Source organism: Aplidium turbinatum, chromosome 1 (assembly GCF_918807975.1).
Source record: "Aplidium turbinatum chromosome 1, kaAplTurb1.1, whole genome shotgun sequence".
In the NCBI taxonomy this organism is placed as follows: Eukaryota; Metazoa; Chordata; class Ascidiacea; order Aplousobranchia; family Polyclinidae; genus Aplidium; species Aplidium turbinatum.
The window spans coordinates 26,216,843-26,288,931 of record NC_137472.1 but is presented as its reverse complement, the minus strand read 5'-3'; the positions used below and the strand labels follow the sequence as shown (position 1 = coordinate 26,288,931).

The window sequence follows — 72,089 nt, the reverse complement described above, 5'->3', positions numbered from 1 at the left end:
CTAATGATCGAGTCAAGTAGTTGTAGTTGCATCTTGTTTCTTGGCTTTGTTTTCACATTAGAAACCAGAGAAAATATTCTCTTGACCACAGCATTACTGACTGGAGCAACTAGTCTAGGCAATCCAAAGCAAAATGTGCCAGGTCTTTAAAACTTGGGTGCTTTAGCTGTCTAGCACAGGGGGTCACCAAACTACGGCTTGCGGGCCAGAACCGGCCCGCCACGTGCTGCGGAAATAACAGCTACACTACAAGTACAACTGTTAAGGAAAAAGGTTCTTATTTCGTGTGCTTCCCTTGGCATTAGCAACCGTTTTGTCTTTGCCTTTTTGTGTAATAAAGACTTCTTTGTTAAAATTGTTCGTTCTTATAGTTCGTTGTTGTCTGTTGAATTTGTACATTTTCCCACCAGGCAGCCTACATGTTGGTGTTCTGTTTTTATCATTTTTATCACCACAAATGGGGAAAGCCTAGGCCAAATTTGGAAAGATGTAATGTTTTTTCAAGAGCACGATGCCCTGTAGCGTAGGCCCTATCACAGCAGGCGATAACTTTTCCAGCAACCTTTCGATTTTCATCAAAACTTTGCTATTCCACCGCTGACTTTGTTATTTATTGTGCTCAATTCAAGTCAATGGAGATTCTAAATAGTTGTAAGGCAAACCGGGGCGTGTTGTCACAAGGGGCATGTTGTCACAGCAATTTTTTTTGTACTTGCACTGGCTGCTTCGAGTCTATATTTGTAGCACGTGCTTCGTTAAGAGTCATCTTCATTTTGAGGTTAGCAAAGTCAAGAAAAGACAGCAGGTTTAGCTTAAATTAAATTATTATCAAAAATTTGGTCATCGATGTAAATTTCACTAACTTTTCAAAATTGTGTGACGCTTTCGTAAGAGCAGTCTGATCGCAAGTATGAAATCAGTTTTATAGCTTATTATGTTAGAAGTTTAGCTGACACTTTAGAAGTTAATAGCGTGCCTTTTCTAGCCGCCATTAAAACTTTTGTCTGACTGCATACGTCGGGGCGAGTTGTCACAGCTGTGACAACACGCCCCGACGTACAAGTTTAATACAAGAATATTAATAAATTTCATTGAACCTTTTCAAACAATTTCAAAAACTGGTGACTTCACCCCCATCAACACAAGCCTTTTCTTTGAATTCTGTTTAATTTACGGATTTTTCTATTAACTTTATTGAAAACGTAACGCCAAACACCCAAAGTGCTAAAAAGTACATTTTAGGATTTCAAACCATAAATATTATTAACACAATTTTAAGAGGGGCCTTTTTACTAGAATTTGGGCGGGGGGCCCACATGGACTTGATGCAACACTGGTTAGCAGGTTTTAAGTCACTGCAAACGTGCAAAAGAACAGTTGCAATCTTGTGACAACACGCCCCATGCTTTGTGACAAAACGCCCCGTGCAGGGGCGTGCTGTCACATTTTTTTTTTTACAAAAATTTGATTTTCTTGAAATCCTTTTGCGATTAAAAAGTTTAACTAGTGGCAAAAGGAAGTGTAAGTGGACAGTGTACGAATGATATAACCAAATCACTTGCATTGTATATAGCAAAAGCACAAATCGAAAAACCCCAAACCTGTGACAACACGCCCCGGTTTGCCTTATATCTTTTCGCCATTTGCATCCGGCCCGCAGCTGTTAATCTCGCAGCAATCCGGCCCTCAGAGAAAAAAGTTTGGTGACCCCTGGTCTAGCACATCAATCCAAAATTGTTCAAAGTCCGACGGCAACCCAGTTTTCTTAAATGCACCTCCTTCCTTCCTGTTAATTATGCTTAGCTTTCTATATTGTTCTTCAATGGCATTAATATTGCTTTGAGTAAGATGCATAAATGGTATAGGCCTGAAAAGGAGGTCCTTTCAGGCCTACCATTTCATTGCCTGAGTACTTTTCTAGCAGTTTTTACAGAAAATCTAAAAAAAATGATTGTGGCAACCAGGAAATTTAAAAAAAGCCAAAAAAGGGCCAAAAGGTCAAACAAAAATTTGTCGCAAACCACTTAAAGGCCAAATTTGACATATTTGGCCGTAAAAAGGCCAATCTGGTAACCCTGTCCCTGCTTACATTGCAATAATAGTGAACGATATTATTACCATTTGTTGATTAAAAATAAAGCTTAAGTAACTTGTAACTTGTCCCAAAGTGCCCGTATGCACAGTAATGGCTGCTACTGCGACGATTAACTCGATCACATAAAAACTGTATGTATAGAGTTGAAAGTATCGATTACGATTACTTCGTGCATCTCATTGACCATGCAAACATAAACAAAAAAATGTTTGTTGCTTACAACAGGTGTTCTTAGTGCGCTTGGAATGACATTAAGCAATATGACACTTCAATTCTACGCTTCTTCTGATACAAGTGATATAATATGTCAAGTAAATAGCATGCCGTGCCGGAAAATGAAAACAGACTTATTTCAAATTAATTCAACTGGAAGGTGGATCGCTGTAGTCACAAAGCATGGTGAGAGCAAAAGAGTTATTGATCGCTTGTATAATCTAAAAAGTAATAAGATCAAAAAAATCTTTGTAACATATTGTTCAAGGACTTTTTCAAACTTTGTAGCAATTTTGTTTTTGCAATTTAATTTGTTTTTCTAAACTAGAATTTTACTCGTAGGTTCTATCGTTACCGTTGAAAACGATTCCAATGGGGGTCTCAGGTTTGATATATCTCTTCCTGCTCTACCAGGAGTGAAGCACATTTCCGGTTTTCTGAGTCAAAGTGGAACTTGTTTTGGGAAACCTTCACAAGAAAAAGCTACTTTGTGTAAGCGGCAAATTTTGTTTTGTTCTATATTGCAGCTGAATTTTATTAGGTTTCATATTAGAACTTCCAAACTTCGCAAGAACAGGACTGATGTGAAGTAGGTGGAACAACAATGCTGCCAGGGGTTTATGAAGCGGTGTGTTTTCACCTCTGTCTTTTTCAGGTGACTTAAACATTTCAACTTCAAACAACCATGAGGTGGCACCACTTTTCACTCTGTTTCCTATTGAAGTTTTTAAAACATCATTTCCAGATAAACAAATTCATACAAGGCAAGGTGAACTAAACATGAAAGATGTACCAAATGACGTCATTGCTGCTTTGGCTTTTGACAAAAACGTTAACAAAGGTATAGCGTGTGTTTAATTAAACGTTCTTTTAATTTCGAATAACTGTGTTAATTTTTACATCTGTAAGCCTACAGTAGGCGTACTTATAATTTGCAGGTCGCTGCAGAAGATGAGGTTCATTAACCAATCAGGCTAGAATTAAGTGAGCTGACTGCATGAATTTGAATCAGTCATTAACCAAATTATAAATGTCTACCGGTCAAAACACCTCATCTGCTGCAGCGTCCTACGGATTACAAATACGCATAGACTACTGTAGTAGGTTAGGCTATATGTCTGAAATATTAAAAAATCGGTTATTTTTTAAAAAGCCGGATTGGTATAAAATGCATGAACGTGATGATTTGGCACCGACATGGCATTGGTCGATATTTTTTCATGCAGTAAACTATGCTAGTAAATAAATCATCAGAAATAAATTGTACAAAAAGAAGAAAAACTTTTAGCCAATCTTAATTACAATTATTCTATTTCTGTAGTGAGAAAATTTCAATCAATTCAAAACGTTGCTGCAGTGGTAAACTCGGTCGGAGAGACACACAATATTCTTGTCAATGTGACTAAATTGAAGGATGATGTTGCAGTTGTGAATGTTTCAAATATTCAAAAAGATAAAGAAGGAATCCTTGTATTTAGGTAGCTGCATACGTGTTGATGGTATAGGGCAAGCATTGACAGTCTACATCAAAATCATCCGGCCCGCGGCCTTTTTCAGAACATGTGGCAATTATAAGCCTACTTAGTGGTATATCGTCGTATTTAACGAACAACCAATGAATAAAATCAGCCAGGTTTGGAAACTTACAAAACTTATTGATAAAGCTTTCACCCCCGAAAAGGTGGCTTCTGGTATCTTATTTATATACAAAAATGATAGAAATTCGATAGAAAGTTTGTCTTATTGTACCATAAGCACGTAAAGCTGAGTAACGCAACCAGATTTACCATATCCACGTTTGTTTGTGACACTCACAGAAACAAAAACTGCATTAAAATTAATTTTATATCGAACGTTTTTTCGACACAACATAGTGTCTTCAGGAATAACAGTATAATTGCATCTGCATCTGATAAACAAAATACAGTAATTAAAGGTTTAATTTATCAAAAAGGAAACAGCACAGTGATGATTAGCTCAACACTCAACATTAACTGCATTAAACAACGTTAAACTGATCGGATGAGGTGGTGTATACAGATAGGCAAAGTACAAGAAACTATTTAAAATACTCAGAGCAAGAAAGACGAGCATGTAGGCTTAGTCTGTTTAATCGTAGATTCCTTCGTTTTATGTGCAAGGCTTCCAAGATCTCACTTCGATATTCAAACCTGCCATGGAGTCTGGACATGACCTTAAATTGCTTAATCGAAACATTTTTTTTAGCCTACATGCTGCACATGAGAAAATATGATCTTTAAAATATGATATGAGCTTTTGCACTTTTGTGTGTGCAATTCAAATTCAGGTGTTCCCCATCTCTAGTCGATAAAAGGTTTGCATCACGCAAACAACTGAATTTATAAACAACATTAAAGCATAGATAGAGCAAAGGGAGTAGGTGACTAACTAGTAATATCTGCTTACATTAAACGATAAATGTGACAAGAGAGCTTCTTTCAATTACAAACATTGCATGTCAATTGTTTTCTTGAAAATGATAGCAAATTTTTCAGTGGACTTATAGGAATGTAAGCTATAGCAGAAACAGGCAGTAGTCCATAAGAGAAGTGACAAATAAAAATAGTTTAAAATGCAGGATAGTAAGCTAACGAGTTCAACTCAAAAATTCAAGCGAAGGAGTGATAATGAAGGAGCTGAAATGAGCTTAGCTTAGTTTGCACATAAAGTACCGTAGTACCATATTTGGCTACTTTTACTTTCAGTCAATGCTTCATTTATGCTACAGAAAACGCCATCAAGTAGGCTATGTCACAGGTCTTTGCTTTGAAGTAACTTCAATATTATTAAATTGGTGGTCTCATAAGTGAAACATAAACTTTTTCTATGCATTTGTAGTTCAAACAACATTGAAAATCTGATTTTGTCCACTAAAAGTGCCGGAATAAACATTTTGATTTATCCGAGCATCATCAGCTGCTCTTGTGAAAAAGACAATGGAGTCTGTTCAAAAGAAAATATTCAACATTTAACTGGGCCTTATAAACATGAAGTCGGTTGTCTCTGTAATCTAGGATTTGTTGGAGAAAGATGCGAAGACAAAATTCAACCCTGCAGGTAAAAAATAAAGATTTTTGTGGCTTTGCGCTGAACACAGGAGTTTGTAACCACGCGTTAATAACATACGGCGCATAACTCTGAAATTTGAATTGTTGGGAAAATTCAAACGAATTGTTATTGTCTTTTATAGATAGGCTGGTTTTGATATGACAAACAACCAAAAATTGATATGCAGCCTATCTCAGTGGTAAACATGGCGCAATACCAGAGGATTGGAGCTCCCAATTTCGATTTTTGTATGTTAATTTAAAATCAATGCGCCATGATGAAGGATACAAGCCTTCCACTCTTTTTGAAAATGAACAGAGATGCTATGATTCATAAGCGTTTGTATAGAAATAATTTGATTAAATGTACATGCCAGATGTCTGGGTAGAACATAGCCTACCGTGTATTTTGCAAATTTTCAGTGAAAATCCTTGTTTTGTTGGGATTCACTGTGAAGAAGACCTCGACAACATGATGGATAACTCCTCACGAGATCTTACAGGAGTAGTTAAGGGATACAAGTGCGACACCTGTCCACCACCTTTCATTTCTAGAAATGGTGAAGCATGTTTCCACGACAATCCTTGCCTAACTAAAGACGATGATCCCAATCATCACAAATGCATGAATGCAAAGTGTTTGAACAACCCTCATTCATATACATGCGAATGCTTGAATGGATTTAAAAAAATTGTTGATGACAGTTTTGTGTGTGAAGGTAAACATAGTTGCTTTAAGTTAAAGATAGTAGCAAACATTTACTATGCTTTAAGCATATAGATTAAACTAAATGTCGACAAAATTATAAGTTAACAATAGGGAAGTTTTTTATTAAATATTATAATCTTATTTAATTTGCAAAAACATCAGAGTTACAAAGGGCTACCTCCATCGGTTACCACAAAATATCTTTTCAGGTATTACCGATTAATTGCTTTTGCCTATTTTCAGGACCTTCTAGTGATCTTCCTTTTAGGGTAAAACAAGCCGAACAGATTTTAGAAAGCAGTAACTATATTTGATGTAATTTGCTCTGGTTGGATTTTTGCTTGCCATTGAGCACCTTTGGTAGTATTAATAGTATTTATTGTTTATTATTTAAATAAAATATTTTTCAGCAAACTTCATCATTGAATATTTTAGTATGAAGAGGAATAGTAGAGGCTAAAGAGCTGATTACTAGTGAGAGTTTAGTTTCTCTTTTAAGACTTAGATTAAATACAGTATCAAAATAAACGAGTTTTTAGTAAAATAAAGTTGTTGGAGGAAAATTTAGATTTGAATATCGACAAAGGTCCACAGGATAAAAAGGTTGGGAACCCCTGACACACGCATTTAAATCTATCTTGAAAAGTTTTTACTTCGTTTCTCTTCCGATTTGCAATTGTTTGATTTGACTTATTTTTTACGCTGTTTTCCATTGCACAGATATTGATGAATGCTTGCAAGACCATGACTGTGACTTGAAACATGGAATATGTATTAACACAGAAGGCTCTTACTTCTGCTCCTGTGCAATAGGCTTTGAGATCAAAGTGAGAGATATTCTAAAAATAACGTGCTAATTTATTTTGTAGCTATAGTAACAATATGCTAATATGTTTATCGAAAGACCAACTGTTATGGCGAGGTGAATAGCTAGTTTTACATAATTTTCTACAGTTAGGCCTACCTCTTTGAATTTGGAGGCTGTTGAATTTGCATGATTGTAGGCTATAAATATGTTTGGATTAGACATATCCCCGACATTTTTTCAGATCACAGAGTGATGCGTACATAGTTTAGATTGAGCTTTTCATGGCCTCAGAAATAGAAACCAACTCGGAAATACCACCTCAAGTAAAACAACCAGAATTGGTTTAACTGAACTGAAGTAAATCCACAAAGCAGATAAGCCACTTTAAAACGAAAAACAGACCCAGAATCTTTCCAGTCAACGGAAAGAAAACTTGGCCGACAACCAAAGCGATGGCCAGACAACTTCCAGGCATTAATCATACTCAACTTGGACGAGCTAGTTCAAAACCGTGACTAGTGGAAACAGATAACCAATGTTGATGCGCAATCTGCTTCAAGTGGAAATGGCGGCTGAATGATGATGTTTGAATTAACGTCCTTGCTTTTCTAGTTATCTGTCTTTCGACGAACGCTTGTTCAATAAACTATTTTATGTATATTGATTTATAAAACAAGTAGAATGATCGCAGGTCAACAATTTGAAGCCAATTTTTTGTTGTATGAACAAAAATATTGCTTTTAGGGTAAATTGAGTTTAAAAATAAAGTCTGTTTTCCAGCATCAAATCTGTTTTGTTTTTTGTTTTTCACTCCAGCCATCACACGTTAACCCTCTGAGGACCAGTGGCACACATATGTAGGCTACTACAGATAAATTATTTAGCCTCTTGCATTGGTTTCAATGGTTTTGACTGTAAAAAATTCGAAAATAACAACCGTTTTGCTCTCAAATGATGGGATACCCTGCCTCAGGAGCCCTAAACATTTTTTGTCCAAATCACCCATTTTTGACCTGTAACCTATGATCCCGGCAACGGAACTGTATATTTCAACAGAAAAAATCTTCATCTAATGCCCTATTGGTAGCTCACCAGTGAAAAATCAATTTCTGACTGTTTGGCATGGTTTTGGGAAGTTTGGGAGAAATTAAGGTATTGCACTTAATTCCCACTAATGGTAAAAAGGCATCTTGCTTATTCAGGCAACCTATAAACACATCTTTACAATGAGTCTAGTCAAACAAAAAAGACCTGAGATTTTCCGTCTTTTTCTGAACGGAAACGGATTTCATTTTCAGATTCCCTACTCTCGAAAATTCTCAAAGCCCCTCTTATGTTGCACCAAAAATAAATTGTGTTGACCAGTGTAATTAATTGGAAATCTTTAAAAGTCTCCTGAGGTATGAAAAAAATGTATTTATTGCAAGTTTGTTGATTGGTATTTGATAAACGATATAAATTAGTTTGAAAAAAACTGGAAAAGAGTTAAACTAAAAGGTAACCTACCAATAAAATTGAGCCAAGAATTTAATCATTAAAACGGCGGTAGCCTAAAAGGCTTCAGTGAGCAACAAAAAAGGGGGAAAATACAACAAACAAAAATAATTATTTTTTCTGTCATGTGTTTTTATAGCCTTCTGCTTCACAGCTCTCGCTTGATAAATTTCCATGCTTGTGGAGATCATGCTGAACTTAAGTATTCTTCCACCATCCAATGGTAGCCCATAGTATAGTATCAGGGCCGGATTTACCAATAGGCTAGGCAGGCTGAAGCCTAGGGCCTCAACGTCCAGGGGCCTCGAAATTCGATTTCAAAGTTTGTGATTCTTTTAAAAACTTGACAAGTTTAAACCCTACCTAAAGTACCTATAGCCTAGGTATATATCAAGCTTTTCAGAGTAGAAAATTCTATACACAAGTTGCAAACAGTCATTATTACGTCGTTACTCGTTTGCATCATAATAAAGGCAATTATTGCGCGCTTTCTGCTGGAAGCTTCTATGTTAAAGTGCCGCAGTCTTCTCTGCAAAAAACAGTATGAAATAATCTAGTGGTTTTCTGACTGACAGCATCAACTTTCCTTCTGTTGTTATCGAAGAAGATTTAGATGATTTGCAAGAAGAATAAGGAGCTTTGCCTCAAGCCTGCAATGCTCTGCATGATAGTGATAACCTTAGCCCACCAGAGTTTTGGCTAAAACTGAAAATGGACAACCAAGGTTTAAAACTTTTAAAGGAAGCGTATCCGCAAGATGTTGACCCGAGTCCCGAAACTTACTGATGAACTTCTATGTGCAAGGAAAAAATTAACACTGCCTTTCAATATGTGGAAGCAACATTAAGACTGTTTCAAAGCTTAATGGCCACTAACTGCTCAGGAGAGAGATCTTTCTCAAGGCTCAAAAGCATCAAAAATAACCTGAGATCTACAATGTCTCAAGTTGCATGATTTTGCTTTGACGAAAGCTAGAAAAAAAAATTGATAGCCTAGTCTTACTTTATTTGATGGCTGTATCTATTTCTTATGTCCTCGTAAACAGTGGCGTAGCCAGGGGGGGGGGGGTTGGGGGTTTCAACCCCCCCTTTGGCACGCGTGTGACGTCACGATATTGAGAATGATGCTTTCAGTCTCTTTATGTCTCTAAAACAAAGTTTGCCAAATTAAAAAAAAAACTGCATTAAAAGAGCGAGTTTTGCCAATACCAAACATTCAAACATCTCAGCCAGGATTTAGCAACAAGAAAACATAGAGAATTAGCTTTATTTCCAAAAAATGCTGAAGAAAACATTATCGTAACCTTTTGCTATGCCACCCGACGGTACCATTTTACAGGAATACTCATACCCACAATTTTGTTGAAAATGCTCTCAGAATGCACCAAATTCAAAGTAATTTTTCAAAATTTTCTGGGGGAGGCCCCCGCAGAACCCCGTTGCTGGGTGTCGTTTAAGGCAAATACGCCGTCAACCCCCCCCCCCCCCCCTTTCGGAATTCCTGGCTACGCCACTGCTCGTAAATAAACTTTACAATTATTGTAACGGTTGTTTGATCAGAGAAATTAAAAGCAAAACTGCCTTAACTAAATTTTTATTCTTTTAATTAAAAATTTGCACCCATCATCATCAACCAATTTTGATTATACAGGCCATGAATTAATCCTCATGTCGAGGGTGTGGCCTGTCTGTCTGTCGAGAACGAAGTCTTCCCCTTCACACCTCGCGATTTATTGGGTTGGCAGAGTCCATGTTCAGGGCTACAAAGTCACGTTTTACAAGTTCTTCCCAAGAAAGTTTTGGTCTACCTTGACCCCGCTGTACTGCGATGTTAACACATCTGACTTGTGAGATCCAGCTGGAGCTGCGCTCAACGTGACCGAGCCATCTCAGTCTGCCTAATTGGAGGACTTCACTGATGTCATTTAATTTGAGCTTTGATAGCAGAGTCTCAAACTGGATGTGGAAAATGAAAAGAACGAAGAGTTTAATGCACTCATATTTTTAACATTAAGCAACGACATGTGATGTTGTTTAAAGAGAATTTCTGAGCTCAAAAATAGGGAGGGGCCTCACAAATGGAATAGCCTAGAGCCTCTCGTGGTCTAAATCCGGCCCTGTATAGTATACACTGTGCGCTGGTTTTAAAAATGTTACAAACACCAAAGGACACAAAGACAAAGCAAGTTCGGTTAGTTAACAATACATGGAAAGAAACTCTTGAAACGATCCTCTGCTGACCATCATCACTGCGTCTATACACTTCTTTCTTCCTCTCAACAATGTGCTACGTTTTAATTTAGATTGAAACAATTAAAAGTTCTATTGGTTTGATATCGCATAAATTCAACTATTTTGGGGATGCCTGTATTCATTTCTTTTGGTTTAAGCATGATATCAAAGTATTGTTGGTTATATTTCAATTCTTGTAAGTTTTAAGATTCTGCACGAGCAGAATATCAAATCTAGGCTCCAGCTTTTCCATCCAATTAACGTTATATAAATGTAACTGCATTAACAGAAAATGTATCCATACCGTATTTCTCCATAGGAGCCAACCACTCTTTGTATTGACACAAACGAATGTTTGCATGAAAACGGAGGTTGCGAAAGAAGATGTAAGAACACACAAGGAGGCTACGAATGCATTTGCGAAGTCGGTTATAAACGAAGAGAAGATAAACGAACATGTGAAGGTGAGATTCATCTTCAGGTTTGCTGTTGTGGTTTACAGCAGAGGTGTAGGTTACGCATCCAAGATTTTAGAATCCTGATCAGATCCGGATTTTGCTTTTTGTGATTGGATCCTATCCGACGATTTCTAGATATATCAGGTCCCAATCGAAAACAAATCCAAACAAAATTTACTTCTAAAAATTAGGCTACATTTTAACTCACACATGTTTATTTCTCTAACCTTAAAGATTTTCAACACATAGGCTTTGAATTGAACACATGCAATAACAAGTAAAACTAATGACAGGAAAAACAATTATCTTCAAACATGAACTTTGACCTGACCACAATTTTAGTGTGATTTGTCTCATTAATTTATGATTGGTGGAGTACGTAACGTTTATTGCACAGAATGCATACTGAGGCAAAGGTATGACATGTACATTTTGCGCAGGAGGCTTCGCACTCGCAGTAATCACACACAAACGCCATGAATCAAAACGTTGGAAACTTTGCCAGAAACTTAATTAACGTTTTTGTGTTCAAAATTAACAATTTACATGAATTTAATATTCGGATGCGGCTTCCATAAAAAAAACAAGATCCAGATCTGATCCGGGTTCTTTGAAGAACAATAAGATCCGGCTTTGGATCCAGTCCGGATCATGCTTCTATGCATATCTGGTTTAGCCTATAGACGCAAAAAATCTAACAAAAGTTTGAACCTTTGGCTAACTCAAAATGTATATTTTTTATAGATGTAAATGAATGCAACGAATACGCTCAACAACACTGCAGTCATACATGCAACGACTCTGTGACAGGGAAACCTTTCCATTGCGAGTGCCGTCCTCATTATGAACTTGCAGAAAATTATGCTGATTGTATTCCATTATTCACCACTGATGCAACAACTACCCAAGTGAGGTGGAATCGTTTATTTCTGCTTGAAAACAGTTTATGTTGAAACGTTTGCCATAAAGCATGCACGAGTGCTTTAAACATACTATTTGCAGTCAAGCAGATATTTTAGATCAAAGCGACATCTCGTAGCACTTTTTGTTGAACTGAATTAGACCTGCATTAATAAGGCATAAAATTGTATCGTTTCGAGTCAAATGCACTTACCAGTAGGTTGCAGCCCATTAAAAAGTGCATCATCTTCTAACAATTAGAGCAGTGATTCCCCAACTTTTTTTCCCACGTATCACTCGAAAGTTTCTTGAAGTGTTCGCGTACCACCTGCAGTATGTCCAAAAAATGTTAAAATCTCAAAAATATACAATAAAAGGTAAGAAAATTTTACTCATGCCAAAGGAATATCAGCTGAGGGCTATCGCATCTAAAATCATGACCAGGCACAACAAGATCCCTTCTGTTGTTTTATTAGAGGGTTATTAAACTAAACAATCTGTAGTGTCCACACATAAACTCTTGACCCCTTCCAGAATGCAACCAATTAAGCCGCAATAATGCATATTGCGTAATTTGAAACCTCTTTCAAATTTTATTATTTTTTCTTAACTCTTGTCAACGCAGTGAGTCGCTCGCGTACCATCTAGCAGACTTTCGAGTACCACGGTTCGGGAACCACTGAACTAGAGCAAGCGAGATTTTGTTTATTTATGTTAAACCCCAAAAATAGTACGTTGTTGGTGATTATCAGTGATGTACGCGCATACAAAAAATATTGACGCCGTAAGCGTAAACGTTCGAAAAACCATACGCCGTATGCGTCAACACAAATTGTAAAAAAAGTTGGCGGCATCAGCGTTAGCGCATACACTAGCGTTAACTCATTTTGTTTGCTAGGTGCCAAACATTCACACGGTATAAACAACTCGAAACAAAAAGTTTTATTTTGAATTTCTACGAAGAAACACAAGCATCTGAAAGTGTTCATCTGACGTTTTGCTGCGCTTTGGGTTCAATATGTCTTTGCCCATTGAAAACATTCTTTCAACTTATTCAAAATTTGGAAAGTTTGATAAAAAAAAATGCAAACAATAGCTAAGACATTAAAAAGTATGCGTTGACGCTATGCGCTAAAAAACCGCGAAAAATATACGGCGTAGCCTCAAGCGCAAACTATCCAAAAAAATGTGGCCGCAAGCGTTAACGCAAACAAAAAGTCTACGCCGCAAGTCTACGGCGTAGAGTTTGCAGCGTATACATACATCTCTGGTGATTATACAATTTAAGATCTGTTCTTCATTGGCACACTTGCCTAAATTTGAACGATTGTACAATACATCTCTATGTGCAGTCAGACTGATAACTTTAATGTGTCAACCTACGTGACGCGACAATTTATCGAACGACAATTGATCGAACGACAGTTTATCGAACGACAGTTTATCGAAAAACAGTTTATCGAACGACAATTCATCGAAACGACAGTTTATCGAAACGACAGTTCATCGAAACGACAGTTCATCGAACGACAGTTTATCGAAACGACAGTTCATCGAACGACAATTCATCGAAGGGGCTAGGGGTTAGGGGCTAGGGTTAGGGTTAGAATTAGACGTTGGGGGTTAAGGGTTAGGAGTAGGGGTTAAGGGTTAGGGGTTAGGGGTTAGGGGTTGGGGGTAAGGGGTTGGGGGTAAGGGGTTGGGGGTAAGGGGTTGGGGGTTAAGGGGTAGGGTTAGGGGTAGGGGTAGAGTAAGGGGTTAGGGGTTAGGGTTAGGGGTTAGGGGTTAGTGGTTAGGGGTTAGTGGTTAGTGGTTAGGGGTTGGGGGTTAGGGGTAGGGGTAGGGGTAGGGTTAGAAGTTAGGGGTTAGTGGTTAGGGGTTAGTGGTTAGTGGTTAGGAGTTAGAGGTTGGGGGTTAGGGTTAGGTTTTAGGTTAGGGGTTAGGTTTTCGATTAACTGTCGTTCCAGGCCCATAGCCATCCGGGGGCCAGGGGGCCTCGCCCCCCCTGAAAAAAATTTTGCCCCCTTAGCAAAATCCCAACATTCAAGAGCAACAGCTACAATTATAATGATTTTGCCCATTTAAGTTTTTTCGGCCCCTCTAAAAAAAAGTTGGTCCCCCCTTGCTCTGCGGTCTGGCTACGGCCCTGTGTCGTTCGATAAATTGTCGTTCGATAAACTGTCGTTCGATAAACTGTCGTTTCGATAAACTGTCGTTTCGATAAACTGTCGTTTGAGGAATTGTCGTTCGATAAACTGTCGTTTCGATAAACTGTCGTTCGATAAACTGTCGTTCGATAAATCGTAGTACCGTCAACCTACTACATGAAACTAAAACAGTTTATTAGCTCGCCAGCTTATTCTAAAAATAAAAGCATTGATGATATGATATTGGTTGTAAATTCTACAAAGAAGACTTCGTAAAAACTATCATTCTCACATTGGTCGGTTTCTGTGTGACAAAACATTGTTTTGATCAATTTTGAAATAAAAGTAGTTCCAGTACATTGTTGTACTTGTTAGATGCTCCCGACCACAACCGAATCAATCACTACACTGGCACAAATATTCACGACAACCTCTGAAAAAATGTACGAAACAACCTCAACAACAACCAATGCAGGTAATGTTTGTTGAATTATTACAAAATTTCAAAACATTACAAAGACAAAGTTAAATAGACAAAGCGGAAATTTTTTCTTCGTCATGTGAGCTTCTGGGGCCGAGGGTCTATCATCTTTTTACCACTCCAGATTCACGATGTTATTGAACTACACTGGAAGACTACTAGACAGCAGCTAGCATTGCGTTTAATCATCCAAGATACGCAGACCTTGTACTCTGTTAGGTAGCTAGAAGGTGGTACACCGTTGATAATGCGGTCTGTTCCTCAGCATCACCTTCATCAGAGAAGAAAGAAGCCGTTCCTCATTGGTGCATGGTTGAGCGGAAAAGTCTGCCGCCGGTACAAAGATGGTTGAGGCGTGCCCACGTTTTTCGTTGTAGTTTCAGGCCGATGGGGCGGGCATCAGCATCGGGGATGAACGAATGGAGTATGGTAGTGCTTAACTTCTATTCAGAATTCCACTTATGATCCGTCCAATTAGCCGCAGAGATGTCTTGTTCATCATCAGCTGAGTTGATCAGAAGTTGCGTGGCGGCACAAATGGGTCTCTTGGTTTCAGTGTACGGGAGTACACGTTGTGAGCAGAGATCTTAGAGTGAAGAAGATGATTGGGCTTCCAATGCCTGTCGACCAAGAGACAGAGTGGCTTCTTCGCGACAAAGCTCAGCGAGTTGGATGCCAGCAAGAATGGGGAGATTGTTCAATCAATGGTGTGGGATGCAAGCATTCGGTCACTGTGAGCAGGGCGCTGTTTAGGGCAGTGTTGATATTATGGTAGTGAGCACTGCGGCGCCAAACAGGTACACAGTACTCTGCTGAAGAGTAGACAAGAGCTAAGGATGCTATACCTGAATATTCCATGTATAATGATATATTTGTTACATTGAATAGCAAAGTGGCGGCTTGTGATCATTTTGTGATGGAGGCCTGGAGGGGCAGCAATTTGTATTCGTTTATTGGCCAATGTGTTCATAACTCTCCAACAGAGGCTTACAAATTATTCGTTATTAAAGCTGTCTGAAGTCCGTAAAGATTTAATCCAGTTGGTTTAAATGCAGGAATCGGGTGATTTGCCATACTTATATTTTATACGAGGGTAAAGTTATTGTGATTATTATTTTATTACATTTTAGATATGGCATTATTACATTATTCGGCACATCATGGATATGGCAATACTAAATGCCTTCATACTGTATAAGAAGAGTAGAAGGTGTAAGTTAAGACTTGTTGTGACGTCACAAAATGACGTCATCATAATGCTTATATTTTCAAAAAAAAATCATAATGAACAATCTACGAATAGATTGTTTTGTTCTAACTTCGACAGGTAAAATGTCAGAGTTGTATGAAAATATTTACTCAAACTACCAAAATTAAACTATGGACTGAACGATCGACCAGCGAAACAGAATAACGAGCTTAACTGGTTTATTTGACTGACGATGGTATTTTGATTAAACAAATAGATCCAATGACAACAAAATGTTTACTAACATCCGGTCGTACTTGAAAATAAAATCCATTCGCCTGGTTTTCATGTTGCAAAAATAACATTCATTGATAAAGATTTTGCTTCTGATGTCTGTCTTGCTTTTCAATCTTTAAAATTGAACTGTTCTTGTGAAGAACTTGTAAAATTGTATAATTCAACTCTTAAATCTATTTCTAATGATCATGCTCCCATCTGCTCCCAATTGCTCACACTCAGAACAAATTCTCTCTGGTTTACTATGGAACTCAAGAAAGAAAAACAAATTCGAAAAAAGCTTGAACACAAATGGAGAAAAACTAAATTATCTATTCATCGAGATATTTACAAAAAACAATGCAAATATGTAAACATGTTAGTACTTAAGGCCAAGAAAAATTACTATCTTAAGCAAATCAGTGAAAGCAAAACTCCAAAACAATTCTTCAAATTTTCTAAAACATTGATGGGCAAAGATAACAGAAGTGTTCATCCAACTGGAAAGTCTGCTCAAGAAATTGCTGAATCATTTAACCAATACTTTTCAAACAAAATTAGTTTAATTAGGAATACTCTTCCATGTCTTCACCATATAACTGGAGGAACTCAGTCAGCAGATCCTTGTAACCATATTCACATTGATTTTTCATTTTCTAGTTTTCTTGAAACAGACAAGACTGAAATTCTTAACATTTTAACTGCATTATCATCTGCATCTTGTGAACTAGATCCAGTACCCTCATGGCTCCTCAAAAAGCATTCATCATCTTTTCTGTCTTTTCTGACCTCCATCGTAAACAAATCCTTGACAAGTGGTCTTGTTCCCCCAAAACTTAAACATGCCATTGTTCGTCCACACTTAAAAAAGCCTAGTCTAGACAAAGAAGAGTTCAAGAACTATCGCCCTGTGTCCAATCTATCTTTTGTGTCAAAAATATTGGAAAAAGTAGTTGGCAGACAGTTAAATGATTTCTTAAACGTGCAAAATTTATTTGATATCAATCAATCTGCTTATCGTCAACATCACTCCACAGAAACAGCTTTACTAAAAATCCATAATGATATTGCTACCGTACTTGACTGTAATCACAGCGTTGTTCTACTTTCTCTTGATCTTTCAGCTGCTTTTGATACCATTGATCACAAAATTCTTCTAAATCGTCTCAAATCAGATTTTGGCATTACAGGAATGGCACTTGAGTGGTTCTCTTCTTATCTTTATGATCGAACTCAATCTGTAGCAATTGAAAACTCAATGTCTTTTGCAACATTCCTTTCTTCTGGAGTTGCTCAGGGTTCTGTTCTCGGCCCTGTCCTGTTTTGCCTCTACATCAAACCTCTGTTTGACATCATAAAGCGACATGGGCTTTCATACCACTCATATGCTGATGATATACAATTGTATTTGCGTGTTACTGATGAAGATTCATTGTGTTGTATTAAGTCAAAATTCCAAAAATGTATGGTTGATATCTCAAATTGGATGTCTTATAATATGTTGAAACTGAATCAAGAAAAATGTGAGTTTATTGTATTTTCTCCGAAACGGTGTATTTCAAAGTTTAATGACATGACCCTTACCCTGAGTAATATCAATCTTTCTTCTTCTAACTCAATTAAATTGCTTGGTGTAACATTAAATCAACATTTGTGTTTAGAAAACTTTGTCAGTTCCACTGTTAAATCTTGCTTTTTTCATCTTAGAAATATTGGTTCCATCAGACAGTTTATTAATGTTGATGCTTGTAAAACTTTAACTCATGCACTTGTGACGTCCAGGCTTGATTATTCAAATTCATTGTTAAATAACATTCCATATTGTACTATTTTGCGTCTTCAAAGAGTTCAGAATGCTGCTGCCCGGCTAATTACTTTAACACGTCAACGTGAGCATATCACTCCTATACTAAAATCCCTGCATTGGCTTCCAGTATTGTATCGTATTCGCTTCAAAATATGTCTATTAATTTATAAAGTTTTTCATGGTTTTGCTCCAAACTATCTGGACACTTTGCTTGTTCATTATAAACCTGCCAGAACTTTGCGTTCTCAACATCAATTGCTCTTGTGCAACCCTTCATATAAGACACAATATGGAAATCGTACCTTCCCAGTTGTTGCTGCCAGTTGCTGGAACTGTTTGCCTATTTGTGTGAAAGAAGCAGAAAATTTAAATGAATTCAAAACTCGCTTGAAAACGTTCTACTTCAATGAACATTATGACTGAAATTACCGTATTAATTATCACCATTGTCATGTACAGCGCCCAGGAGCATAGTTTGACTGTGGACGTGGCGCTATATAAATGTTGTTATTATTATTATTATTATTCATAACATTCATACTTCGTTGAATGATAGAATATCGATAGAGAATTTCTCTTGCTGTACCATAAGCAAACAAAGCCGAGCAACGTAGTCAGATTTAACATATTCACGTTTCTTTCACGTTATATTCACGTTAATTTTAACATATTCACAATTAATTTTTTGTTATTATTATGGTTGTAATTGTCCATCGATCAGACTACGTTATTTTCTTTCATACATTTTTAATTACATTTTAATAGGAACATTTGTTGGAGCTGACTCAACTGAAACCAACGCTGAACCAAATGACGTCAGTTGAAACAATCTGAAACCTTGAATGGCTGTTTTTAGTTTTCATTATAATTTCAATCAATTACCGTATATGCTGCAAACATACAAATATCCAATTGGTCATGGACACTGCATAAAGGGTTTTAAACCAGATTTCAAGTTTACTTTGCATGCTTAGCAATTTTTATTGAAGCAAAATTTATTTTTTAAACATTCACAATTGATGAAAATGGTTGTTTTAATGTCTATTTTATTGGATATCGTTTCTGTCGTAGTATCATTGTTCATATCTGTTTTATCTTTTTCTTTCTTTTTAATTGATTTTCAAACTTTCTGGCCCCACCCCCGAAAAAAAATTCTAGATGCGCGCCTGGCTGAGTACCAAGCAGGATCGTCGTCGTCGTCGTCGTGTGAGCGTCTGGGGCCGAGGGTCTATCCTTTTACCACCCCAGATTCACGATGTTTCCGGACTACACTGGAAGGCTACTAGAGAGCAGCCAGTCTTTGGTTTCATCATCCATGACACGCAGACCTTCCAGTCCGTTAAGTGGCTTGAAGATGGAGCACCACATTCACAGGAGGATGAAGAGGCCATTCCCCATTGGTGAATGGTTGAGCGGAAAAGCCCAACGCCCGTACGGAGACGGTTGAGGCGCACCCATGCCTGTCTTGGTAGTGTTAGACCGATGGGGCGTGTGTCGGCGTCGGGGATGAACGAATAGAGTCTGGTGGCGGTTGACTTCCATTCAGAACTCCATTTATGGTCCGCCCAAGCAGCCGCAGAGATGTCTTGTACATCAGCTTCGTTGATAAGAAGTTGAGCGGCTGGCACGAATGGGTGTCTTGATTTCAGTCGACGGGGGTGCTCGTTTGGGAGAGCAGAGATCTTGTGGTGGAGAAGGTTAGTTAGGCTCCAGTGCCCGTCGACCGAGGGACAGAGTGGCTTCTTCGCGACAAAGCTCAGCGGGTTGGATGCCAGCAAGAATGGGGAGATTGTCCAATGGTGTGGGACGCAGGCATCCGGTCACAGTGCGCAGGGCGCTGTTTATGGCAGTGTCGATGTTATGGCAGTGAGCACTGCGGCACCAAACAGGTGCACAGTACTCTGCTGAAGAGTAGACAAGAGCTAAGGCTGCTATACGCAAAGTTTCAACCCTCGCCCCCCAGCTAGAGCCTGCCAGGCGTTTGAGTAGCGCAGCGCGGAATGTGAGTTTCTTACGCAGTGACATCAAGTGGTGACGGTATGTGAGCGATCTGTCCAGTGTCACCCCAAGATATCTTGGTTGTGGGCAGAAGGACAGAGATTTTCCGTTGTTCTGGACGTGTAGCTCACGATCAGCTTCCCGATTATGGAGGTGGAAAGGTGCTGCCACAGTTTTGGTTTCGCTGAGTTTCAGTCGCCAGTTATGGAGATAGGCTGAGAGAGTTTTCATGTCCTGGCTCAAGGTGTTTTCTAGATTTTCCCACGACTCTGTGGAGTGGAGAATTGCCAGGTCGTCCGCATAAGCGTATTTTGCGGAGACCGTAGTTGGCAGGTCGTGGGTGTAGATGTTGAAAAGAAGTGGAGCCAGGACCGATCCCTGTGGGACGCCGTTTTTCAGGCGTCTCAGTCTGCTTCGCCGTGAGCTACCGGTGGTGAGGGTGAAGCTTCGATTCCTGACAAGTTCCATAATCATATGAACCATATGTCGGTCAGGAAGCAGGCGAAGCAGCTTGCAAGTAAGGCCGCGATGCCATACGGTGTCATAGGCAGCTGTAAGATCTAGAAAGACAGCGCCGGTCTTCTTTTTTGCCTCAAAGCAATCCTCGATGCCTTGGGTTAAGAGTGTGACCTGATCTACGGTGGATTTTCCGCGCCGAAACTTAGCTTGCTCTTTTGGAAGGAGCGGGTCGATGATTGGGTTGACGCGTGCGTAGATCAGATTTTCGAGGATCTTGAAAGGAACACAGAGAAGGGATATCGGACGATAACTCCTTGGATCCTCTGGTGGCTTGTGAGGCTTAGGGATCGCAACTACTAAAGCTCTTCTCCAGATTTTTGGGATTGTGAGGTGGTGCAGGCAGGAAGAGAGGAATCTACGTAACCAGGACTTTAGGGCATGGCCAGCATGGAGCACAAGCTCAGGGCAGATCTTATCGGCCCCTGAAGACTTGTGTTGTTTCACTAGGCGGAGGGCGGTGGATAATTCCTCTGGGGTGAAGTCTCCAGAGATTGCTTCCTCTTGTGGTGTTTCCACTCGCCACAGGGCAGATACTTCCTTGGCAACAAGGCGGGATGCCTTGCGGTCCTTTGTCTTGTAGACTCCGTTCTGCACTAGCTGGGAAGCGATGGCATTAGCAGAAACGGGGTATTGACGAGGGGAGTTTACTGAGCGCCCAGTGAGGTTGTTGATGATGCTCCATGCTTTGCGGCTTGAGTGTGAGAAGTCGATGGTTTGGACAGCTTCGTTCCATCGCTCAAGCTTCTTTATATCCAGCCGCTCAAGTAGTCTGGTGGCGGCGGTGTTAGAAGCAGCACCACTTGTGGCGCTTAGGTATGAGCGATAGAGAGCTTCACACTCAGAGTCCCAGCATGGTGTATAGTTGGTTCGATGGCCATGTGGTATTGTGGCCTTTGCCGCAGTTATTATGGCATTACAGAAGTCCTGGTATGTCTCGTCTGCGTTGCATGTTTCAGTCGATGGTAACTTTGCAGCAGACTCGTTGGTCAAGAGGCTATATTGATTCCAATCGGCTTTTTTGAAGTTCCATCGCTTCACCGGTGAACTTGAGACAGGAGCCACAAGTTTTGGAGCGATGATGAAGGACGGCCGGTGTTGGGACCGCGGAAACTTCTCAAGCACACGTTTGTCTGGAAGAGAGCTGTCGACACTCGCGAAGGCCAAGTCAGGGTTTGTCCCTGTTCCTCAGCGGCCGGAGTAGAAACTGGCTGGTTCCTTTGGATTGAATAGGAGGGCAAGATGGTTTGTAGAGGCCCAGTCAGCCAGCAATTCTCCGTCGCTGCTTGTGTAGCTGTAGCCCCAAGGAGGATGACGAGTGCCCGGTTGGTATGGGCAAGCTGCTCCACAACTTTGATCTTGCTTGTTGTGTAGCCTTCTATGTTGAGCTGCAGAATGGTGGGGAGTCTGAACTTGTCCATTGCCCCTTGCAGCTGTGCCGTCCGGGTGGAGGCTCTTGGTTGACAAGTTTCGTTTGGCATCTGCTTGGGTGCAGATGTTACTCACAGGATGGGGCACGAGGAGCCACTTGTCGTCCATCCCAAGCAGGATTAAGATTACTTTAAAAAAGTTTTCGTTATGAGATAGGGCATCGAACCTATGCCTGTCCATTCATAGGCGGATGCAATTACCAATTGCCACCGAGAGTACGCTGATTATGCACTATTAGGTCCACGCAGTAGCAAGATCAAGAAAAAGAAATGAGGAGAGGCATTAGCTATTTTGTATAATCAAAATTTGAAAGATGGTATAAGCAGTTTGAAGTTTAAGTTTAAAACAAGAAATAGTTTCCCAGAGTGTGTGTGGGAATGGGATCCCCAGACAATTTGACAAATATAACCTTGTTTTGATCTTTTTGTGCATTTTCAGGTTTGTTTTAGCAAGACACGCACCTTGTAACTTATTTGATCAAATTCATCAAATTAACACTGGATTTCTCTAAAAATTTGAGTGACAAGTTTTAGTTTAAATTAAAGTTACACTTTGAATATTGTTTCTTTTACAACAAAAGAACTTTAAGTTTTTGATGAAGGGGTTCCACTGCTAAAATTATGCTTTCCCATTGCTACCGCAAGATAAATAAAATAGGATTGAGCGAGTGAAGGGGCGCATAAATTTCGCAAAAACGTAGAAAATTTACATGATTTTCTGCATTTAAAGTTGAGGGCACCTGACCAAGTGGCCTCCTGGATCCGCCAGGGGCTTACTGGGTTCAATTAAGGAAGTTGACCAAAAACCGGTTCTGCAAACTTTAATGTTTAAGAAACGGTTCGTGTAAACCAATGCAAACCGGTTGAATCCCACCACTGCTTGAGACTGGTGACTTTTTATTGCTGTGTGCTTTAATTCAATCAATCATCAATCATTTTATTTTTCGTCACGCGTCCGGGACGAAAAAGATGCTAATTACAAAAATCGATATAGACCTACCAGCACGTTAATGAACGGGAAAAGGTAGCAAAACCTTAAAAGGTTAAAAAGTGCCTGAATGGAAAATCATGTACTGTAGTAGGTAGGCTATATGTCAGTAGTTAGCACGGCCACAAAACCCAAAAAAAAAAATAGCGAAAAATAAAACAGAAACAGAGAGAAGCACACATGTAGTAATGAATGACAGTCTAATGAAAAGTGTTGTGAATTGAATTTGCCAGTTCCAATATTGATGTGGATGAGCAGTCATAATAATAATAATAGGATTGAGAAAGAAAACCGCACATAACAAAAAGAAAACATAGTTAGAAAAGCCTAATCCAATTAATTAATTTAGATAGTTAGAATAATACTTACACTGCTTTCTTCAACAGAATTAACTTGGGGGGGTTGCTATCCCTGCCAGTCCTTATTGACGAGCCCCACAATAACCGAAAATCTTATAGCCTATACTCTTCTGAATTATCAGAATGATACTTTAGTTTCACGTGAGATATTGCTAATGCAGTTTTGTTTCCTCCATCTTTGACGAGGCATCAAGAAGCAACGTAACAACTCTAATAAAATTGATTTTTAAATACTATTTTTATTTATGCTTATTTTTCTGTATCTAGGCCTACTATATTTTGTGTTTGCATAAAAATAGCATTACATTTGGTTTTCTTCCTAAGTTTTGTGTGTTTATGATAAAGCCACTTAAGTAAACAATAAAAAGTGTTAATTTCTTCACAAAATAAGCTTAAGACCACAGAGCACAATTTATTTTTATTTTTTACATATCTTGTGTCACTTATTTACTCTATTAGCTGTATCATTTCCAGAAGTATTTTTACTATTCCGTTAGCGTATAGCAAGTCAAGTGTTTGATGACTTTTAGTGACAACAACAACTACAATGATAACTGATCGCGAGACAACAACTATTCAAACTACCACAAAGGTCACGATAACTGAAGACCCTCTTCTTGATCAGCTGGACATCAATGGCAACGAGAGAGACATGATTGCTTATGTGAGTTTGTAACTTTGATTTTAGATGAAATGATGTAGCCTACTCATTGAGTTCAAGTATTTCTGAACACCCAACTCTTGGTCATTGTTCAAAGTTATGTCCACTACAATGATTTAAATCAGATAATTCATGCAATAGAAAATTGTAAAAATTCAGCTAGTCACACTGTTGTTCACAAACTTATTTATATCTTTCATTATCATTAATCATCGTGTGACTATATGATACGAAACATTGTCACAAAACGTAAACGAAACGTGTGACAAACATTTACATGGGGTTGTAAGCAAATACGTTTACTTGCTTTGAAATCAAAATGCAATAAATTCTACACCTAATCATCGTAAAAACGTTTTTTAATAAACTCATTTTTAAAACTTGTGATACCGTATATATTGCACTTTCCAAGCTATTCAAATTAAAGTTTTACCAGTAGGCTGCTTAAAACAAGTACAGTGGAGCTTATACTACGTACTATCATACCACGACGATATACTCGCATCATATAACAGCGTCATACTGATATCAAAACATTTTCCAACTAACCCCAACCCACTATTTTCCAACTAGCCCCATTAGCATATGACAAACTATTTTCCTAAAATATTCAAGCATGGTGCATTTGACTAAAATTTGTTTATTTCTTGGTGTTGTAGAACACCTACAGCTGACACACACCAAAATACTTCTGCCTATCTTCAACGACATCGACGCAAAAGATGTTTCTTAAAACGCCAAAAAATTTACTTCGAAAGTAAGAAAATACAAAATTGTCTGCCAAACAGGCATAACTTGACTCAACAAATCGAAACTAACATGGATTATGTGTTTTTATAAACTACATCACATGGTGGCAGTAAATATTTAAAAAAGTCATCGAAATTTAAAAAAATGTTAATTTTTCAACTAACCCCGCCTTCCAACTAACCCCACTCTCCCCGATTTCCTTGTCTTTTCAACTTGTATACTGAAATGATCTTCAGACAAGTTGATGGCATGGACTAAGAGGGTATCAGCATAAGAGACAGTGGTGGCCTTTGGGGTGAGCAAACTGGGCGACCGCTCAGGGCCTGCAAATTTATGGGGCCCGCGCTTATCCAAAATATGCACAAATAAAATTTACATTAAGCAAAAAGTAGCAAAAATTATTTTCATCCTATACATGTCGGTCATTAGAATAATTCAACGGGAAATGATAATAATGTTCTTGATGCTTCAAATTCATCACATGAAGTGCATACCTTAGTATTTCAGTGGATCCAGCCAGTTGGCCATGTAGGCTACTCTTCAAGTACGAGATATAGCCTAAGGACATGATATTTTGGCTGGACCAGAAAAGCATGTGAACTACAGCAGCGATTTTTTTCCATTTAACAAGTCAACTGGCAGGCGTTTTAGTTCAGTAAGTTTTTCTAAAAGAATGCCAAATGGTGAGAAAATTAAAATGGTTTGTCTACTCTTAAAAGTGTGACACAGTATTTTGCTTTTGTTGTAAGTTATTCAGTTCGACTATTCAAGCTCTGACTCACAAGGAGTACTCCAATTGGAAACATCTTGGAGAAAGATTGAAAGGCCATGAAAAACCTTTTTTGCTTGTCGTATTCAGGCTTACACCTGGTGGTTGAAGATTTAGATTAAGTGGACGGGAAGGCAAGGAAGCCAATCTTCGTGTGCACCTTCAGGCATGCCTTTAAATGTCCTTCCAAAGACACAGCCGCATGCTCCTGAGCGGCGCCGAAGCCGACCGCCGCTCCAGGGCCCCCACCACTCGGCCATGCAGCCGACAAACCTTTTGCAACCTGAAAAACCTTTTGACCACATGGCTAGTATGTTGGCTTGGTATGAAGCCGAGAAGAGATTGGTCAAAGGAACTATTGATCGACTAAAGCAATCTCAAATTCAATCTCAAGAGCAATATTAGAAAGGTATTTTGGAGAGATTAATTGATTTTTAAATATTGTCCAATTTTTAGCGGAAGGTTATTTGGCACTAAGAAGATCTGCCAATCATGAATACTTGGGAAATCCACAAAATGAAAACTTTCTTTGTGTACCGTACTTTAATTTGTCGATGCCGGGCTGTAGGGGGCCCTCATATTATTTCTTGCCCAGGGCCAACAAAACCTTAAGGCCACTACTGATAGGAGCCACGAACGTATCCAAACTGCGGTATGCAAATGATACTGTCTTGTTGCCAGAATTAGCAAAAGCTCTTCAAAGAGTTACAGAAAAAGTAAACAATAGGCCTAATAGAAAGGAATATAATATGAAAAATATCATAAAGAAGACGAAAACGATGATTATTGCAAGAAAAGAAAATGCACCAAGTTTAAATATTACCATCGACGGAATGCTGGTCGAACAAGTCAAAGACTAAAAACTTTATTTATCTGGGACGCATAATATTTGAAAATGGCAGATGCGATACGAAAATATTGAGACGAATAGAAATTGCAAGAAACAATTTCGTGAAGATGAAAAAGATATTACACTTAAACTTAACATCAACACTCAAAAACGATTATGAAATGCTATATCTGAACTACATCACTTAACAATGCAAAAACATTTACATTGTCATCACAATGGTAAAACGACTTGAGGCATTTGAAATGTGAATTTATAGAAAAATCGAAGGAAGGATAAAATCACAAATGAAGATATACTATTTAGAACGCAAACCAACAGGAAATTCCACAAACAATTAAAACAAAAGAAAATTGAAAAAGTTTGGCCATGTGGTTCGCAGTAATTTTATTCCAAGACAATTACTAGAAAGAAAAAAGAATGGAAAACGAAATAGGGACAGACCACCAAGAATATGAACTAATGAAAAGATTGGTCAGAACTTGATTACAAAACTTCAATGAAAAATCTCACAACAAAGAAGCTTGGCGCTTCAGTGTCTTCAACCTCGACAAGAGCAAGGAGTTTACTGTTGATGACGAATGTAGGTAGCTTGCTGTACCGCAACAAAACTGGACAAGTAGGAATTAAAATTAGCTGCCATGTTCATACAGAAACCTACAATATGTCTTCCTTAGCTGCAACGGTTAATTGTTTTCTTTTCAAAAAGCCTACTTGTTTAGTGAAAGCGATGGTGTATAATGGCGTGGTAGGGCTGCAATAGTGATGAGGCTCAAAGCCACTTCTCACTTAGACATTCACCCGCCTACTTCTAATGCTTATATTTCACCACTTAATCTTCCAATTTGGTTATCCAGCTATGATTTATCATGATATTAGGGGAAAGTGGGGCAAGATGGGACGTGGGGCAGGACGGGACACCGTGGATATTTTTAAAAGTATTAGCTTTAGCGTCCTCTACCCATTTAGATGTTAAAGGACACCATGATTCTCGATGACTTGTAAAAAAAAAAGATGTTCAGAGAAAAAACGTGGTCGTGGCAACAAGATAACTGATTAGAGGCTAGTTGCTATAAGAAATCTTATCAAAACTTTTCACATTTTAGCATGATTTCAGAAAAATTTGGAAGATGATACGTGGTCTGGAGATACAGTAATAAAAGTGCTTTTTGGGGCATCTGACTTTTTAGAAGTGAGTTGCATATATAACAAACAAACAGAAAATTTCAAAATGTCAGTCATTGGGGCAAAACGGGACAGAGCTGCTTGGGGCAGGATGGGACATCTGTTCTGCTTATAATGGGCGTGGCAATTTTGTATGTGATTTTTATGGGAAAAGTAGTCTGTCATTTTGCCCTGATGTAATTACGTGTGCTGTAAATGCAAGTCATTTTTGAAATTACAAGATATTATCAGTAGATTTGTGGTTTTACAGGTGATTCCTCATATGAACAATACGCGTCCCGTCCTGCCCCAGGTGTGGGGCAAGATGGGACAAATTAATTTTTTTTGTTTTTGTTAATTATAGGTCATGCGATACTAACTGAGTCTTTGTATCTTGCTGGTTGGTAGTGGTGTGCAATAGAAATAACATGATACCAAAGTTAACGATATTGATAAAAAGGAATTCTGCAAAACATCGATTAAAGTTAAGTGTCCCGTCCTGCCCCACCTTCCCCTAAAGCAGCCTACGGCACGCATAAAAGTACCACTAAACAGTAATAGCCTATTGCTTTGCATGTATCGTTTTTGTTCACAAAAAGCTAATAATTTTATTAGCTGTATTATTAAAATCAATGTTGCTGTAACAATGTCATCTTCACATTTTTTTATAAGAATTCTTTATATTTTGTAGTTGCTTAACTCTCCGGAGTTTGCAAGTTTATCGGAGAGGGATAAAGCAGCTGCAATCAATTTGATACAAGCTTTGTTGAGAATATTACGAAATCATCAAGTTCTGGAGCTTGTGCGAACAATTTTATTGCGTCTAAGAGAGTTTCCTCCAAAAGTGTGTAACTTGCTGGAAATTTCGAAAAACATAGACTTGTACCTTGAAGACATAAATAAGGTTTTAAAAATGCATCAAAACGAAAATGTTTTGCACTTGCGATTTAATCTGAATGATTTGGCCCCACGATCTTTTTCGTTTCGCCTGTCGTCATCTACATTGGATGATATCCTTTCTTCTTTGCGGACTATAACATATTGCTTTGAATCGAAAGCGGCTGAAGAATCTGCAGCGAAAGAAAGAAGAAATGCAATGGAATTTACAACAAAAAAATTTCAAAAAGGTATTTTGATTTTTTCGACTTTTTTAAGTTTGTGAGATATACAGTAGTAGGCTATTTAGTGCACTCACTCTGCCAATTTAGTTAAGTGAGTAGTCTTATTATTGGTGTTTGAAACAACCAAAAATTTTACTGTTGAAAAGATAAGCTAAACTGAAAGGAAACAATGCAATCTCTCACTGAGCAAACAATGAGTAGTCGTTCAAACACTTAGTGGCTTCACAGCTTTTAAGAACAATAGGCCTACTTGAAGTTTATTTTTTCAAGAAAAAAAATTTTTGATAATACAGCATAATATAATTATAATTTAATCAAATTAAGTTTTTCATTATAATTTAATGTGCAGCTAATATCTATTGTTTTGTAACATCATCCAGCACATTTCGATCAATTTCAAACACCAATGAAATAATGTCGAAAGTTACTTTATAGACGTTTCGCCATGATGCACTACAATAGCTTACTGCACTGCACGTAAAAATAGTTGTAAAGCATGCGTAGTATGGAAAAAAAGGCTGATATCCAGTATCAGGCTATTTGCATGGTAGACTTGGAGTGGATGACTATGGGCTCTGGATAATCTCAAAACAAGTTTAAAAAATAACTATAATAAACCTTAAAACAAGGGTTGGGCAAACGTTTTAACTTTCGGCACTTTTTAACAAATAACAAATAACAAAGCCAAACAAAATTCAAAGCCTTCAGGTCAGTCCAACAATAAAAATTCAAAACCAAACTAACCAACCAAACTAACAGCAGCTACATAACTTTTGACGTAAACTGGTACCTCCAACGGCTGCCAGTTGTAAACCTAAATTTAGGGCACAGGAATTTGTAAGGAATTGTTTACGATTCACCATGACTCAAGACCGTGGTCACGCTTAAAAGCGATTGAACAGCCTATGCATGATGTGCATATCAGATGTTGCAAAATCTTTATTACTTGACGCTGTAACCCGCAACTTTGCATTGCAATATTTCCGGAATGGATTGAATGCTTTGTTGAGCTATTTTCATTGCCTGTAGCCTATTGTGTACTTAGGATTTTTCTCCACTTAAACTAAAATTACCAGCTAAAGTTCGATTTGAATCATGATTGGAAGGAATAGGCTACTGGCATGCAGACTTGTCAAGGAGAGGAGACGTCATCACCGACTCAACAACGGCTCTTCCAAGATTCCACTCAACAAACGGACAAAAGTAGATAACAAGATCATCAGCAAACACGCCCGTACTGCCCACACACTACATAGACAGGGTAGGTCTACGTTCAGCAGTCGTGGATGCCCACACTGCGAATCTATCATTCAGGACGTCGATCACCTGGTCAAGGATTGCCCAGTCACCAATATCAGTGTCGGATATGGAGCAGTATGTGTATATGTTAATATATGACAGTACTATGTACAGTACATGACAGTAGGCTATATACTACGGCAGTACACTAATACAGTAATATGTGAGGATAGTTTTAAACACTGGCTGAATGTGCCAAAGGCACCGCGTATGAGGTGTGCAAACCATACAACTGTACAATTTTTTTCTCAACAAAATAGTGACCAACCTTATCAATTTTGCTGCAAGTGTAGTCGAGTGATTTTTGTTGATTTTCATATTGAAAGAAGTTTTTTTTTCATATTGATACGTTGTTAAAATCTAAACTTAACAGTAATTCAATTTCATGCTGAGGAAAGTAGGCCAAGCTTAGCTTAAAACATATGATGCAACGCATGATACAAATTCATTGCTTTATTTTTGCTGAAAAAAAAATTGGGGGCCCATTTTACGTAATGTTTCCCGACCAGTCCTGATTTCTCTCGGAGGCCCTGTGTAGGCCTAGCACTGATTCTGCAATACTACGTAAACACAACTTTTTTAAGTTTGAAGTTCATACAGTTGCACAACTTCACCAATTGAGCTCTTCTATAAATAGGAAGGCCAACTTGCCAGGCTGGCCCTTAGGGTTGTCCTTATATGAAGCTACAAATTTAAGTCGGAGGAAATTGTATGGGCGCCCCTTAATACATTGGTTTCATTTGATGAAAATCCCTTTTGTTTCAAACGACAATTAAGGTACGTTCAATGCAAACAAAACTTTACTTTGCTGATTCAAACTAACAGGAAGATAACACAAAATGCTAGCTGTTATCAAATGTTCTAGAATAATGGTTTTTAAGAAGGGGGGCACACTCTCCTAGAGGGCGTCAACCATTTCAAAGAGGGGCGCTAGATCTTTTAACATTACTTAAACTTTTTGCAGTAGGCTATGCAGTGAATTCAACGACCTGTAGCCTACTGTTTTTGCTGTTCACATTTTTTGGGAACTGGGAATCACTGATATAGGGTTGTGTGCAAACGGAACTTTTGTTGCGCTTGCTCTTGAATCCAGTTTCTTCATTATGTGAAAAAGAATAGAATCCATTTTTAGTGCTATGATTCATTGGATTGTTTATCATGAAGCCTTCCATTTAAAACTTTGCCTTTAGCAAACCATGAAGGGTGTCCTGAACATAGTTACCAAAGTGCTCATAGGGTCGGTCGATTTTCACACAAAATAGTCGAATTGTCGCATAAATCGGTATTTACTGTAGGTGAGGCTTGCCATACCAAATAAAGTGTTAAAATTTCAATGTGGTGGTGTGCTCCTAGTCCTAACCACTTATCCCAGGTGGTATGGAGAAATACAATTTTCTACTTCACGGTAAAGTAGGCTATATTAAATAGGTAGGCTGCAGTGAAAACGAAACACAATTGAAATTTAATGAGTTAAAACCACGCCTGGATGTTAAACTAAACAACAGAGTCTTTCTTTGATTCAAGTATAGGCCGCTGCTTCCTTGCATGTAAGATAGAATGAATCATAGAGTTCCTTTTCTCTTTTCCGACAGTTTTGAGTCTGACCTTAGCGACTACACAAATCATTCTTTCAACGGCTTGAGTCTGTGGTGTGTATGACGATTTTACTGGGACTGACTTTATTGCATCCCAAAGTTCATCCTTACTCTTAGATGCTAATAATGGTGGTTCAGTAACATCAATCTGTGTCCAGTTGATCATTTCAATATATTCCTTTGCATTAAGATTAAGTTGATCAGCTGGGCGATGGAATCTTCGTATCATTGTAAATGAAAGCTGTCGTGCTTTCAGAATTCGCCTAACAGCTACCTCACGAATTGCAGGTCTATTGTCATGAAACATGGCATATAGGCCTACAGTAGCAAGTTTTCGGGGTGAGCTGCATAACAATTTTGCTTGATCGATTTGTCAATGACAGACTGCACTTCTGCTGGCTCAAGTCCACGACTGAGTTGTATCATAAGGAAAAGTACTGCTGGAGCATCGCTGATATCTGTGGCCATCTTAGTGGCAAACCATACAGACCCATATACAGTTGCAATGAATCGTGTCAATGTCTTAACAGCTTCTGATGGATGGGTTTGACTAACTAACATAATAGCGGCACATTCGATTTGCTCCTGGAATCATTATACTTCTCAGGATCTCTGTGTAAGAGTGTTTCAGAGCATTCCCCAGAACTGATTGCATGGCAGATTTCCAAAAGGAACATCTGGTCTGTGCTTAGATCCTTCAAATTGTCCAAATTTGGCAAATGGGAAATGGGAAATTATCTTCCCACTTACTCGCTTGCCTCAACTCAGAATATTCAAATACTGGATCTGATCCAGTGCTCGGATCCACATATTATCTTCGCTGCATTTTCTACTGCTGTTGCTGTCAAGGCCAAGTACAGGCTGTGAGTTGAAGGCTAGCTACCATTCATTGCGCAGTTTCTAGAGTTATGCCTCGTAATAATTATAGTTATCTAGTTGCTTCTTCTTCGTGTGAGCCTCTGGGGCCGAGGGTCTATCATTTTACCACTCCAGATTCACGATAGTTGCTGAAAAGAAACTTCAACTACATTTTCTCCCTAAAATGTCGTCGTCGGCTCCAGCTCGTGTCCGAGCTTTGGTTTCGTCTTCAAATCGAGTTTCGCTTTGGATGTTGATGTCGTATATGTAGCTTTGGAGGCCCAGTCTATGATGGAAAAGACGGGCAAAAGTCACATTGTATGGAGAGGGCGGACGTGGTAGTTTTAGTTTTTCTTTTCTAATGTTTGGTTTTTCTTGGGCTTTTTGTATCCTGCTTTTTTCGAAAATTTCCGTGCCTTATCTAGTTCTTTTTCTCCAGAGAAATCTGTCGCTAGCAAGTTATTCCCATGAATTCCGATCTATGGTTGAGCGAGACTTTCAGCTGATCTTTGCATCTCATTTTTGGTTTTCCGGGGGGTCTTTTATCTGTCTCCAGTTCACCATAAAGCATTATTCGAGGAAGCCTCGTTGGGTCCATTCATACGACATGTCCTGTCCAGCGAAGGTGGTGTTACAATATGGTGGCTTCTAGGATGGGCCTTGAAGTTAGCGCGATCAAGAATTGTATCGTTCGTGAAAATCTTCCCAACGAGTGCCTAGCATTTGCCTCAGTTTCCTCTGCTGGATGTTTTCAAGACGTTTGATGTCACGGCGGTATAATGTCCAGGTTTCACAAGCATAGAGAGAGAGGAAGTGAGAAAATTTTATTTCGTCTGTTGCGAAAATAGCACAGTAGGCTACAATTATAAGATACACAACATGAATAAAATAGCACCATAGCGATCTAGATACTACAACAGACAGAAAGCAACGAAAGGCTATAAAGTCATCGATTCAGCTGCTTCTCTGTTCTTAAATGTGACAAATGTCAAGCAACGGCAAATTGCATTGAAACAGGATAGGCTGATGTTCAGTAAAAATGAAAGAAAAAAAAAGAAGTCATGTGCTGCTGCGATCCTCAAGTGAAGTCCCCTGGTTTTATTCAAATGTAAACTTTATTTCGTGTGTTTAAAAATAATAGAAAGAAAAAACTTTTGAAATTGAGAAACTCTTGTAGCAAGGGCGCTTAAACTATAGTACAACTAATAAGGAATACAAGCAAAAACATTTTCAGCACAGTAGGGGGAAGGTGGGGCAAGTTGAGTAGCTTTTTTTTAAATCTTTTTTTTTATTTCACTAACTTTTTCTAAGACTCAAGTATTGCATTTCAAAAACATGCTAATAAGCCAAGTTTTAAGACAAAAACTGGTTGGTTTTATTTATTATTTTGCACTGTATTCAAGTTTAAGTAACGATTGCACAACTTGCCCCGGATTATTTTTCCGGGGCAAGTTGTGCAGTACCATGGGGCAAGCTGTGTGGCACAATGGGGTAAGTTGAGCAACACTAGAGGCAAGTTGAGCAACATATTACGGCTAGCAAAAGTACAGACAATTTAACAAATCATTTATTTTTACATTTATTCACTATCTCCAGACTTTGAAACTATGTAAAAATGGCTAATAGGCTACAACATTTGTAAATTAACAAAGGCGGTTTACAGGAACAGTTGCACAACTTGCCTCGTCATCAATTACACAACTTTCCCTATTCATACTTTTTTTTAAAGAACAAAGAATTTCAAGAAAATTAACAAATGTACGAAAACATTTTACCTGAGAAAATACAACTACATCATACGTCTACTGACCCCTACTGCAAAAGTTTGACTAGTTTTACTGTGCATCCAAAAAATCAAAATTTCGTTTGCATCCGAATTTAGATCCTAAGACCTACAGTAAACACCTTATATCGTTGATCAAGCCTAACCTGCCCAAAAAACTGACAACTGCAATTCACGTGCTTCAAAGGCATTATAGGTAAAATAGAATAATGGCGTTGAAGATTCATTATGCTTTTTATTTCCTTTCAAACGGGGACTTGCACAACTTGCCCCGTCTTCCCCTAGTACAAAAATAATCACAATTTAAAAAAAGGAATAGGCCTATTGTTCTGTCATAAAAGAAATGGCTTAGTGAACCTCAGTGTGACCTGCGTATTGTAAATTGAGAAAGAAAATAGAATGTAAATGAAAAATAATTGAGTATAAGCGAATAACACAATAAGTCAATAATGTCTTCTTCAGATGAAAATCAACAAATCAATTCCAGGAAGGCTAACTTATTATTACAAAGTTAGAGCCCAAAATAACAATTTATGACGATTTAAATTCACCTGTCACTCTTCCACTGACATAAAGCAACAAAATTTAATTTCAATTTAAAAAAATCAAACACTTCACTTTGAAACAAAGGCAAGAAAACTAAGAGAAGGGTAATTTTTACTAATGTTACAGCAATAAGTTAGGTTCCAAAAAGTTTTCCCTTTTGTAGGTGTCAAATTCGTATATTTACTTTGCCTTTACATGTTCGCATAAAAACATAAAATTGAATTGAAGCAGATGTAATTAAAATTATGTGGAGTCAAGTTGCTACTTGCTAGAATACTACTTGTTTGTGTAAGCATTTCACAATACAGTGTTTGTTATGTATTTCATGTTTGGCTAGTGATATTAAACAAGTAACTGTTGCAAAGGATGCTATGCCTAGACACGATTTCAAGATAACTTTTAAGCATGCTGCTTCATAAGTCTCACGACATTGACAAAATACCTTGTTGCGCCATCGATGAGTTATGGTTAGTTATCTCTGATTGTACCCAGAGCAAACTTTAGCAGTCGAAATGATATTTTATCAATTTGTAAGTTATTTTGAATTAAACGCAAAATAGTAGGCTACGTATACACAAGATGTACAAAACACTCAAATCAAGCAAGCACAGCCAATGTCTGGCAGTAAAAGCTATGTGATCCCTATACTGCCTTTGAAGTTTTGAATATCATTCAATGCAAAAGACAAACCTGTAAGCTACAATTGCAACATAGGCTACTACTTTTAAAACTGTATTGAAAGAATCCACTTGTAGATGCTTTGTGTGAATTCTTGGACGAAAAACTGTTCAACTTTTTTTTCCAGCTCCACATTCTGATTGAGAAAATCTTTGCAAACACTCATAGGCTTTAATTGAGGCATAGGCTTATTCAGTTTATGTAGTCCATGTAAGCTTTCAGTGTCTACATATGCAATTCTTACACAAGACCAAAGACTACCTTAAACAAGAATTTCCCGCGCTTTACGGCCCATCACAGTTCGCGAGCGATTGAGCTTCACCCATTCCTTCCGAGTGAGTTGTGCTCCTAGTGGAACATTGATATCGAAGGACCGTGAATTGAACTGGTCTCGCGACTTCTTTCCCTTCAATATTCCAAACTTCGGAAATGTAGAAGTTGGAGTTGCAGATAGCTAGGCTTTTAGAAGTGCGATTTTAGAACCATCTGGTTGATAAGGTGGTCAATGGTCATCCCTTGACATGCTTGTAAAACCAGCCTATGTAGGCCTACGTAATTTTCCCTACGCAGTCTAGCTGGGGCAATGCCTGATAGTACCGGTAGAAAGTCTATGGAAGTTGGAAGCAGGCAACCGGTGAATATTCTCATGGTGGTGTTAAGGGCGGTGTCAGTAGGCTACGCTACGGCACCAAGCAGGGAAGCCTAATCGAAGGTGCTGTAAACAAGTGCAAGAGCACTTTTACAGAAAAAAAAGGATTTTACTTGACTGTCGTTTGATATCCTAAGTAATAAACTACGTCATCAATATTGTTTCTTTCCGGATATGAGATGGAAAGAACCATGACATTGACTACTTAGCAAACAACGTACGGTGCAGAATGCAGTCACGCTTCGATTTTATTCCAGACTTAAACTAAGCCATTTCGTAGAGAAAGTTTAAGGTGTTTGAGCATATCTTAAACGTCAATCAATTTTAAAAAAAACTCGAAGATTTGTCCCGTGTACACTAGTAGTTTGCTAAAATATGTTGCTGGCTTTTTCTAGATGATATAAGAGACAAAGTTGCTAAATTAGCATTTTGTTATGCAAATAGTTATGCATTTAGTTATGCAAATAGTCTAAATGCATGCAAAATTGAAAGTACGTAAATTAACTAGGGGGATCCTATCAAGAGGAGGTTTCTTCAACAGTAAGCAAAAGAAAAAATATTTGTAGATCGTTTAATATTTTTTTATTTTACAGAACAACATCTTTTTGTTCCTCCCATTGTTCTTGCCTGGATAGTAATAGTAGTTTGTGTGGTCACAATAGCAATATTCGGTCTGGTTATCGCTGGTACGAGAGTTTGTTTTTCTTGTCGTAAAGACAAGTACTCGGCGAAACAACGGAAGCAACGTAAACTCAGGTGAGCATGCCCAGGCAAACTGAGATGCCGGAAAAAAACTATAAAACAAAATTTACTTAAAACCTGAACAATAATTCATTATACTGTAAAACCATTCATTCATTTCATTGCTCACAAAGAACAGTCCAGAAGTTACTGCAGTCCAGAAGTAACCAGGGTTGCCAAATATTTCATTTTTAAATTATTTTCTCTTTCAAAATTAATGAAATTTCTAACCCCCCAAAAATTCACAGTGGCTGCTATAAGTATTGATTGATTTTACTTGAAAAATTATGCATTAGTTTGAGAGCAACAAGTTAATTTAACTTAGTTAGTTCTAAAATTTTCGCTTTTCTATTCTTTGCCGACGTGCCTGGCAGCTTTTGTTACTTCTGGTCCGGGCGTCCGGCAGTCACTTCTGGACTGTCACTCCGCTGAAGCAGTCCATAAGTAGCCTAACTGCTATTGCAAAGGGCATGCTGTTTTGAAATTGGTTTGGAAAAACTTGCAAATGGGTAGAATATTACGCATTTGCATATGGTATAACTTATTTTAGTCTATAACTTTAGTTTTACGTTTTATAATGTTAAAAAAAATTTCGTCTGCATCAGTGTTGCTAGGTCTTCTCGTGTGTTTCAGCACAATCACTAAAATCTACTTGACACTTTGCATTTTGCCAGTGACAAAAGGTAGTACAAAATTAAGTAAAATATAGTTAGACTGTGTTTATCAACTACAACTCAGACAAGCAGCTTACTTTTTGCAATTTAGCCTGCCATCAAACCCAAACAAGTCTGCCTTAAATCAAATTCAAAGTTTGCATGATGTATTATTGAAGTCTGTATTGAAGACTGCTATGATTCAAACATTTTAAGTGATACCTTGTTTCAAATATTTTTTTATTCAAACATAACAATGATTTTTGTCACAAGGTTTTGCTTTAACTTTCATTTTATGTTTGTTGAAGCTGCTGCAACCATCAAATCTTGCAACCTTTGGTTGGTCACTTCTGGTCTGGCAGTAACTTGTGGTCTGCGTGTAGGCGGTCTGAAAGCTACGGTAACTTTGGACCGCAGTAATTCTTAGATCGTGACACGGGAAGACCTGCGGTAGTTGGCTGAAAATTGTTAATTGCGGAGACTCTTAATTGACGCTATTTTTACCCAACTTGTGTGAAATAAATTATTATTATTGTTACTTAGCCTACATTTTTCTCTTTTCAGAGAACAATGGCCAAGAGTAGTGTCATCTTGAAATTGAAAAGTGGAATGCTAGCTTCCATTTGACTAACAAAAGAAAACGAACTTCCTTTTCTACTCTACTAAACATTAAATCAATTTTCAACGCTTTGCTACTTTACAAAACAGATATAACAAGATAAAACTGTGTGTCTTTATAAACAAATCAAAAAACTTGCACAGCCGTCTATCTAGTTTGTCCAGACTGGGCTAGTTTGTTTCGTCACATAATGTTGGTTTGGCAAAGTATTCGGAAAATCGAAAACATGGGCGAAGTTCTTCTCAGAACGAATGACAACAGTCAACAAAAGATAACACGTGTTTATTGTGTGCAGTAGGTTATATATTACAATTGTATGATTTCGGCAGAGAGTTTGCTTTCTTGTACCAAAGACAGGCAAGACATGGGCAAGACACAACAATACAACAAGGTTGAGCAATGAGCATTAAAGCAATATATTTTACATATTTACAAATAGTTTAACAGTCAAACGTTTTCGAATTAACTTAAGCCCTCATCAGGAATCTGAAAATATTTATAAAAATGCAATAAATTTCACCTTCTTGAAGGTAACTATAGCTAACTGATGATAGGCTAAGCATCACGATTTACGAAACACGCAACGATTAAAAGCAATAGTATGGAAAACAAACAGACAAACGGAAAACAAATCAGGCTACATTAGGAAAAGGCCACTACATAAATAAGTTACAAAAGAATTTGCACCACAGGGTAGGCTACGTGATACATCTAGTCAGGGCCTCCAAGAGCCCTGCCGGGCCCCGGTGCAGATGTTGCTGCCGGGCCCCCCAGCGCGACAAGTTGCGTGATATCTCACCAATCACAAGCAAAATTTGCGGTGCGTGTTCTTACAAAGGATAAATTAGGTTAAAGTATTAACACTCCATTATTTCACAAACAATGCACTATTGTAAATATAACTTTAAATTCACAGATACACACTAGTTATACACAAAGATAAAATGCTAAAACACTATAGCCTCAATAGCGTTGTCAGATATGGAATTTTTCCCTAATTTGAGGAAAAGTTTATAGCTGTTGAAAACAAAAACTTGTATTTTGGATATTTTTTTTAGTCCTGAGCTAAGATCAAAACCCTAACCTTTCCTAACTCTAACCCTTCTTAACTCTGGCAACACCTGATTGTAATCATGGCAACAAGTGGGTAAAATCAGCCATTTCGAAGATAAAAATTGCAATACTATCCGACATGGCTGACATAGCATTGCATATGTGTGCTTACAGCTTTACATTAACATACGATACTTTTCTGATCTTGAAATCTGCAGAGACTAGGGCAGCAAACTTAGAATGAATGCATTGCTATTGTTCATGACATTAAGAAATACCAACTTCATATAAGAAATACCAACTTCAAAATATAAAAAACATTTCATGCAAAATTGACCTTAACACGCAAATTTAAACATTTTATTGGCCCCCTGAACGCAAAAAAACAAAAATATTGTTGTTCTAAAAAAGAGCATACCCATGGGCGGTGAGTTCAAGGGGGCCCATTCAAAATACAAAACTAATATTTATAAAAAAAACAATATTTTATGCAAAATCGACCTGAGCATTATCGACCTGAGCATTATGCAAAATCGACCTGAGCACGCAAATTTAAACATTTTGTCGGGCCCCCTAAACTCAAAAAATTGAAAATTTGTAATTTTAAAAAAGGGCATAGCCTAGGCTACCCATAAGTGGGCTCCATTCGACATACGGAACTAATATAAAAACAATATTTTATGCAAAATCGTTGAAATCCATCTTTTTATCGCGTGAATTTAGACATTTTGTCGGCCCCCTTGAACTCACCGGGCCCCGGTGCAATGCACCGGTTGTCCCCCCTCTTTTGGGCCCTGCATCTAGTAAATGTTGAGGAAAACGGACGCGCCTCCCGCAAATAAGTGTTTGTTTTAATTTGGGTTATAGCGTTTGATTAACAGCACTTCCTGAATTTTTGTGTCAAATTGGGATTTAATTTTACGTAAAATCTTAAATGAGTCAGTACAGAATTTTCAATCTGTGCAATAAGAACACTCCATGGTATGGTCTTTGATGGCACTTTTCTTTAAGTCTCTAAAGTTCAGATGTTCCCGTACTCTGGTAGTCAAATGTCTGGTGACTGGTGGACAGTGGTGCCGAAGTAGGGGGAGATGAGGGGGATATATCCCCCCCAATGTTTTGGTAGCATCCCCCAATAATTCAGAAAAAAAATTAGTTGCTATGTAACCTACTTCGATTTAGTTGTTTGCAAGCATCACGAATTGCTGTTGTTTTTCTTTTATTGATGTTTGATCACAGTTCTAAATTGTCTTGAATTTGACGCTAGACAATGAAGAACCTTCATTGAAGGTATTAGGGACGAGTTGGACCACTTTTCATTAAGCTGTCATTCATTACTACATGTGTGCTTCTCTCTGTTTTTGTTTTATTTTTTGCTATTTGTTTGTTTGGGTTTTGTGGCCGTGGTAACTACTGATATATAGCCTACTACATAATTTTTCATTCAGGCACGTTTTAAACCTTTCAAGGTTTTGCCACCTTTTCCCGTTCGTAAACGTGCTGGTAGGTTTATATCGATTTTTGTAGATAGTATCTTTTTCGTCCCGGACGCGTTAATGACGAAAAATAAAATGATTGATTGATTGACCAGACCACTGGCCACGGCACTGCAGTAATGAAGAAACTGCAGAAACGTATTTGGGACTTGTGCTGATTTTGAAGCCTTTGGCATTTATAGCGCAATTTAGTATCACGTTGCAAGGAGAAAAGCTTGACATTGACTCTTGTGAAGAGCTGTTTCAGACCATGGAAATCACTCGAGAGAAATATCGTGATTTGGAGTTTGAGAACAATTACAAAAATGCAGTTTCACTTCCGGAAAAATTTGCTGTTAATTTTATCACGCCTTTGGAAGGACCACGGCAAAAAAGAGTCTCTGAAAGATTGGGAGGATCGAGGCTCGATGGCAGCTACTGCAGACACTCAACTGCATTAAGTTATGAAATACTTTACAATCAGTTCATGGACAGAGTTATGCCTGAACTGACCGAACGGTTTGAAAGTAGCCTGAATTCCGATTCGGCAAAGTATAAAGAACTTGCACGAATTTTCAAGACCGGCTTAGTTCCTGAAATGGTCAAAAATTATCCAGAGCTGAATAGAAAATCGATGAGTTATCAAATTGATTCATTCTGCAAGGCAACAGGTGCAAAATCTCTGTACGATGCTAAAAGAGCTTACCAGGCATTGTCCGAGTTGGAAAAACCTCTCTATTCTCAAGTACTATTGCTGAGATCCTCTTTTTGCCCGGTAAGCTCTGCTGCTTGTGAGAGGTCGTTTTCCAATCTTCGTAGATTGAAAATCTGGCTGAGAAATACTTTGAAACAGGAAAGGTTAAATGCTAGCATTGTTTGCAACATTCACCAAAATATTCTTAATGACATCAGCATACATGACACTGACAGTGCTAATGAGTTTTTAATGCGCACTGCCGAAAGACGCAATTCGGTTGTAACAAGTTCTTGTGATGCGTTTGAAAGTTATTAGTTTTGTCATAAATTTGCAGATGTTCTTCTGTAGCTTCGATTGTTTTCAGTCTCCTGACTATAGTGACTTTGTCCTATAGCACACTAAGTGTAGTGATTCTAGTGAAGGAGAGGGCAAGAAGAAAAGTAGCCTATAACTTCTGTTGTTTTTTTTGGAAAAACTTAGTATTCATTGGAAGGTCATACATTCGAATCCCGCTGGAGGTCAATTCAATTCAATTTATTTTTCATTGCTGGCGCGATCACGCAGAGAACGGCAAAGTAAACACACGAATTTGTCACCAACAAAAGGGAAAGATGGCATAACCAAAAAGTTTAAAATATGCAAAAAACAGTGTTTGGATGTCACTGTTTTTAATTTGCACAGCCACCAAACCCAGAAAAGAGATGAAAAAGATAAAAGAATTTATGTGAAAATACTACAAAAATAGGCTACAATTACAATCAACACTTGCCAGTGCAACAAGAGCGATTTGCGTTGATTGTTTCCTTGTTACCTTGTTTTGCAGTGCAACAAGGTACCAATTTTTCTTTGCTTGTTTCTTAATCTTGTAGCAGTCATTCGCAAGAGCGCTGGTAGCGCTTTTATCTCCATGATTTCTTGTCTGTATATTATGCTGTTAGCAGCTAATTTATCGAGGTCCGGAGATAGTTTAATAAACTTGATACCAGAACCACTAAAATTGTGTATAAAAGTATACATCCCCCCCAATGTTCAAAATCGTCTAAAATTTGATAAAATTTTGATTTATCCCCCCCAATCCTCAACTAACTTCGGCACCACTTCTGGTGGACATACCGATTCCTATGTCAATGCCGAATCACGCGGACATGTAAAACTGGGCAAGGGCAGGTTAGTTGATACAGAAGGTTAGTTGATACACCACTAAAAACGGATTCCAGAAAACAGATTTTGTAGAAATACCGCCACCAACTGGTGAAGAATGATGATTGAATGGTGATATGATAAGTTCGCGGTTATCCAGTTTCAAGTTTGTAAAATAATGCGAAATGTTCAAAAATTGAGTCTTTTTGCAATTTTTTTCAAATTTACAATTCAGTTAATTCTTGACTGTTTGAAAAACGGTAAGAAATTAACTTCTTGGCGACAGGCAGTGTATTGGTGTAAAGTTGCATAAATCAAATCATTTTTAATTGACTTTATTAGATTGATGACAGACACATTTTTGATAAAAGTAAGGAAAAGGTTAGTTGATACATTTTAGCCCAGGCTAGTTGATACACTATGTCAACTAACCTGCATTCGTACATTCAGTACCGTAACCTGCAATATTTCAACCATATTTTCAGGTAAAATACGTAAATGTGAAACTCTGTAAATCTGTTTGGAAATAGTTGTTGAAGATTTAAGCTGTGTGTTAATGAAGCTGCAGAACCTGTGAACTTGACAATATCACTTGAAGTAATAAGGCCTCTTTGACAACATGCCCCAGTTTTATAAAAGAACAACTGATTGATGCTACAGATCAACTGAAGACTCTCTACGTAAACCTTGGCTGTCATAAGAATTGACAATTACACCAATTTCCCAATCTGTATAACAAGTTGACGTTAGGAAGAACATCCGCATGTAAAATATCTTTATCACATTTTACACTAGATAACACTATAAGACTGCAGCACTGTCATGGCTTTTGGTTAACTCCTGACCTGGCAATATGATTCTACTATCTACACTACAGTAGTTTGAGTATAAATTTCAAAAGCAGAAAGCAGTGGTTCCCAACCGGGGTGCCAATTGCAATGCTCAAGGGTGCCGCGAGATATTGCAAGAGTGCGGCCCATTCTTTGTTTTATCTTTAACCCGTTAAGTGCGAAATTTATTTATTTCTAACCGAGTTTCAGTGCGTGTTAAGTTTCGCGCCTCGTAGTTATTCCCGGCTCCTTTCTAGAGAGTCGCTTAGTGGGGAAGTCGCTGGGCTGGCGGTAAGCCTTCGTTTTTTCGCCCAGGAAAAACAGCGTGAAAGATATTGTGACTCGTTGCTGTTCTTTCCATAAAAACGTTTGAAACGCATCATTATTACCAGATTTCATGATTTTATTTTGCGTTTCACGCGCACATTCCGCACAAAGTCAAATTGCAGTGATGGATTATTGGATTGTGTGACCCGGCACGATTATAAAATTGCACGATTGTTTGCGAACCATTGTAAACCGATGGTTGGGTCAAGGTCAATTGAAGGATTTGTATCGTAAGCAAAAAGGCAAAATAGTGATATTATAACAACACACTGTTTTCTTCATCGCGAAGTTCTTGTCGGAAAACATTAGGTTCAGACCTAAAAAAGTGTTAAACAAAGTTGTCAAAATGGTCAACTACATCAAAAGTACTGTAGACCACTTAAATCACGTCTATTTGCCAAGCTTTGTAAGGATATGGGAGCAAACTACAGTATGCTAATCTTCTGTTGCATACCGTCCCAAGTAAGATGGTTGGCGCGAGGAAAAGCATTGTCACGAGTATAGGATGCATGGGTTTCTCGGCAGTCAAGTGTAGCAAGAACTAGTGGTGCGGTACTGATGAGCCCAGCCTCATAGGCGAAACAAGTGTCTATCGCTGAGTTCTTGCTACACTCGACTGCCGAGAAACACATGTTTTTGGGAAAAGTCTTAATGGCTAGTGTGGAGGCTACACCGGTATGGTTAGCGAAACACAATGCTCGCTGTTCTATAGTAAGTAGTCAGGTAGTGCTGACGCCAGGAAGATCGCTCCTTTTCAACTAGGCTACAGTATATGAGTTGAAGAATGAAATGCTCCTTTTTTCAGCCTTGAAAAGCAAAAGGAATTTTGTGAATTGCTTTGAGATTACAATTGGGTCTCCAAGTTAGGGTATTTAGTAGACATCTTCGACCATTTAAATAACGCGAATGTGAGAATGCAGGGCAAAAATGAAACTCTCTTAACTTCAACCGATAAAATGAAAGCACTGAGAGAAAAACTGCAAATGTGGTCCTTAAAAGTGGAGAACGAAAACTTTGACATGCTTTCACATTTCTCTGAAATGAACAACAAAGAATTTGTTTCATTATTATAACTCAGCACCTAAAATCATTGGAAGAAAAATTTTAGAAATATTTTCCCCAGTTTGTCCACGGAAAATTACGCATGGGTGAGAAATCCACTTTTACTGGACTCTCAACGATAGAAATTTTAAGCTTATGCACAAGCAGATGCCTCTCGACGAGTTCTGGAAAAAAATTCAAAATGAATATCCTTGCGTTGGAAAGAAAGCTATCGTGCTTTTTCTGCAGTTTTCCATGTCATACCTAGGCTATGTGAGAGTGAATTTTCCGTATAAATGAACATAAAAACGAGAACGACTGCTTATAGTCGAGGAAGAAATGCGGGTGGCTTTATCGAATAGTGCCCCCAGATATTAAGGGACTTTCTGCAAGAAGTCAAGCTCAAATTTCACACTGACTTTTGAATAAATACATTTATTTAGCCTACACGCCTATACTGTATAACCGGTTCTGTGTTATTTCATACAGTTATTTGAAATACAGAAACCTCATAAAATTGATCCAGTTTTGCCAGGGTGCCGCAAACTATTTATCTCTTTGATAGGGTGCCGCAAGGTCAAAAAGGTTGGGAACCACTGACATAAAGTATAGTCTCAATATAATTGAGGCGTGTTTTGATCGTATCAACTAGGAATCCCATGTATCAACTAACCTTATGAGTGTATCAACTAACCTTCCAAGAAGGTTAGTTGATACAAACCGGAGTTGTATGTTTGAATGAGTCTAAACCGATAACTAGTGACATCAAACAGACTAAACTTGGGGAAAGTTAGCCCAACAAACGAACTTTCTTTAGCACCATAAATGGTGTTTCTTTGTCCAACAGTTTTAGTAAAATCTCACTAAACGTGAAAATTGTATCAACTAACCTGCCTTTGCCCCTATGTGACATTTGAGCAGAGAGACGAAGGCGTCTGGGACTCTAGTTGAAAATACAAACTAATTTTGAATGTTTTGTAAATAAGAAAAAAGTCCACATCAAATTTAGTTTTCATAAACTGTCCAATTTTACGAGCAAACGTTTTAGATTCTTTTCCCTCAAACGGAATGGACAAGCAATACTTCATGTTTAACTCATTTTCAGCATTTTCTTTTTCAGTTGAAACAGTTTTTCACCACATTCGGTTTATTTTGTGGTGATGCTTTTTCTTGGAACGCATTAGAAGAATCTCTGAGATTTGGCACACCAAGGAGTTTTCCTTCTTCATATTTTAGTGTCTCAGACTAGACCCATTGAAAAATTAAAAAAGATGTGTATAGATTGCCTAAAATAAGCAAAGTGCCTTTTCACCACTAGTAGCGCCAAGTGTTGCTTCTTGATCTTCTTATTTCCCCTACACTTCTCAAAATGATGCCAAATATCCAAAAGTTGATTTTCACTTGTGAGCTTTAAGTAAGGCATTGGATGAAAGTATTTTCAGTTGAAACGAAGACTTTCACTATCAGCATCATGGCCAGGTCAAATTGGGTGATTTGGGCAAAACTTGAAATGTTTAGGCCTCCTGAAGCAGGGTAACCCATCATCTGAGAACAAAATTGTTGTCATTTTCGGATTTGCCATAGTCAAAACAAATCATGGGAAACAATGCAAGAGGCTAAAAATTTAATTTTTTTTAAATTTTGGACAGGTCTAATCACAGATATAGGTCTTTTAGTTTTAACTTCAAACACCAGACTGAACCTACGGAATCCTTTGAAAATTACTACAGTTAAATTTTTAGCTTTAATGTAGCCTATAGTCAACGGGCTTACTTGTGGCATATAGGCTACAATGCAAAAATCACAAAATTTGGTGATTAAGAAATTTTGTAGATGGAATGGAAGATTTGTATGATGGAATGGAAATAGGATGAAAGAAAATCTCAGGATGCAAGATGGAAAAAAATGTGTTCTATTCCATTTCATACCCTGCACATGAGTAGCCTACTATAGGATATCATAGCTGATATACTGTAGCCTACTGTCGTCCGCTTTGATAGCCCTAACGGTCAAGTACCCAATTTTACGATAAAAAAAACGGCAAGATTAAACGCTGCTGGTTCAATTCTCAAGATGTGGGTTTGAGCAATGCATTTTAAAAACATGTTTTGAATCAGCGAGACCTGGTGGATGAAAAATCTTACAATCAACAACACTTTAACAAGAAGCCGAAACTTCACATTCGAAATTTAAAGATACTTACAATCTATCTACATATCGGAGATACATATAGCCTAATCATTCTTTATTACAAAATACATGGAAAATCAGCAGAGCCCTATTGGCATATGCATTTCGCTCTAACTTTAGAGCATCTTTAGTGCCTAAAAAGCAAACATAAGAAAGCAAAACCTAAAAACTGTCACTAAATAAATAAATAAATTTTATTTATTTATTTTATTTTATTTATTTATTATTTTATTTATTCACTAAAGATGCTCTAAAGTTAGAGCGAAATGCCTATGCCAATAAGGCTCTGCTGATTTTCCATGTATTTTGTAACAAAGAATGATTAATTGATACTTGATGGAGAATCGCTGGCCCGCTGCTTCTTAGTCAGGAGATCCCCTAGCATATCCTTAATGGAAATCAATATGTACATATAGCCTATCAGAGATGCAGCGAACCCAAAATTTTTATCCGCACACCGCACCGCAACTGAATCTCCTATCCACACACCGCAATTTATCTGGAACTTTGACACTGCACCGCACCGCACACCGCAAATTACAAAATTTTCAAAAAACGTTTTAACGCGTTATATTTTAGAAAGTCAATTGTGGCAAAAAAACACCCATGGCATATAACTGGTAACCTACCGCTACCGGTACAGTTGTGGACTAATTGACTAGGCTAACCAGATCATATTGTCTTATCAGCAATGCATCTAAGTTCTAAGACATCATGCTTTTTCAAACAGAATGTTCCTGGATCCAGTATCAGAACTTTTGAACACTTTTTGTAAGCAATAATGCAATTTTAAAGTCAGTGGTTGTATGAACTACACACTACACAGACAGACAAAACGTCAAGAGTAAAACTTACAGCCTGAACTCACTGGGCTAACTGTTATAGTAACTAATGCGGTAGTTGCGCTAGGCCTATAGCCTGGTAACTGGGAGCTGAGCTTATCAGCTAGGCTGCTAGGCTATTAACCAAAAACACTCATACAGCTTCCCTCACAAGCCAGCCCCAAAAACCCTGTCAACTGCAAGCTATTTGCATTGCTTTCCGGCTTAGGGTTTCCGTTAAAGGAAAACAAAAGTGATCCGTGTTTCCAATTTAAATTTGAAGTTTCACGATATTAATTAAAACTGATATTTAACTGATATTTCTGATATTTCTTGTAATTAAAACTGATACTTCTTGAAAGTTTACGCGGCAAGCGGCGCGGCTTTGTCATTTCAACCTTCCACGCTGCGAAGTTTGCATCACCATAGTCAACTAATCGAACAACATAATTAAAGAAAATGTTAGTGATGTTACGTAGTGAGATAAATGAAACAAAAGTGTGATAGTAAAATCTTAACTGCATATGACAAACACGCAGATTTATGAAATGTAGGCTATCTCTTGAAAAAACTTTGCTATTGGTCAATGATCATAGAAATCTCAAAATGCAAAAGGAATTATGTTTGATGGTATACTTGGCAAAATAGTCTTGTGTTTTTGCAAAATAACCTGAAAGATTGTTGTCTACTTTTATCAAATAGGTTTCCAAGATGTATAGCTTTACTGCCGGTTTCACTAAGATTGTTTAGATGTAGAATTCAATTCAATTCAATTCAATTTATTTTTCTTTGTCGGAAAACAACAGCAATGATAAAGTTACAAATAGTGAACGGGAACAAAACCAACAAAAGGAAAAGGTGGCAAAACTACAAAGTTTAAAACGTGCATGCGATGCAAATTTAAAGGTTACGTACACGAAAGTAAATTAAGCACGGCCACCAAACCTAACAGTTTAAAGTAGATGAATTAGTTGGAAGAACCAGTTGGCTCCACATACCTAAAGCAACTGGAGGTGTGCCAGTTGATGAAACCATGAGAGGACGACTGAACCCTACAACCAATATAAAAAAGAAAAATCAACAACACGAGCATTCAAGAATAAACAATGAACATACGGCATATTATTACATATTAAACATATTACATATTATTTACATATTAAACATATTACATATACAAAATACTATATATAGTACATCGTTTTAAGTAAAATGGAGTGTTCGCAGCAACGACAGTGGTGTGATATTGAATAGGAATTGATAACTGATGGGTACAGGAAGTTAGATTAATTAACTTATTATTTGAGCATGATATTACACTGATGATCATGAATGATGAAAAATGTAGTGAAGATGATAATTATGAAAATGGTCTAGATGGCATGCGGGTGACTTCGGTATCGGAGCGGGATGGAGTTTCTTGAAATGAATTTCCAACCAAACTTCTGGAGAGTGATAGGCCTACAGCTTCATTGTTGAAGTACTCTTGCCAAATAAATCTACACAACAAAGTAACAGAGAGTTATAAGGTTCTGTGAACAAGTATATTATACGTGGTTCGGCTAATTAAAGGCGTATTGCATTGGTAACATAGGGGAAGGGAAGGTAATTTGATACGGAAGGTAATTTGATACACCCCCCCTACAGAAATGTACAAAAAATATTAGTCAAAAATATTGTCATTATGTGGAATATCTGTGAAATTAATGCCTAAAAAAATTGCACCATGCAGCTAACTCGTGCTTTTATGGCATAAAATTGTAAAAGTGTGTTTTTTGAGTATTTTCATAAAATTTTTAACTCATGATTATTTTCGTCTGGAAAATTAAAGAAAAGTTCCTGAAAAATGAAACCAAACTCATTTGACAGCTCATTGATAAGGCTTCAAGGGCACGTCACGTTTTTTCTGCAATGTGCATCCAAGCATTCAAAAATCAGAATTTTATAACTTTTTTTGAAAAAGGTAAATTGATACATGTGGAGAAGGTAAATTGATACAGTATATTATATTCTTTTTTGTGACTGTAATAAATGTTGTCATTGATCTAGTTGATTTAAATAAGTTATTCTTTATTAACAATACCTGCTACTTTGGGAAACAACTATTATATAGGCTTTCATAAGCCTACACGCTATCTGCTGTCAAAAAATGAGAAAAGCGCAAAGCACCCTCCTTGAATAAGAACTCCAGCCAATGATCCTTCCCATGTCCATCCCGCTGCAGAAGTTTCGCCGCACACATAGGCCTCAGCAGTCATCCTTGCACCCAAGCACGCCAACTACATATTAAATTTTCATTTATTGCTTTGCTGTCAAAGGGGATTTCTGTATTAGTTTTACTGTATCAAATTACCTTCCGGGTGTATCAATTTACCTTCCGTGGAAGGTAAATTGATACACTTGAGTGACGTTTTTAAAATTTCAATTAAAAAAAAAGTAACAAAAATAGAAAAGTGAAAATGTTTTTAAAAAGTGTGTAAGGGATCAGACTTTCATTTCAGCTTAAAATCAATAGTTTGTGTCACGTAATTTTCAGTTAGCAGGCAAAAATGTTAAAAGTGTATCAAATTACCTTCCCTTCCCCTATTAGCATCTAATTGCAGCCTATTGAAACTGAACAGTTTAAGGTGGTGATGGCAGATGTACGACATTGACAGTTGTAATAAGCTCAGATACTAGGTGTCAAACAGTAGTACTTGAAAGATTAAATGTACAAAAGTGGTATCTATTACACAATGGACGTATGCTAATCGGTTTTTGTTTGCAGATGGGTTTTCAGCTTGCTGCTGAATAATGAAAAGGTTTCGATTTCAGTAATGTGTTTAGGGAGATCGTTCCAGACTTTAACTCCACTAAATTGGATGGATTGTTGGGTTAACTTTTTCGAGTAATAGGGGAGAAAAAATCGATTGCTACTTCTAGTTGATATGTGATGCAAGTTGCTATTAAGTTGAAATAGTGAGTTAAAGTTTTTAGGCAGTTGATTATGTTCTAGTTTAAACATGAATTTGCCAGTTTCGATGGTATAAAGGTTATCAATTGTGAAAAAACTGTCGACATTGTATTGTGGTTCATGCTTAGTGATCATTTTTATGAATTTGTTGCAAATTTTTTGCAGTCTGTTTACAATGGTAACATGACCATGCTTCCAAGCACTAATGCAATATCTTAGATTGCTTTCAATGAGAGAATGATAGAGAGAAATCAAATTCGCAGTGTTTAAGTAAGGTTTAATCTTGCAGATTATTCCGAAATTTCGTCGCAGTTTTTGTAGCAAGTGAATCATATGAGATTTCCATGACAAATTTTCATTCAGTAAAATGCCTAGGAAACTAACAGTGTTAAAACGTTCAATGGGTTGATTGTACACAGATAATGTATGGGTGAAGTTAAAACACTTTGTATTATTATTATTGTTGAATAAAATGTGCTTAGTTTTATTTACATTTAACGACAGCCTATTTGCTGCTAGCCAGTCTGTTACATTTAACATTTCCATATTGGCCAGTTCATAAATCTCGGGGATACTGTTACCACATAAAAACAAATTGGATTCATCAGCAAACATTACAGATTCAGAGTGTTGTAAGCTGTTACAGAAATCATTTATATATATCAAAAACAGTAAAGGTCCTAGAATTGAACCCTGGGGGATCCCGAAACATATTTTGCGTTTAGTAGACATTGATTGAGATATTTCTACTACTTGAAATCGGTTTAGTAGGTAACTACTGAGCCAGTCATGAGCTGCCCCCCTGATACCATAATAGTAAAGCTTGTTTAACAAAATTTTGTGATCAATTGTGTCAAATGCTTTAGACAGGTCTAAAAATATACCAAGGGTGGTTTCTTTTTTTTCAAATGCATTTGAAATTTTACTGACAAGATGCAAAACTGCGAGGTTAGTTGAATGATTTTGTCTGAACCCAAATTGTTGGGGGTAGAAAAAGTTATGGTTTTCAAGAAAATTATACACTCTGTTGTACATTATTTTTTCAAGTATTTTAGAAAAGGAAGATAATAGACTGATGGGGCGGTAATTACTACAGTCTTCAGTTTTGCCTTTTTTGAATATGGGTATTATTTTAGATGTTTTAAATGCCGTTATAAATTCACCGTTAGTTAAGGATAAATTGAAGATGTGGGTCAGTGCTATAATTATGTTTTGTGGTACAACTTTTAATATCTTTGTAAGCTTGATTTCACACCGTCATTGTTATTTTTTTAAACATTAGAAACAAAAGCAAATTAAATTATTGTTTTATGTGAAATTAAGTTTCTTGTAGAATTATAAAAATGATTTAAGATGAAATTAAAAACATCTTTGAAAAAATATAGATAACTTGGCAACACTGCATATGAAATTCAATATGCCTGTCGGTTTCAGAACTGCAAATTGGAAATTGCACGCTGGTTTCCACAAAAGACAATACTGATAATAATCATAAGCATTTATTACGTAAGAAAGCAGTCTAGTTCGTAATGATCTGATTGTATTTCCATGGCATACCAAGATAACAAAATCCATCATTTTTATATTCATTCAACGTCTGCAGACAACTAGTCAATGTAAAAATGCTGGCTTTTGCTGTCTTGTGGGTATTCTCCGTGAATGTCTCCCAAATTCAATAAGAAAAAAAATTGTGAAAGTAATATAAGCGATTTTATTCTTTCCAAATGGTAGAAATAAAATTAAATAAATAGTTGATGTGAAATTAAGTTTCATGCAGGATCTTAAAAAAATAGTTTTCTGGTAATTTTTTTTGTGTATGTAAACACCCTATCAGTCACTGATTTTTTTTTTCTTCTAATTTTATATTTCAAATTCTAACTGACTGAAGTGTACTGAAAAACAAATTTAAAAACTTTTTGTATGCTGCAAAATTTGCGTTACGCAAAATCGTTTTGTATCATATGTGATAGCCTACATTGTGACTATGTGGGTGCGAAAATAGCAACATCGAAAACTGTACACTTAGAAAAATGTATTATAGCCTATAATGTATGATACGAGGTAAATGAAAAGATTTAAAAATGAAAAATAACTTGGCAATACTGCATGCAGAATTCAATATGTATGCTTTGCCTGCAGATTTTTGACGAAAATGCACTATTTGAAAAGTGGACTAAGGCAAAGTTTACTTGCATGTGGCTGTGCTTAAGATGTTTTGATCAAGACCTTTCATGTTGTTTGAGAAATTTTGTTTAGTTGTTTTTACCAATAGCTTACAGCAGTGCTTCTTAAAGTGGGGGTCGCGATCCCGCAAGGGGTGGTGTAACGAACTTTAGAGGTCGCAGAGAGTACACTAATTTTACACAAAGTATACTGCATATTAATACTTCTGTGTAAGGTGCTATGAAAGTTAACTTTTAAAAGTCGCGCACTCAATAGCCTACCCGAATTTTTGCAAATTTATGTGGTAAAGTAGAGTTGAAGTTTAAAACCCTTATACTTCATTATGAAGTAGGCTAAGATAGCTTTCAAAGGCCAAAGCTTTAAAAACGCTAATATTGTTGAAAACTGAATTCGTAATTTTTCTAACAAAAAAAAATTGAGACTTGGTCCATTTTCGCAATGACATCTGGCTTTTGAAATTATGCCATTTGTCAGATTTGCTTCAAAACCTGAACGAACTTAATTTATCTTTCCTTGGAGAAAACATCAGTATTTTTATGTTGAAATCTAAAGCTGAACGTTCGTAAAAATTTAAACATCTGGAAATAAAAGGTTAAAAATGATTCGTTTGAAATGTTCTCATTTACTGAAGAGTTTTTTGAGCACTTCTCTCTTAAATCTCAATAAGAACTTGCTGATCTATCTTTTGGCTCTGAGTTGCGGCTTGAATTTTCTGGAAAAGTGGTTCACCCTTTCGAGCTAGAGGAGATCTATCATTATCTCGTTTGTCTCCACGTAGCCTACGTGTGCGAGTCAGCATTTTCAACGATTGAAAACATGTTGTATTTTTTGCGTATTTGTAGTGCAAAATGTAGGCTAATCATAGAACCAAATGTAAAACCAAATTATGCAATAATTGCATAAGTAAACATGCAACAAAAGAACTATTTAAAGTCACAATCTTAAAAATAGCGTAAAAGCAAATAGCCTGCCTGCAGTTCATGATAAACGTTTTCTAATTCTCACATGTAAGCTGATGCTCACGTAGCCTATTAAATTACATTTTACATAATATTTAAACTTGGGAAATGTGACACCACCTTAGTTTCAACCCACAAATCTGAAAAAGCACTACCAAAAGTGGTTCATAATTCAGTCTGTGAAAACCCTGATAGCAAAGTCCGTCACTGTTACATTGATTCAACGTCTGCAGACGTGGAACCAATGTGAAAATGACAGATTTTGCTGTCTGGGAAGCGAGATCGTGGATCAAAATTACAATGTTTGTAGCCTACATCCACTTCTATGGAAAAAAAATAATTTTATAAAGCTAACAAACAAAATCAAAAACTGAAGTGAAAGAAGAAGAACCTTAATTTTATGTCTGTGTATGTTCAAAGAGTGCTTAGATAACCACATAAATAAATAATAGCTGATACAGTATGTACAATGCAGTGATTCTCAACCGGGAGCCCGCGAAGTGATTTCAAAGTGTCTGTGAAAGTTTTCGACTTTGCAGCATGATTGATAAATTATGAAATTAAAAAATTGGTTGTGCTTTATTTGTGTATTACAGTGATTTTCAAAGCGCAACGCACTGGTGTGTCGTTGAAAATTTGAAACGACTAACTAAAACAAATCATAATACTGTATGTGTAGGCCTATACGGTATAATGTATAATAATGTATATGTAGCCTATAATGTATATGTGTATAATACTGTATGTGTATACCTTTTAATTAGGCGATATTGGCTAGTATGTAACTATGTTCAACTTACTGTAATTCTTTCGAGACAGCAAATTATTGATCAATGCTAACTTAGAAAAACAAACGTTTGTCAGCAGTCTATCAGCACTCACAGTTTTACCATAACTGTGATTATAACGAATTAATATTGATTACAAATGAAAAAAAGAGAGAAATTCTTTGTAGCGGTCTCAAAAATTACATTAATTTTTCAAAAAATTATAAAAAAACATTAATGCAGCATAAACATTACTGATTTTGACCTTGTGTGCCAACAGATAGCTCATAACTTCGTCAATATCATCAATTGTCATAACACATAAGGGCGTCGCGAGTTCAACAAATTCTTCTAAGTGTGCCGCTTCGAAAATTACAGGACATTTGACTCCACTGGAAGACGAGAACCCCTAAAAATTTCAGCTAAATTCTTTTAGGGGTCTGCATCCGCTTCGAAGGCACTAAAAAGGGTCGTCCAAGACAAAAAGGTTGAGAACCACTGTAGGCTAGTGCATAGACTAGTGAAAAAGAAGCATTTCTACCGCAGGCTATTTGAGAATTTTGTTGAGTCGTCTTGCTCATTAAAGGCATTTTTATAAAAAGCTTATTTAATTATGCAACAGCTTTGTCTTGGCCAAATAAAAAACTCGGAGAAAAAAACAGTATATGTAGGATTGTAGTACAGTAGGCATGCGCGATACTACGCGTGTAATTTAAAATAAAACAATGGTGTTTGATAATATTTTATAGCAAGAAGTCGTCATTGGAATTTTCCAAATGTTTATTTTTTGTGTTTCACACCGTTGGATTTGTCCATGCGCGGTAAGCAATTGTTCCGTCGTAAGTACTCCTCCTCCCACTCGTTGCCTATGACCTCGCACAGGCGACTTTGGATCTGAAAACATGCATAACATAAATGTAAATTAATGCTGCGTTCCGCAACTGATGTGCCGCAAGACAATGCTAACATTGGGGAGGACAGCAGTATGATGATATAATTTAAACACTTTTACAATTATAAGACAGACTAGACCTTTAAAAAGAGCTGCTGGGTTTGTTTGAACGAATTGTCTGTCAGAAGTGTTACAAAGTTGTTCACGTTTTTTGTTTTTGAAATTGAAACATGGAGAGCTGCTTTGAAGTGCGTTACTCAAGCACACCAACCAAAAATTAAATCATCATAAAAAGTTGCAACAGATGTTTTCATCAGTAACAATACGATTGGGGTCAAAATTCATTTGAGCCTGATGCTAAAATACCAAGTCAAGATATTTCCTTACATAATGTTAGGATAAATATTTTTTAAAGTAAGAAATGTGACAGAAGAAAAGATGGAAATGTCGAAAGCAGCTTAAAATTCTGTTAAGTATGAACCACATTTTTGCAAGCAGTTAAACAAAAGCGGTTAACCCTCTTTAAAAAGTAGTTGATGTGGAGCTTTTGAAAGTTTTTACGCCAAATGTAGCCTACGCAGGGGCGCCGAACGATTTTTGACTGGGGCGGGGCACTTTTGTTTACTAAAAGGCCAATTTTTTTTTCAAGTTTTAAGATAAGATATAGCGATAATGCTAATCTATCAGCTCACTATGTATTGAGTAATGATAGCCTACAAGTGTCCGGTATACAAAGAAGGGCATCATGCTATGTTATAATGATGTAACCTACTGTCAAGCCTTAAAGCAGCCTGCGGCCATGGCCGCCAAGTAGTGTTTGAATGACCGCCGGTGCTACCTCCTCAATCGGCCAAGTTTGGCCGCCGGTCTCTTCTAGCCAATTATTTAATTTCGCAATAGAATGATCGTGAATTATAACTGTCTAAAATATGTAGTATCAAAGAGTGACGCAAAGTTAGGTCAGCGCGTCATAATCGCCACTGTTGCATTGTGCGGGAATATTTGTTATTGATGGAATAAATCCATCTGCCATCACCAGCGTTGTAGCCTTGTAGGCTAAGTCTTATTTGTAATTCCCGACGTTTATTTTAACAAAGTCTTAATCCGAAGTGCTAATTTACTTTGGCTGGCAATATTGTCGTTTTTATGTCGATTCGATGTTGTCGGACATTGAATCGTTGTTAAAAAGGAGAACTAGATTAGTTGACATCCGAGGGGAAAACATTTTTTGATCATATTTTTGCAAAAATTATGCTTCTTTTAGTAATGTCCTTCACATCATTGAAATACTTATTTTATTACCTTGCGGTCATCGTCAACACATGTCGAACGTTGTTTTTCGCTGCTAAAAAGAATTCTAGGGTAGTGGCGAATTCTTTAAAATCAGCCACATTGGAGACAATCGTGCGAGTGTCGTTAGAATGGTCCCGCAGTACTGGATTACAATCCCGATAAAGCAGTTATTGCGTGGTGCAACGATTCTACTGTAGGACGTCGCCCAGGCCCAGACTTCAACAACGCTAAGTGATCATTTTAGCATTGTTGCAAGTTTAATTCTATTTAGGCTACTTGTGCTATCGTTATTTTTATTTTGTATTTTGGCCTCCAAGCACGCAGATTTGGCCGCCGAGAAGGAGCTCCAGGTAGGCCACGATGGCTGCCGAAAAAAAAACGAGTTTTAAGGCCTGTAGGCCTACTGTGTTGCAAAATTTTGTGCCGTAATATTATTTTGAGGCAAAAATGAAAGATTATAATTAGGCTAAAAGCGAATAGCAGAAATTTTATATTGCAAAATGTGCAGTAGCTTACATGACCTTAAAAGGGCACCATTGCCCCCCTGCCCCTCCATCTGCAGAAAAATTGAGGGCAAGGGGGCATCCGCCCCCCTGCTCCCTCCCGCTTCCGGCGCCCCTGAGCCTACGGCATATTTTTATTAAAACAGGCTCAACAATCTTACTAATATAAATGATAGAAGATTTTTGCATTTTGTTTCCGTTGATACTTTAATACTTTTAGTTTAAGTAAGCTGCAAAAACTTCAAAAGTTAGTAAGCGTGCCACAAGTGTAAAAGGTTGCAGAGCTCTGAGTTATTTTTTTCCAGTAGTTTAGTTATGTTTGATTGTATTTCTGCTCTTCACGACAGTAGCTTGCAATAAACAGAAAGAGCAGTAAAAAAGCAAAGCGGATAAAAGTGCAAAGGTAGCCTATACGCTCAACTACAATAAATAAAATGAGGCAGGGTTGCCATTCTTGAATTTGTTACCCAAACTGGAAATATTCTTAATCCTTGAAAAATATTTCATAGTGGTTGAGTATTTTTGGCTTCTTTTAAAATTCTTCTGAATTTAAGGACGACTAAGTGATAGAGTTACAGTCAGGGTTGCATTCCTGGGGGGGCTCGGGGGGGCTCAGCCCCCCAAAATACGAAAAGGCTTGATGTAGGGGGGGCTCAGGGGGGGCTCGTTCAAGCGTCCATTTTTCAGCTTTTCTGGCTGAACAACAACTTCTCGACTGAACAAGTAACACTTTAACAGCTTTCTCACAACAGAACTGCAAAAGAACACGAACATAAGTTGATAGCAATCGCCGTTTTCCCTGATTAGGTCTCATAAAAATGACCACCAAGGAATTCATAGAAGGTCTGGCGCTTTTAAAAGATTGTCTTCGGCAATTATCACTTTTGTTAGAAACTCTCCAGACTGGGAATATCAACTTCGTAGTAGCTAATCGTTATGTCAAATGGACTGTTAAGTCTCTACTTCAAATAAAAAAAGCTATTCAAGAAGGAAAGTATTCGTTTGATGAAGTTGTTAACTTGAGTCCCGGAAGTACAAAAAACTACTCCTTTAAAGGCATAACATTGGACCAGTTCAAAGCTCGACGTAGAGACTACCCTTCTTTTGATCGTAATCGGTTTATTCAAGCTTTGGTTGACAACATTGGAAGCAGGATGGTGGACACCAACAATGAAAATTCTGTGAAGAGCTTGGAAATTATTGTACCAGAGTTATGGCCTGCTGCAGTCGAAGTTCCATGGCAAGAAGGGGAGCAGAGATTACGAAAAATAGAGGAGAGATTTCATGTCATCACTCCTATTTTCAATTGTATGGTGACAATCCTTGTCATATACCAGATACGCTAAAGTTGCTCAAGAACGTAGTACTAAACATGATAGCTATAAGTTCTGCTGAAGCCGAACGTGGATTTTCACAAATGAACTTGGTCATCACGCCGCTACGATCACGGCTGACCATACTCACTTGTTTCAGCATTGTTGTTCATTAGCATCAATGGACCACCTCCTCATTTATGGAATGGGACTGCGGCAACTCAGAAGTGGTTGCAGACTCATCGGTCGGCTGTGGATATTCAAGTTAAGCATTCTAAACTGCCCACATTGAATGAACTCAGATCTGTGCAAAAACTGTTTGCTGGCTAAAATCAAGGACTGTCGTGGTGCTTATAACTTAGCCCATAAAACCAAAGACCTGGCAGCAGGCTATTTGTTTTGTGTAATCTTGTTTGCACCAACTTGGAATATGCTTTTGCTGTAATTGGAGTTTTTTAAACTGTTCGTTAATAACTAAATGAGATTTTAGTGTAACTGTCACATTGGCAGCTTATTGGTTCTTACTAGCAAATCTGCAACCACAAGCGCTCATTTCAAGAATAGCATTTCCTTACTTTCCTATTGCAGTCAATGTTTTTGCAAGTGTGCTTAGGATTGGCTCATACAAATAAGTTTACAATTGAGTTAAGAGATTGGAATTAGCTCATGCAAATCGAGTTTCAAGTGTAGGCCTACGCAGTAAAAAAAAGCAAAGGAGATTGCAGTGTAGCAACCAAGCCAAAGTTCAAACTTATAATTTTATATCGGCTTCAACCACGTTTTATTGCTTCTACCTTTTTCTGTACTTCAAGCTATCTTTTAGCATGGGTTATTTTTCGACATGATGTTCAGAAGTAAAAACAAACTGAACAGTGTTTCCTTTTAAAAAAGGTAAACATTGTTGGCTAACCTACACCGATTACTTATACATACTTTGTCTATAACAACACAGCTAAGTGTTAGAGCCCCCCCAAAAAAAATTTTAGGAATGCACCCCTGGTTACAGTATAAGCTACAACTGACGCTGAAGTCATCACATTTTAATCAAGACTTTGGCTCTTGGTTAAATAATAATTTTTTTGAAGGATTTAATGAAAAGCCACCCACTAAAAAGTGTTTTCTGCGTTCGTAGATTTCTTCTGAATTTTGCCTTTTTGTTTCGAGTTGACATCAAAACAAAAACAATATTTATGTCTACTTTATTGTCGTATTGCCGACATGTAGAAAGCTTTTGTTAACCCAACCTGTTCAATTCCATCTGATATTTCTTCAAAATGAAGACGAAAAGTTGAAAATGCTCTTCTGATCATGTGGTCTGCGTCACTGTCGCTGCTCACTGTGTGAATCTTTGTCTACATTAATAATATCATTTTTATCCTGTAAGTTATTTATAACATCCAATAGACTCCCCATCAAACTGAAATCAAAAATTTTCAACACCTACGTTTTGCCAGTCGTGCTGTACAGTCTAAAATGCGTAAATTGGACATCATCAACAATGAAAAAACTCACTACCTTCCAAAATCACATCATGAGAAGCATGACCAACAAAAGGCTACTCGAGCACGCGAAAAGTCGGCAGCAGTGGCCGAGTGGTTAGCGCGTTGGGCTCGCAGTCGAGAGCCTTCATGTTCGACTCCACTACCCGCACTTGCTGTTGCTTCTCTGGGCAAGAAACTTTACGATAATTGCCTCTACCCAGTGATCGATTTCGAGTAATACCAAATTTAAGTCATAAGTAGAGTATAGACAACCGGAAACAGACATTGCCGTCGGCTGCAGCGTGGGTCAGGTGTACGTCGGAAGGCGTACACCGATGCATAGCGATTAAGTCCGCTTCCCCGCAATGCAGGATAAAGATATGAAACAAATACAAACAAAACAGAAGATCTTTTAACTATGACAAAACTACATCTAATTGCAGCAATAATAAAATTACAAGTTTTAAAATTGTTCGGCCACACTAAAAGATCACAATTCGGAATCAGCAAAGTTTGCACAAAAGGCAAGGTAGAAGGAAAAAGAAAACGTGGCAGACAACCAAAACGATGGCAAGACAATATCCAATCATGGACCGGACTCAACTTGGCGACACTGAGCGAGTTGGCTCAAAATTGCCACTCTTGGAAGCAAATAACCCATGTTGATGCGCAATCTGCTACAGGCGGAGATGACGACTGATGAAGTTATTTATTTGGCTTAACGGGTTGCTTATACATTAATTAAGCATCTTAGCGATGTCTACGACTATTGTATTGAAAACCTGACAATCACTACATTAGTTAAGAGGTCATTAAATAAGTGGCCGTGTAGGCTACGTTGGACACTGAGTTAGTTTTTAAAGGCAGATTTATTTTTTACCAAAACAAATATGTACAAATTTGATTTTTCATGAAAAAGCACAAATGTCCACATAATGTAGAGTAGCTTAAATTAACAAATTAATACGCATAATTCTTTAAAAAGTTTGATTTATTGTAGGTTATATTGAAGTTTAATTTTCTATCAGCTTCTGATTATGAAAAAAACAAGTCTCCTATATCAGATGATTTTCCTGGTCTATGCAGGCTCGACAACTAATGGTGCCATTCGCACTTCGCAGTTTACTCATTGACAATTCTCCGCAATAGCATTGTCTGTTAAGTGGGGTATTATGATTATTAGCCTACTTGTATTGTTTGCTTGTTTTTGTTTTGCATGTTTAGTGGTAAATGTGGATCTATTGGTCTGATGCAAATAAATAATAATAGTAGTAGACCTATAGATACAGAAAAAAACGAAACATGCAGGATTGTGCCTAGATAAAATGTTATGAAAAAGCTTGTTCCGAAGGAACATGAAGAAGCTTTTAAAGTAGCTTGATCTTTGATAATAATCTTTAATAAAAATTTCCTAACGACCAGTGTTTAAAAAGCAAGACTTGAGAACGTATAACACAAAACTTATTTCAGAGTTCTTATCTTACACTTTAAAAAACTAATGAGGATAACCTATATACAAAAAGTATTTAATTATTCAATTAGAAAATAGAGAAAACTTTCGTTGAACGAAAGTTTAAAAATTGCTTGTCATTGGTTTGGTGAAAAATTAAAAGACCTTCAACTTACCTGCAAAAACGATTCAAATCCTCCACCGGTCATTTTGATATGTGCTTAAGGATATAGGCTAGCCTAATCTCCAAGTCTCACGCAGCACTCGTATTGCATTGTACGCTACTGCCCACAAATCATGGCTGCTGGGCCATTTATAGCTGAGTCCGAGGAGTGCTGTTATAATTCATAGAACAATCAGTCTATTCTGTAGAAACAACGTTTCAAGTCAGGTTTTTATTGTAGAAATAGGGTTTTAAATGCTACTGATACTTTCCTTGAAACACAATATGTTTTGTTCGTAGTTTGTACCTCAGAATGCTTTTGTGTTTTAATTCACATATTGTGCTGTTGGACATGTTATGAGCTTCTTTGGAATTGATGCCACCAACAATGCTCGCTCGTTGATCTTTTGTTTTCTCTATGGCATACTGTAGGCAATAAAATGTTCTCAGATTTTTCATTATCAAAGTAATTGTATTTTACGCTTAATCTTAAAAATATGAAAATAATGAAAAAAATATGAAAACCATAATCATGAAAACAATTTATTATGATTAGCACACATTATGATTAGTTCAATCAGTATTCATTGCACTACCCAAAGTTCCAGAAAAATGTGATTGCGACAAACATCGCACTATTAGTCTGATGTCACACACTGAAATATACGATCATCTTCCAATGTTTGAGAAGCCAATTGCTGCCAGAAATAAGAAATAATCAGTGTCACAATCAATATGCGTAGATCGGGCGGCAGGCTACATTAATGCTCCATGAAATCCAGATGAAATCCAGACAAAAATATGCATGGCTATTTTCAAACACAGTCCTAAAGCCCACTTCGCACTTTACCACAGAGAAAGCACAATTGAATAGCTGTCTTCTTTCAACAGATGAGGCGGGTTGGAATTACTCATGATTTTTACTTCTCGCGAAAGAATAATTAATATAAAGACTGTGAAAATTGCTTGAATGTGTGTAGTTGAGTGGAGGCAAGAAAATCATAGAGTTCACTTGATTCAAAGTTTGTTGTGGCTTGTCAGACTAGCTTATTTCGTTTCCTTGTTGACATATTTGGTATGTTTATTTGGCTCAACTCAACACCTTTACAAGAGTGTGTAATTAATATATTTAAAACGACTTCCAAATTTACATTATTTAAACAAAAAATTTGAAGTTTGGAAGAAATCTGCAGTAACAACCTGAAATGTTTGAAAACGTTGCAGATCTTCACGTCTAAAGCCTATATGTAGGCTAAATTGAAAGAAGCAGAACGGAATCAAGAGCAGCGTATCATAAAGGCAGCGAGCACTCATTTGCATACTGTTGTGTCCTTAACTCATTCAACCAGAGTCATACTGGAGTTCTCTTTTTATTATAAAATTGTACAACCAAGATAAAGTATGAAACCTCCAAAGTAAGCCCAGAGCGAGAAGCGCCAATTAACAACAGCATGCGGAGGAATAGCCTACAAAGCAAAAGAGAAGTCCTGAGGGGAACGAAAACAAAGTACATCGTTTCAATGCAAACAAACCAAAATACATATCACATACTCTGCTTGATAGTTGTTATTCTTACTTTCCCGATCATCACAAGCAGCAAAATTAAAATCAATATTGTGAATGTTGATCTTTTTTGGCTAACAGCAACGTTCGGAATCTTTTAATCATATCCTTAAAACCGATTTTCCTCTACAAGCATTTTATGGCCAGGGAAAACACGTTGACTTTAAGGTAGATCTTACAAAGCCCTGACGATTTAAGCTAGTGCACTTCAACCGGGTATACTGTAGCATGAACTTCTAAATAGTAGCACCTGGACTGGACACGCAGTGACCAACATGAGGCCAAACAGTTGGTACAACGGTTGACCAACAGTGGGCCAACAGCCAAGTAACTAACCCTGTTGGCCTACTGTTGGCCAACTGTTGTACCAACTGTTTGGCCTCATGTTGGTCACTGCGTGTCCAGTCCAGGTGCTACTATTTAGAAGTCCATGACTGTAGTGTATACTCAAGTGTATAGTACAGTGGTTCCCAACCGGGGAGGAATTCCTCCCTAGAGAGGAATTTCATGAGTTCAGAGGAGGAATTTCATTCCACTTTTTAAAAAAATTACATTGAAAATTTTACCGCACTAATGCCACTAAATATCTTCTTCAGATCAGTGCAAAATAATTATTGAGCAAAGATTAAGACAAGCGCGTACATGCATCGAATAAGCGTGAAGTGTTGTAACTGCGATGGAGTACTGTTTCTTATTTTGTAACTACAAAATTAGTTCGGCAACACAGCTGTTATGATGACGCAACAGTTTTTCGTTGTCAAACTGTCAAAGCATTGGAGCATTCAGTGTTGCCTGATTGAGCTACTTTTTATAAGGCAAGGCTGCAAAAAATATGGATTGGCGACTCGCGACTTTTTGGGCTACCTTAACTTTATATTTGGCTGCAAGTTTTCTATCGGTACTTGCAATTTTCTGCAACATATATTACATATCATTGTCTTATGCAGATTATTACCAAAAAATCTTTCCCCAAAACAGCAGAAACAGCTTTCCGTATTCTAATTCCTTTTGTGTCGACTTACCTATGTGAATGTGAGTCAGGATTTTCTGCTCTTTTGCAGATTATGAGCAAACAAAGAAACCAAATTAATGTTGAGGATGACCTGTGTGTAATGTTGAGGATGACCTGTGTGTAAAAAAACAAAAATAATTATTTGACATATCAATTTAGTTCACAGTACAACTCAATGCGAAATTTGCTCTTGTTTGCGATCTGTAAGCCTCTGCGCATACAACTACTTACAGATCGCAAACAAGAGCAAATTTCGCATTGAGTTGTACTGTGAACTAAATTGATATGTCAAATAATTATTTTTGTTTTTTTAGTGATGTTACGTGTGAAGACAAAAAATCCTTAAAACTGATACCCACCGAAGTTGATTATGTGGACTGCCTACACGCCACTAAAAACCCTTCACCCCCTGCGCTCTGCTTGCGCAGCATGAAGATGGGCGATTTCACTAATTTTGTGATTTGGTATATTTTAAGTTGGCCAATTGCGCCTTCGACTCGAGTGATGGTTTTAATAAGCCAAACCAAAAACTGGCTTATCCGGTAATTTTTATAGACCGCCGGCTGTGCGGTTCCCGATCCCGTTTTTACTTCCGATCGGAATGAGGAAGGAGTATTAGAAACCTAGCATAATGGTGTCTATTACAATCTGGGGGAATTGTAGAGAAACCATTTTAGTTAAAATTCTAGGGTTTCTAAAATTTAGGACTCCATTTTTTGTTTTTAGTAATCATGAACAGTGTATACAACTGAGAAAAGGTATATCAAGGGTATACAAACAGATTGTGATAATATTTTAAGGCTTCTAATCAGTGCTGTATTCGTAAAAAAAGCACAGAGTATACTGTCAGCTTTGGCAAAATGATAAATAATACACAAATTGCTAAATATTAATCTTTATTCTACCATAACATGAATTATCAACATGAAAATTGGACGAGAGGTACAAAATTGTTTATTTTTCTTTGAATACATTCCAAACAGCCTGCCGAGAGGAATCTACATCTATATCCTCTTTACAAATTTGGGATCTAGTATCCTTAACTGATCGGTGGTTTAGCAGTCAGGATGTTACATATTTTTTAGCGGTGAATAGCCACAGGTGGTCTTGCAATTAATAAACATCAAACAGCTCATAGCCTATCATCATTGAGCAATGATGCTCTTAAATGTGATAATATTGTTCACTGAAACCACGTTCACATTCTGCTGTCGAACAAGGTAAAGTTGAAATAGCTGTCAAGAGAGGCTTCAAATTATTGGGCATAATTTCAACTTTTTCACTAAAGTCTCTTTATCCTTGGATTGACTGTATTTCATAAATGTCAAAGCGTCTACAGATTCTTCTCACCTCTGCTTTTCTATGACGCAAATTTCCTTCTATCCTATTTTTAGGTTGCAAGTTAGCAATATCAACCAGGAGCTGACTATTGTCAGTATCGGCATTAGCGCAAAGTCTCATTTGCATTTTGCTAACAATACTCTGAATGAATTAAGTCGCGTTAATTGGCACCATTTTAGAATTCTGTATCAGAGGAATATTTCTGAACATTAAATTATCCTTCGCTGCTAAAGCCAACTGTGTTTTTTCTCCCGGATATTCTTGAAACTTTCAATAATTCTTATTGTCCATTTTATTAAAAGTTCGGCTCTAAGTAAATTGATTGGTTTATTTTTTATTTTGTTGTGCAATATTATAACAGCAAAATCATTAAATGATGCAGCACGCTTAACGAACACAATTGAAACAAAGAAAAATAACAAATGTACACTGCATCTTTGAAGTAAGTAAATCACAACGGGAAGCTGCGAAGTGACCATGACGGTCTTCGAGTCAAGCAGCCACCCTCAGCCAAGTCGATGATAAACATTTAGTAAACATTACACTAAAATATCTACACTTGCAACAAAAAGTCAAGACAGAAACAAACTTGCATCCATGATATGTCAAAATTTCAAGTTCCAATATTAGGTGTTGATAGTCAACGATTAAAAGCTTAAAGAGTATCGGTCCACATTAGTAAATTACATTGCATTCAACTTTAATATTCTGCAATTAGATAGTTTTCGTAAAGTTTTATGAGTCAAAAGATTTTTTTTAATATCTAGTGGGATTGAGTTCCATATTTTTACTCCACTATACTTAATGCTTCGTTGAAGTTTTGTAGTAGCATACAGAGGAACAAAGGAATTATCATTTTTGATTGAACATCTAGTTGAGCGATTATGAACGTTTGATGTTTTTTTAAAGTAATTCGAAAAAGTACAGGGTAAAGAATTATGGTTATATTTAAACATTAATTTATAAATCTCTAGTTTGTAAATGTCTTTTGTTTTTAAAACTTTTACCTGCTTGAAGTATGGCGTAACGTGTTCTGACCACAACCCTCCAGCAAATATTTTTATTGCTTTGTTTTGCAACTTTTGTAGTTTCTCGATATATTCTTTGTATGTAGAGCCCCAAATGGCTATTCCATTCATAATATGTGGGTGTATGAGCGAATAATATAACTGCAGTCTAGCATTGAAAGGAAGAAAGTGTTTAAGTTTCGACAAAATACCAACAGATCTAGCAAGTTTAGATCTAAGAGCCTCAATGTGAGGTTCGAATGAGAGCTGTTTATCAATTATTATTTCAAGATACTTAGCGTGGTCGACGGTTTCTAGCTCAACAGCCCTATAGAGAACATGGAATTCATCGAATTTGTTGTAGCCTTTTTTAGGAGGAATTACTAATAGATTGGATTTAGAGGCATTAATGGTCAATTTGTTGGCATTGATCCAACCTTCTACAGCAACTAATTCAGCATTAAGTTTGGTTTGCAATAAATTTAAGTTATCAGCTTTAACTATGAGACATGTATCGTCCGCAAACAACCTTGGCATTGTCGACATGCTGTTTGGTAGGTCATTTATGTAAATTAAAAACAAGGGTGGACCTAGAGTTGAACCTTGAGGAACACCGTACTGGATAGATTGCTGTGTGGAAGTATCTTGATCAATCGCAACATATTGTTTACGGCCATTCTAGTAAGACGAGAGAAGATCGTTTGCAACTCCACGGACACCATAGTCGTCAAGCTTCCGCAAGAGCCGTTTATGGCATACAGTATCAAATGCTTTTTTTAAGTCGAGGAAGGCAAGTCCTGTGAAATCATTGTTCTTTATTTGTTTGTAGGTAGTGCTTATTAGTAGTACTACGAGTAGTGTAGTACTATGAGTACTATGAGTAGTGTAACTATGAGTAGTGCTCAATCTCACTCTCTAGTAGTAGTAGTAGTAGTAGGCATCCTTCCATCTTTTCAGATGATCGTAGCACTCTGGGTACGGCAGCTTCTCATATGGCTCTGAAGTCCAATCTTGGCGTGGCAGTCTCGTCCACAGGTTGGACATATGAAATGAGAAGAGTTCTGAGGCTGCTGTCTCTCTTTTCTTCTTTGTCTTCTTTCCTCTAGTTGCTTCCTCCGCCTCGACTGACCCTTTGCTAGACCCGCACTGACTTCGTAGCGCCATCTGTTGCGATTTGCTGCGATCAGTTTCCAGCCGGCAGGGTCTATGTCAGTTTGCTTCAGGTCTCGTTTGCAAACGTCTCTGTAACGCAGTGCGGGTCGTCCTACTGGGCGTTTCCCTGTGGCAAGTTCACTGTACAGAATGTCCTTTGGAATGCGCCCATCCTTCATTCTGGATACATGCCCCAATCAGTGTAGACGTCGCTGGCAGAGGAGAAGGTGTATGCTCAGGGAGCAAGAACGTTCCAGAACAGTGGTGTTGGGTATTCTGTTCTTCCAGGAAATACCAAGAATGCGCCTCAAGCAACGAAGGTGAAAGCTTTCAAGGCGGTTTTCTTGTCTGGCGTAAGTGGTCCAGGACTCACTACCGTACAGCAGAGTACTAAGAACACACGCACGGTACACTTTGAGTTTTGTGTTAAGTGTCAAAAGATTATTGTCCCACACTCTCCTCCCGAGTAGAGTCATCACTCCTGCAGCCCTGGCTATCCGTCTGTCGATTTCCTTATCTAAGGACAAGTTGCTGGTGACCGTTGAACCAAGGTAGGTGAAGTGGTCTGTCGCTTCGAGCACTTCTGGTCCTATGGTGATGACAGGTGGCTTGGGGACATCTTGGCCCATGACTACTGTTTTCTTGATGCTGATGGTCAGTGCGAATTCCCTACAGGCGTGTGCAAACTGGTTGAACAACTGCTGCAGCTCGTGCTCGGCGTGTGCTGACAGTGCTGCGTCGTCGGTAAACAGCAGTTCTCTGATCAGCACTGTGCGAACTTTTGTCTTGGCTCTCAGTCGGGCCAGGTTGAACAGTTTTCGATCACTGCGGGTGTGTAGGTGGACACCTTGTGTGGAGTGACCGAATGCAAACTTCAGTAACAGAGAGAAGAAAATCCCAAACAAAGTCGGCGCAAGGACACATCCTTGTTTCACACCAGACCGAATTGCGAAGGGTTCAGAAGTCTCCCCGTCGTAACTGACCACACCCTGCATGTCCTTGTGGAAGGAGATGATGATGCTAAGCAGCTGTGGGGGACAGCAAATCTTCTGCAGTAGCTGAAACAGGCCTCTCCTGCTGACAAGGTCAAAAGCCTTCGTCAGGTCAATAAAGGCGATGTATAACGGCCTCTGCTGCTTACGGCACTTCTCTTGAAGCTGTCGTACGGAGAAAATCATGTCTGTTGTGGACTTCTGGGCGCGGAACCCGCACTGAGATTCAGGGTAGACCCTGTCAGCCAATACCTGAAGGCGCCTAAGGACCACCTTGGCAAAGACTTTTCCCACGATGCTAAGCAGAGAGATGCCTCTGTAGCTGTTACAATCAATGCGATCCCCCTTGTTCTTGTACAGAGTAATGATCTTGGAGTTGCGCATGGACTGCGGTACTTGGCCCTCTTTCCAACAAAGACGCAGTAGCTCGTGCAGTGGTTTTAGCTGGACAGGTTTCCCACACTTTATGACCTCGGCTGGAATGTTATCCTCTCCCGGTGCTTTCCCACTTTGCATAGAGTCAATGGCTTTACTTAGTTCTTCTAAAGTAGGTTCTGCATCAAGCTCTGCTATAACAGGTAAATCTTCAATGTTGTCTAGCACTTCTTGAGAGACTGGTGGAAGTATCAAGAGTGGTGGACCTAGAGTGGTGGACCTAGAGAGTGGTGGACCTAGAGTTGAACCTTGAGGAACACCGTACTGGATAGATTGCTGTGTGGAAGTATCTTGATCAATCGCAACATATTGTTTACGGCTATTCAAGTAAGACGAGAGAAGATCGTTTGCAACTCCACGGACACCATAGTGATCAAGCTTCCGCAAGAGCCGTTTATGGCATACAGTATCAAAGGCTTTTTTTAAGTCGAGGAAGGCAAGTCCTGTGAAATCATTGTTCTTTATTTGTTTGTAGGTAGTGCTTATTAGTAGTACTACGAGTAGTGTAGTACTATGAGTACTATGAGTAGTGTAACTATGAGTAGTGCTCAATCTCACTCTCTATGGAAAACAAATAAAACAAGTACCAGAATTCATATATCTTGGCCACCGACTATCCGCGACCAACAATGGAAAGACTGTTGTGCAACACCGAATTGGCTTAGGCTGGGTAGCATTTGAAAAAAAAACAAAAATATTCTAACATCCAATAGACTCCCAATCAAACTGAAAGCAAAAATTTTCAACACCTACGTTTTACCAGTGTTCCAGACAATTGTTCACCTAATCAAACGTCATATAAAAACCGTTCAGGTCTACTGAATCTTAGCGTATTACGTCATGGAATTTTTCCTAAAAATGAGCCAAAATTGCACCATCGTTCGTAAGACTTGTGTCAAACCTGTTTAAACATGAAACATTGGATCACCAGCTTTGAACACCTGTTTGAATTGCGTGACAATATCTTTCACTATTGCGTCACAGTTACTGTTTACGTGAATTTGAGATATCGCAAATTATTCTAGTCATTTTAAAATTGTTGCTTGAAGAGGTTGGTCGCATGTTTAACTGTTTTGCTTAGTGCTTGTCAGCTGGACGAAAATTTCCGTCTTTTATCCAAGTAATCTGTTCTGTAGTGACAAGTTTTTAGTGGTGTATCGCGTTGCACCCCATTTTCGACAGCTTTGAGGCTATTTTTACAGAAATACAATTCTCGAATAGACGTTTCCTGAAGAGTGTTTCTTTTCGGTCATTACATACAGACGAACGGATCTGGGAATCTTATGTTACAATTTTCCCACGAAGAGATTATGGTTTACCGCTGTGACCAACCAGTCGTGCTGTACAGTCTAGAATGCGTAAATTGGACATCATCAATGACATGACCTACATTGAAACCAACAAACTCATTTCAGTAAAGTAGGCTTTCATAAACTTAAAACGTGATTATCCTGCAATTGAAAACTAGCTTTAAAGAATGTTAACAGAAAGTATTAAATGACAAACTAAAACAAGACTCTACTTAAACTGCCAGTTGCACTGTTACACTGTTAACTGAAAACTAGAGAATGAACCAACACGAAAGAAACCAAGAGAAGCCACGCCAGGCAATCGGCAAACTCACACTGCGCTGTCGGCAAGAGAGATGTGGTGCGTGACGACACGCGCTACACCACATTCTCCCCAGTCAAATAAATTTCGAAAAGGACCAGACAAGATGTTAACTCAGAAGCCATATCTTTCTGGTGACTTTCGAATTCTAGTAGAACGTCTCAAGATAGGTGTATTGTTGTCGGTAAACCCTTCATTAGTTGACGTGATCGGGTTTGTAATATCACAAGTAGGCCTACTGTCTTTGCGAACGTCAGTAGTTAAATTCGAAGGAGCGTCTGTTGACGGCGTGTTATAATCGTTTGTTAGTATGTAGTTGAATGAGTTTCGCTTTTAGCAGCATGATCGTTGCTTACTTCACAATGTAGATTCAATCAATCAATCAATCAATCAATCAATCGTTTATTTATCAAAAAACAAAACACAAAAGTGACATAAAACAATAATACATACAATGTTGAGGTTTTGTTATTGATAGGGAGACAACGAAACGACCATACGGTCAACTAGTCAGTTGCCACCCTGGAAAGAATAATTTGAGTTATGAAACTAATCAACAATTTAACCAAATTAGTTACAATCAAAAAAGAAAACACAAACAAGACTAATACTTCGACTAGTAGCTTACAATTAATTGTCAGCTTCATAAAATTGTGTGCGAGATTTTCCAACAAATAGTAATCATGAAAATCAGTGGACACTGGACACCATGACAATAGACATTGTTGAATGTAAGAGCTTAGGCCAAATGATAGGTTCAAACGATCTGTTATAGCCTGATGCTGCGGGTTCTCAGTATGTTTGTTAGTATGTTATGGATTTCAGGTTCTTCCGGCACATTTAAGGTAAGATCCGTCGTTGTAGAAAGGCGTTCTTCTGCATCAGCTTCAGTTTGAGGAGAGGGTGCCAAATCCGAATTCGAAACAGTCGCCTCCCTTCCACTTTGATATCGTACACGAGCATAAGTAGGATTCGCATTGAGTGTCGCTAGGCCTATATATTCTTAAACTCAGTCGATGGCTGTTTTGGTATTTGGGCACTTTCATTAAAATTGCACACATTTTTACCCCCTAAAGTGGCTCTGTACGGATATAGCTGTAGGCCTATGCTATAATATGAAGTAGGCTGCCGTACATCAGTATAGGCTAACTAAAGGGCTAGCTTTTTAGTAGTCCAGAAAGTTATTTATAAACAAAAGTATACATATGTTAGGCTAAATTTTAGTAGCAATCCAAGGTTTTAATCTGATCTTTCATTTAGGTTTTATTGTGATAAATTCAGTGTCTTAATAATCTATATTTGTTAAATGGGGTTTGTGTGTTGTGTAACAAGCTGTAAAGGTGGGTACAAGTCTTGCAAGACTGTAGTGAAAGTACCAATGTTTTGATTTCCGAAAGATAAAGAAACGAAAAAAAATGCTGCTTGTTTCATAAATTTAATTGCAATGTGTGGAAAATCATGTCTGTTACAACACCTACAAAAGGTAAGAATAAGATCAAAAGAATGGCTTTAGTTTGGTTGTTAAATTTATTTAATTAGGT

At 37.7% G+C, this 72,089-nt stretch overlaps 1 long non-coding RNA gene across 1 annotated transcript; it reads right to left on the bottom strand.

Moving 5' to 3' along the window:
* Positions 1–53,418: 53,418 nt before the first annotated feature.
* LOC145773515 (uncharacterized) lies at positions 53,419–61,564 on the bottom strand. The gene is made up of 3 exons (XR_014289896.1): positions 61,449–61,564; positions 59,586–59,693; positions 53,419–55,234 (listed from the first exon to the last, which is right to left on the bottom strand). It is a non-coding gene; the product is annotated as an uncharacterized LOC145773515 (long non-coding RNA).
* Between the last annotated feature and the right edge of the window lie 10,525 nt (positions 61,565–72,089).